The sequence below is a fragment of the Bidens hawaiensis genome, unplaced genomic scaffold (genome assembly GCF_021521415.1).
Source record: "Bidens hawaiensis isolate Kalapana, Puna unplaced genomic scaffold, B.hawaiensis_p1.1 tig00011894_1, whole genome shotgun sequence".
Taxonomy (NCBI): Eukaryota; Viridiplantae; Streptophyta; class Magnoliopsida; order Asterales; family Asteraceae; genus Bidens; species Bidens hawaiensis.
The window spans coordinates 641,867-713,955 of record NW_027491950.1 but is presented as its reverse complement, the minus strand read 5'-3'; the positions used below and the strand labels follow the sequence as shown (position 1 = coordinate 713,955).

At 35.4% G+C, this 72,089-nt stretch overlaps 3 protein-coding genes across 3 annotated transcripts; all 3 read right to left on the bottom strand.

Annotated features, from left to right (window-relative positions):
* Positions 1 to 23,800: 23,800 nt before the first annotated feature.
* Positions 23,801 to 25,398, bottom strand: LOC143539420 (phosphatidylglycerophosphate phosphatase PTPMT1-like). Its single transcript, XM_077032745.1, has 4 exons — positions 25,393 to 25,398; positions 25,269 to 25,362; positions 24,386 to 24,468; positions 23,801 to 24,313 (listed from the first exon to the last, which is right to left on the bottom strand). Exons 1-4 carry the CDS (start codon positions 25,396 to 25,398, stop codon positions 23,903 to 23,905), a joined length of 594 nt encoding a protein of 197 aa, XP_076888860.1. The 3' UTR covers positions 23,801 to 23,902.
* Positions 25,399 to 35,518: 10,120 nt separating this feature from the next.
* LOC143539419 (homeobox-leucine zipper protein HAT4-like) lies at positions 35,519 to 39,248 on the bottom strand. The gene is made up of 4 exons (XM_077032744.1): positions 39,086 to 39,248; positions 38,033 to 38,412; positions 37,340 to 37,419; positions 35,519 to 36,123 (listed from the first exon to the last, which is right to left on the bottom strand). The coding sequence occupies exons 1-4, from the start codon at positions 39,246 to 39,248 to the stop codon at positions 35,754 to 35,756; spliced, it is 993 nt and encodes a 330-aa protein (XP_076888859.1). The 3' UTR covers positions 35,519 to 35,753.
* A 21,287-nt stretch (positions 39,249 to 60,535) lies between these two features.
* On the bottom strand, positions 60,536 to 64,578 carry LOC143539421 (cationic amino acid transporter 9, chloroplastic-like). Its single transcript, XM_077032746.1, has 8 exons — positions 64,303 to 64,578; positions 62,533 to 62,942; positions 62,268 to 62,444; positions 61,940 to 62,164; positions 61,425 to 61,601; positions 61,094 to 61,339; positions 60,922 to 61,011; positions 60,536 to 60,843 (listed from the first exon to the last, which is right to left on the bottom strand). The coding sequence occupies exons 1-8, from the start codon at positions 64,523 to 64,525 to the stop codon at positions 60,697 to 60,699; spliced, it is 1,695 nt and encodes a 564-aa protein (XP_076888861.1). The 5' UTR covers positions 64,526 to 64,578; the 3' UTR covers positions 60,536 to 60,696.
* Positions 64,579 to 72,089: the final 7,511 nt, after the last annotated feature.

The following is a 72,089-nucleotide window of genomic DNA, read 5'->3' as shown; positions in this document are numbered from 1 at the left end:
TACTCCCCAGCGGGAGGAGACCCCGATTCTTGAGGAGGGGGATAACCCCATCTTAGATCCAGCTTTGCGCGCGGCTATCGCGGATGAGGTTTACCAAGTGCTCCATAGCGTCATTCCTGAGATCGTTGCTGAGGCCGTCAGGGCCATGGAGGAGTCGCTGGTTGGTAAGGGTTCGGATAGGGGAAGGAAGAGTAAGGAGGTGCAGGTCGAAGAGGAAGAGGAAGTGTATGTGCCGAGTGGGGATGAAGATGAGATGCGGACTGTTAGTGTATCGACCCGGGGTTGCTCGTATGGTGACTTTAAGAAGTGTGACCCCCCTTCCTTCGATGGTACTAAAGACTCTTTGGCAGCGCATCAGTGGGTGAGAGAGATGGAGACCGTTCTGAGGGTTAGTAAGTGCAAGGGGGATGACATGGTCACTTATGCTACCGCCTCGTTTCGTTCCAAGGCATTATGTTGGTGGGATAATCTGGTGCAGGCTATGGGTGATCGATCGATTAGGAGGATGACATGGGATGGATTGAAGAAGTTGGTTCTCGATCAGTTCTGTCCTCCACACGAATTGAATAAAATTGAACAGGAATTCTTGACCTTGGAAGCGGGCAGTATGACACATCGGGAATACACCACAAAGTTCAATAAGATGGCTCGCTTATGTCCCGATCTGGTTACCCCTGAGGCAAAAAGGATTAAGAAGTATGTGAAGGGCCTCCCGGTTGATGTTTGTAGGGGTGTGGTGACCACCGACATGAACTCCTTTCACTCGGTGGTTACCTTGGCAGGTACATTGTATGAGAAGAGGGAGAAGTTACGGCCGAACGAGGCTAGGAAGACTTGGAACACTAATTCGTATGGTAAGCGGCCTGGGGGAAACAATTTTAGTTCGTCTGGAAAGAGGGTGAAGACTGAAACTTCTGAGTTTAGGAGGGATGCGGCTTTCGGTAATTGCAAGAAGTGCGGCAAACTACACAAGGGGGAATGTAAGAGTGGGTCAGGCACCTGTTTTCGTTGCGATAAGGTTGGGCACCCCCATTACGAGTGTCCAACTCTGACTTGTTTCCGCTGTAGGGGTTCCGGTCACTTGTCATCAAACTGTCCTACCAGTAAGGTGGGGGGGTCCGGTCAGGGGACTTCCTCATGAGGAAAGATGGAAGAGAAGCCGAAGGCCAAGGCAAAGGCCTTCAACATCTCCAAGAAGGAAGCGAAAGAGGATGCGGATGTTGTTTCAGGTACTTTTTCCTTATTTAGCTTTCATTCCACCGTTATACTTCTTGTTCCTTTGAAATCGTATGTGTTGACCGTATAGCTAAGCAGTAGTATAATATCGTCCCAGGTACTTTTCTACTTGATGAGTAATAGGCGTCAGTTTTATTTGATTCAGGCGCCAGTAGGAGTTTTGTGTCTACCGCTTTCTGTTTCTCGTTGAATAAATCACCCGAGCGCGTAGTCGATGTGTTTGAGGTTGATGTTGCCATAGGAAAATCCATGTTCGTGTCTAGGGCTATTCAGGGTTGTTCCATCGAGTTGTCTGGTTATAAATTTCCGGTGCGATTGTATTTGATGCCGCTTGGTTGTTTCGATGTGGTGCTCGGGATGGATTGACTCGCGAATATTGATGCTCAGATCATTTGTGGTCAGAAACTCTTTCGTCTAAGGGCCCCGGATGGGACTCGAATTACGGTCTTCGGTGATCGGAATGTTGCGACGCCACATATTATATCCATGCTTAAGGCGGGAAAGTTGATGCAGCGGGGGTGCGGGGCGTATCTGGCATATGCTATGAATGTGAATACCATGGTGGCTACCATCGGTGATGTTCCTATTGTTCGGGATTTCCCGGATGTATTTCCAGATGATTTATCAGATGTGCCGACGGATCGCGAGGTCGAGTTCCAGATAGACCTTGTACCGGGCGCCAAACCCGTTGCCCGAGCTCCCTACCGCCTAGCGCCGAATGAAATGAAGGAACTTATGGCTTAGTTGGAAGACATGCTCGATAAGGGCTTTATTCGACCGAGCATCTCGCCTTGGGGTGCCCCGATCTTGTTCGTTAAGAAGAAGGACGGTAGCATGCGAATGTGCATTGACTACCGTGAGTTGAATAAGCTCACTATTAAAAATCGGTACCCGCTCCAGAGGATCGACGACTTATTTGATCAGCTCCAAGGGGCTAGTTAGTTCTCGAAGATCGACCTTAGGTCTGGGTATCATCAGCTGAAGATTCGGGAGGAAGATATTCCTAAGACTGCCTTCTGCACTCGTTATGGACATTATGAATTCCTAGTGATGTCTTTTGGTTTGACCAACGCACCGGCTGCGTTCATGGATCTTAAGAACCGGGTGTGTAGATCGATGCTTGATCGTTCGGTTACTGTGTTCATCAACGACATTCTTGTGTACTCTAAAAGTGAATCCGATCATGCCGGTCATCTCATGGAAGTGTTGGAGGCTCTGCGGAAGAACAAACTATATGCGAAATTTTCTAAGTGCTCCTTCTGGTTGCGTGAGGTACATTTCTTGGGTCATGTTATTAACCCGAGTGGTATTCTGGTTGACCCTGCAAAGGTGGAAGCCGTGAATGAATGGGAGTCTCCTAAGTCTCCATCTGAAATCCGTAGTTTTCTGGGTTTGGCGGGGTATTACCGCCGCTTTATTCCCGATTTTTCGAAAATTGCTTCTTCACTGACCAAGTTAACTAAGAAGATTGTTAAGTTCATTTGGGGTACGGAACAGGAGGAGGCTTTTCTAGAGTTGAAGAACAGATTGACGCATGCCCTGATTTTAGCTTTACCTGATGGCACCGATGATTTAGTGGTGTATTCTAATGCCTCTTATCAGGGGCTTGGGTGTGTTTTGATGCAGCGAGGTCGAGTCACCGCTTATGCCTCACGGCAGTTGAAGCCTCACGAGGCGAATTATCCTACTCACGATATGGAGCTTGCAGCCGTTGTGTTTGCGCTTAAGTTGTGGCGGCATTATTTGTACGGTGTTCCCTGCGTTATCTATACCGATAATAAGAGTTTAAAATACTTCTTTGAACAAAAGGAACTGAATATGAGCCAGCGTCGATGGTTGGAGTTGATTAAGGATTATGATTTGGATATTATGTACCACCCAGGTAATGCTAACGTGGTGGCTGACGCGTTGAGCCAGAAGGAGAGACCGAAGCCGATCCATGTAAAATCTTACCAGCTCATCCTTAAACCCGATATTTTGAAGCAAATAGCCAGCGTTCAAAATGAGGCTTTGCAGGTGGAATGGATTATGTCAGAACGTGTTTGGGGTCAGGAGAAATTGTTGGAAAACGTCGGTGACGGGGTGAAGTATAAGGATGGTCGTTATGGGTACCGAAGTATGGGGGATTCAGGGATAAAATTTGGATGAGGCACACAAGTCGCACTATTCTATTCACCCGGGCGCGACCAAGATGTACCAAAACTTGAAGAAAAATTATTGGTGGCCTGCGATGAAATTTGAGGTGGCTCAATACGTGAGTAAATTTTTGACGTGTCTGCAAGTTAAGGCCGTGCATCAGAAGCCGTTTGGGAAACTTCAGCCTTTGGAAATACCTGAGTGGAAATGGGAGCATCTTACTATGGATTTTGTGACTAAACTGTCTCGTACTCCTAGGGGTAATTACGACACCATTTAGGTAATCGTGGATAGACTGACAAAGAGCGCTCACTTCTTGCCGATTTGAGAGACTTTTAATTCTGAGCGGCTGGCCGATGTGTTTATTCGTGAGATCGTCTCTAGGCACGGGGTTCCGGTATCTATTGTTTCGGATAGGGATACGCGTTTCTCCTCCAGGTTTTGGAAAAGGTTTCACGAGGAGATGGGCACCAAACTCCTCATCAGTACTGCGTATCACCCGCAGACGGATGGTCAGTCCGAGAGGACCATTCAGACTCTTGAGGATATGTTGCGGGCTTGTGTTATCGATTTTGGTGGTGGTTGGGACCGTTACTTACCACTGGTAGAGTTCTAGTATTATAACACTTATCACGCCACGATTGGGATGCCACCGTTTGAGATGATGTATGGTAGGAGGTGTAGGACTCCAGTCTGTTGGGGTTCCATTGGTCAGAAGCAGTTGGGTAGTTTGGAAATGGTCGAGGCTACGACTGAGAAACTCGACAAGATTAAAGCATGTATGAAGGCCACGCAGGATCGTCAGAAGTCTTATGCAGATAAAAGACGAAGGCCTATTGTGTTTGAGGCTGGGGATCGGGTTATGTTAAAAGTTTCTCCCTGGAAGCGCATTATTCATTTTCGTAAGAGGGGGCAGCTCAGTCCGAGGTTTATTGGCCCGTTCCGTATATTGGCCCGAGTAGGTGAGGTAGCATATAGGCTGGAATTGCCCGAGGAGCTCGCGGGGATTCATCCTACTTTTCACGTGTCCCATCTGAAGAAATGCTTAACGGATGAAGAGGCTCATATGCCTCTCGATGATATTGAACTCGATAGTAAGCTGAACTACGTTGAACAACCGATTGCTATTCTTGACCGCCAGGAGAGGCGTTTGAGGAATAAGGTGGTTAGACAGGTGAAGGTGCATTGGAAACACCGTAGGGTTTCCGAGGCCACTTGGGAGACCGAAGACGAGATGATGAAGCCTTTACGTCATCCCAGTACGTCTAATCGCCTAACATTTCTTCCAAGTTGCATTATTATTAAATTCTGGGGGCTAGAATGAAAATGTTTTATAATATAACATTAAACATAAAAACCCTAAACCTATATGCAGCTGGTCCGATCGGCCAAAGGCAGCAGCCCCCTTCCTTCCTTGCTTCGACTTTTTGATCGATTCCAAGCTCCTAGAAGTAGTTCAAGGTATGTACTACAATCCCCAACACTCTTTTTGTTCACCTCTAATCGTTTTGATGCTTAATTTTGCCGATACTTCTCGTTGGACAGATTTTCGGCCAAGGTGTAATTGAACCACTTCCCGTGGATAAAAATTAGAGTTTCTAGTGTAGAAAGATCCCCAGGTATGGCATTTACTTCATATTAAAATTTCGTATCCATTGGAGGTGTTTAGGTCGGTCAATCGATTTTAGTTCGAAAACTAGGGTTTATCGGGTGTAAAATTGCAAATTGTTGAGTTTGATGCGTTAAACGGTTGAATGACCAACCGAATCAGTTGTACGGCCCTAGGGGAGTTTAAGTGCTGTGGGAAAAAAAAATTTTGATGCTCGGGGTTGTTTTGGTTGGTGCTTGGTCAATCGAGTCGGCGGTGCGCGAATTTTCGTTTAAATGTTAAATTGAGAGTTGTAAAAAGGAACCGTCAACCCTATCAACTCGGGTGACTTAATTATGATGAATGAAAGGATTAAAATGGGAATTTGGCCCATTTGGGGCTGATTCGTTTAACAATTTGTTTTATGGTTCATTACGCGCGTATTCGACTCGATTTGATTGCCGACGGGCGAGTGGTGCATCATGGTTACCCCTGACCTTAATTGTAGGGTGGATTTGGTTAATTGAAAATTGTTAGGCCTTGGGCCAAGTTGTTGGGCTTGAATGGCCCATTAGACAAGAGTGTTCTTACGGTCTAGCTTAGTAACACGTTGTGTATACTTTACAGGCCCTTGCTTGTGATTGTGCACTTAGGGATTTCCTAGCTCGTTGCAGGTGTTCGATTGATTTCAGGTGAGTTCTTGATGCCCCGTTTAACTCTTTTTAAGTTTTGGGCTAGCATGCACACCTAAGTGTTTTCTCACTTGATGAAATGTTTTAAATGGTTTTACATAGGCTTGCTAGTATTGGTAGGCCTTGTAATGTTATAGAATGTGTATGTATATATATATTTATATATATTTAGAATGGCCAATATTTGGCGAATGTTGTAGTCGTCTCGACTACTGAATGTTGCGTATGCCTACTTTGTGTTTGCATGCGCCGAATGTTACGTGTTTGGGTTGTACGTTTTCTCGGCCCTGAATGTTATTATTGAATGTTATATATATATATATATAGGAATGCACGTATAGAGATGCTCATACGTAAGAATGACTATTTATTGAATGTGGTGACCTAACCGATGTACTTCCGGTTACTGTTTTAAAATCGTTGGAATGATTATTAAGACTTTTGCTACTTATTTAAAACTTGAACTCACTCAGCTTAAGCTGAATTTGTGTGCATGTTAGTGTGAGTTTCATGTTAGGAAGAGGACGCCTTATCACTTGGACGTGCACGGAGCTACTTGGACGGTGAAGGGCATACTGGAATGAAGAATTGTTTATGAACATTTTATTTCAAAAGACTTATAAAAGTTATACTTAATTTTGGTTTTGGAGTTAAATTCCCGGGTTTTGGGAACTCATTCATTTATTTACGTTTTCCGCCGAATTATACTCTGTGATGTTATTTTAATGCAAAGAATTGTTTTTAAAGTTTAATTATTTTTACGAGTGTTTTGGAATGAATACCAACTGTGGGGTTCCCGGGTTTTGGGGCCTTACATGTAGGCCGTGGATTAAACTTAATCAAGGGTTATAAATTACTTCTCGCACTTCTCGCTATAAAATCACTTCTTGCATGATCCATCCCATATATATGTGTGTGTGTGTGTGTGTGTGTGTGTGTATTTGACAGATGTTGTTATGTTCACTAAAATGAATTATTAATTTTGTGATTATTAAAATGCATTTTATATGTGAGTTAATGACAAACATAATATTTATTTAGAATAATTTGATACAAGTACAAAATTTACAAATTGTTCAAATATATAAGCATATATATATATATATAATTGACACCTTCAGATAAAAAAATTATGTTTAAGTTTTAGAGAACACAGTTTCCTGTTGTAGTTTGGTTTTTCAATGATCATCAACAAAAGTCTAGGCCAGTCTCTAGCAAGAGTTGGCATACTTAAAAGACCCGTTTTACACACAGTCAACTTTATGTAGATTTATCAAGAGTGAAGAGTATAGACGATCAAAAAATAATACTTATTTTAGATAAGCAAGGGAAAGTTGCAGACAAAGCAAAAAATATTATTTTTAAGTAAAAATTTGTAGCTTTTGAAGTTTATGTTTCAAAGTTTAAAATTTTGTTTGTAAACATTCTATTATGTAATGTTATTTTTTGTAAGTCCATGTCTTTCAATATTATGTTTTCGTTTGAATATGACTTACAATTATAAATTATATTGCTGTCTCAAAATACATATTAAAAAAATGTTGTTGTTTGAAATTATATATACGTTTACTTGGACGGTTTTTTATATTTCTGCCCGTGTAATACACGAGTCAATAACCTAGTTAATTATATTTGTACAAATAATATGCTTATTTAGGTTCATGAGCCTAGTAAAAATAAACAGGCGTAAGTTTAGGCTTAAGCTTGATTTGATTTATGCTTTTAGCCGTCGATTCCTGATTAAAGTCATAAGTGACTTGACTCGTTTTCACGCGTAATTATGTTATATCATATCATATTATATCATCTTACATTATATAACATCGTATCTTTTTACATAACATTACATCATACAATCATATATATCTTATTATATTGTATTAAATCATACCTATGATATTAATTATATCACATGATTCTTCAGTGGTTTTAAATAAATAATCACATTTATTCCAGGTTTTATAAATTTGAATTTATTGCAACCATAAACTATTACAGTTTTATATTTGTACTATAGTTGTATTTTTCTTTTCTTTTTTATCTAGTATTTTGTTGTTAATCTTTTAATTCTAATTTTGTAGCTATGTTTATAATTATTAATTTTAAATAATATCTAAATTGGATTAAAACTGGTTCAAAGTCAAATTCGAACGACAACTAATGAAATGAGTTCTAAATACAATTAAAATCCAATGCGAGTAGCTCGATATGTTGAAAGAGAACGAATCAAAGTAAAAAAAACTAAATGCATTGCGCAACACTAAATTTGGATATAGACTAAAATATAACAAATTAACAAGTAATGCATGTGGTATGATACTACAATCACTAACATACACAATATGCTAGGATTGGATATGCTCTGAATGAATCAATACATATCTTTAAGAGTTTCATCAGTAGCACTTAGGCAATACATAATACGCAATTTTTTATTCATATGAATGTTGTTTTCAAATATGTTGTCTATTGACAATACTTTGTTGTCGAAAATCCTGTTATTTCTATCTTTCTACAATAGCTTTATCACTTTCAACAACTTCTTGTGTTTATATACACATTTCCCTAGGTTTAAATGTGGAACCTCCCCTCTAGGAGACATGTGTCTCTTTTAAGTGGACTAGCCGACAAAATTTCATACATGAGCATAATGTACACGCTATATTTTAATATTTTTTAATAACGCTACTAGATGATATATCTATATTCATTAAAGAAAATATATATACTATTAAACTTCACTTATTTACGATATTGCCACCGCATCATTTATTAATAACTATCAGTAGTTGATGTTTGTATCAAGAAAAACAAGCACGCATGTTGTTCTAACTTGTTCACAAATTCACGGTTATTCGCTTTGAACTCGCCCCTATATATATTAGATTTAATTGAAAATGTGGTCCCTGTGATGGAACCCCAAAGGCAGGTTTCAATCCCGTTGTGCCATTTTTACATATACGGGCCCTACAATCGATCCTGCCGTTAACTGAAAGTGAGCATTTTTACATACATTCTTTGTATGTATGTATGTATGTATGTATGTATCATTAGTATGTAGAATTAGATGCATTTGTTGACTGTATAGAACAATGACAAACTAATTAGATAAGGAATCAAGTGCTTACAATGTGTGTATGCTTATGTATGCAGGGGCATAACAGTCTTTTTATATATGTATGTATGCATCTATGTATATATGTATGTGTGGTTGCGTGTGTATGTATAACTATATGCATCTGTGTATGCAAATATATAGGAGGAATTGGCTTATCTTATGTATGTGTGGTTGTGTGTGTATGTATAACTATATGCGCCTGTGTATACAAATATATAGGAGGAATTTTTATCTGTGCATATATATGTGTGTGTGTATCTCGTGTATATTTATTCATGTATGTATCTATGTATTGTATGCATTTGAATGTGTAACAACTCGAGTTTTCCAACGAACGAATTTATATCTTTTAACCTGACCCGTTGTAAATTCGGGAAATTTATCATTAAAAAGGTATCATGTTTATCGAGGAATTTCTATATAAATTATATTTATTTATTATATTTATTTAATATATAAATAACTTTGAAAAATGTACATTTTTAGCCCAAAAGTAAACTTTAATCCTTCACTGTTTCCACCACTAATCTCCAAGGACTCAAATGCAATTTTAACATATTCTTTTGATAACCCGTTTGCTCAGATCCGTAACCCATACTCGTTTACCCAAACCGTACCCGTTTAGGTTACTTTAGCCTAAATTAATGATCTAAACTTAGAATTGAATTATGTTTATGATTATTATTCCCATAATCGGACTAACTGGTATCAACAATTAGGAAACAAGATCAAAACAAACGTGTAATTGATATAATTATGAACCGACTAACCTAAAAATTGATTATATAAGCTAGAAGTGATAATAACTTAATTAAACGCGTCTGCACCTTCTTTATGATCCGACGATCAAAAGCCCTAACCCTAATTGCGTTAATCTTGGCCGTAACCCCCTGTTTGGATCTCGTTCTCACCGCGGCGATGGAGTGATCATTCTCTGTGGTTTCCTCGTTGATTCAGGTAATTAAAACATCCATAAGGATCGCATATCAGCCATAAACATAAACCCCATATCAATTTAAACAAAGGATTAACGGATTAAGCGATTATATAATCTAGGGTTCATGAACAATTTGGGTTTTTATTGTTTTTGTATATAATAAACCATTTACAAACATATATCATCTGACACACCAGCACGCATGGCTGGTGTGTGTGTGTTCAAACTCTGTGTGCCGGCTTCCCACCTGAGTTCGAGTCCGGCCGGCTCATTGTTTTGGTATTTATTTTATTTGATTAAATTAATGTATTTTAATGATATAAAATATATTATAACTAATATTAATTATTAAATAAACAGTATTTTACTTAACCGATATCATAAATTAAACGATTCATGTCGACTAGTTTCGTTCTAAGTTTTCGTGTGTGTGTGTGTGTATAGGATCAAGATCATATAAGAACTTTTTGGGAATTGAGAACTATGAGAACCATTTTGGATCACAAAAAATTCCAAAAATAAAAAAAATCATAAAACAAAAAAAAACACAAAAATAAAAAAAGTAAAAAAACCAAAGTTCTTATTTATCATCCCGGTTTCTCAAAAAAAATGTAAAAAAAATTCTCGGTTTAGCTAAATTATACATATACATATATGTATAATATTTACATATATGTACACACATGTTTTTTTCCTATACACATATGTATAATTTAAGGTAAATGATAATGTACATATGTGTAGATTACATAACTAGAGATTAAATGAAAGTATACATATGTGTATAGGTATAATACGAATTAAAAAGAAAAAAAAATCGGTTTTTTTATTATACATATATGTATAATATGTACACACATGTTTTTTCCTATACAAATATGTATAATTTTAAGGTAAATGATAATGTACATATGTGTATATTACGTAACTAGAGATTAAATGAAGTGTATAGGTATAATACGAATTAAAAAGAAAAAAAAAATTTGGTTTTCTTTTTTTTAATGAAACCAGAATGAAATATAAGAATTTTGGTTTTTTTACTTTTTTAAAATTTTCAGTTTTGTTTGTTTTATAATTTTTTTAATATTTTTATAGAGGGTTTTTTTAGTGGTCAAAAATGGTTCTCAACGTTTTCAATTTGTCAATGGTTCTCTTAGGATCCTTACCCTATATATAAAAAAACCCTCTATAAAAATATTAAAAAAATTATAAAACAAACAAAACTGAAAATTTTTGTTTATATATATATATGTGTGTGTGTGTGTGTGTGTGTGTGTGTAAATGTATTATTTTTAAAACTAAACTGTGATAAATATATTAATGTATTTAAAAGTGCTATTTATATTTCTACTATCGAATTTTGTTAAAAGATTCTAAAATATAAATTTTATGTTAATTATATATTTAAACGTTTATCATTATAATTAATTGTAAATTCGATTTTACAATGATTTTTATCATTAAATAATAACAATAATCCGTAGAGATCAATCGTTCAATCCATAACGTACCAAACATAATTGTAACTCAAATCATATCAAATCCCAAATTCATTTTATGTATTATATCATCTATAATTCACTCATCATATCATTTAATTATGATTCTTGTCGGTAATTCTCGAAGATCGTGATTGTCGTTTCTTGTCGTAATCATTTTTGTTTGGCTTAATCGACCAGGTGAGTTTGATCATTCCCCTTTTTATACACTCTTTTCCAAATGTTTTGGGGACATATGCGTACTTACTCATATTTTCTATTCTAAATATATACTCAAAATCGCAAACATAATTATTGTGTGAATATCAGTTGAATAATATTTGCTAATTGCTACATGCTTAATTGTTTATTTAATAACGTTTCGGAGAGGTCCAACATATCCCCTTGTATAGGGTTCTCATTTGTATGATCATACGACCGTCTTAGTAACCGAAGCCGATTCGCTTGGCAAAGGTAAACCGACAATTTAGTCATTGTAATCAATGCCCGGTTCGCCTGGCAACGATTCATTGGCACACAAATATACTTGATTTTAATTTGTTAAGGTTTGATTAATTATTACCACATAGATTGGTTTGCGCATTTATCATTATTATTTATCAATTATCTATATATATATTATTAGTTGTTGATTCAAAATTGGTGATCATCTCACTCAACATGTGTTGTTGATCAAACTCTATTTTCTACGCATATACAAGACGATTGAAGATTGAAGTATCGACACTTAGAAAGACCTTAGGGTTATATTAAAGACAAACTTAAATTTAATTGATTGTATTTATTTATTTGAGTTGTATTGTTGTATTTGGATATTGTGTATTATTTGAATTAAATAATTAATTAGATATTGTCACATTTTATATATGATAGTATCTTTGAGCTGTGAGCAATCGGATCACGCCCCGGCATTTCCACCTTAGGTTGGGGTGTGACAAATTGGTATTAGAGCCGAAGGTTATAAGATAGGTCGTTAGAAATGGTCCTAGACATATGTTAGGAACCCTATACGTGCTTATCTAAGCTGCCTTATGTGCTAATTAATAAATTGTTTACAATTTGCTTAGATTAGTTATTTAAATTGTATTTATCTTGTTTATTTGTTACACACACACACGAATTCTGAGGTTGTGCCTCAACTTTCAAGATATTTTTAAATCCTCTTAATTTTAGTAGATTACCTTTTATTGTGGGAAATTTCTTAAGAATTCCCGTATTTGTTTTGTTTATTCTCCTTGAAGCGTGGGAGTATGACAAATCTCATACAACCACATAACTTCAAGTGGTACCCGTAATCGGCTAAACGGTTACGTGGTAAACATAACCGGCGAAACGGTTATACTTCCAAATTGTGTTTTCAATTATTTTAAATTCTTAGTTGGGTGAAAAAATCCATGGAATTCCATGGGCACTCCAAATATTCATTTCTTAAATCATTTTCGATTTGATTTTTTTTTTGGTTGGAACGTATCGGCCGGGGTGATTCCCGAGATACACCAACTACTTATATTTTATTCGTTGATTCGATATTTAGTTGAGTCGGTTAAATGCCATGTAACGCTCATGGTCCGAACAACTCCATTGATTCGATAATTCGTTAATTAGTTGGGTCAGTTAAATGTCATGTACACGCTCATGGGCTTACCAACACAATTGTTTATTACTCGATATTTGAATTGGGCCAACAAAATGCCATGGAATGCTCATGGGAGGCCAATTCACAAACTTTATGTTGTTTATTTAGTTGGGCCATTCAAATTGCCATGAAAAGCTCATGGGAGGTCAACTCGTTTGATATGCTTGGTTATCTTATTTTTGGAAAAAAATTTATAAAACATTATTTACTTAAATGTTTCCAACTCATATATATATTATTTTAATTCTTGACTCGTCCTCGAGTCTTCACTAGTACTAATGCATGTACATCCACATACGCATCCCTGCTATTTCATATCAACTTATTCTTACAACTCACCTGTCATCTTACACATTTTCATCATTGGTCCTTGTAGAATGTCTTCCTTAGGAAATCATAGTCGTAATCAACATCGTCCGTCGGCTGCCCGTGATCACCGTTTGACTGCTAGGATCACTAAAAAAATTGCTGCTGCCATGCTTGGGATTGCTACAAGTATGCCATGGGAGGAATTCAAGGAAGCTATTCCTCTTGCTGCCTCACGTCCCGATGATCCTGTTGAAGATGGAACCCTACCTCTGAAAACTCCAAAACCAAATTTCTCAACTGATGCTAAGGCTGAACCCAAACCCACCTTGCGCAATGACAACTCTTCTCATCACAAACGTAAGTTCAACTATGCTAACCAAGCCAAACCTTCACCCTCCCCCCAAAATGCTCCTAACAAGAAAACCTATACCGGGCTTTTCCCGTTATGCTCTACTTGTAACTATCATCATCCGACTCAATCCTTGTGTCGTCTATGCACCCAATGCAACCCGTTATGGCCACCTTGCAAATACTTGTCGTGCACCATCTACTCCTAAACCCCCTACTACACGTTCTTGCTATAATTGTGGAGATCTTAGTCATCTTCGCAATGCGTGCCCTCGACTTATCCATGCACATCAAGTCAAGTTATGCCTGCCCCTTGCTATATCCCTATTGCTTCGCAAGTCCCGACCCATCAACCATATCCATTGCGAACTCCTATCACCAATATGATGCACCCTTATCCAACTCCATACCCGCAAGTCCAAGTTTACCAAGCCTACACCACCTAAACCTCACTAGTGTCGTCTTTCCAAGTTCAACCTACTCTATATCCACATGCATCGACTGCTCAAGTTATTATGGATTCAAATACCTCAAGTGCTCCAAGTCAAGTGAATCACATCTACCGTAACTGAAGATGCTAGAAGACTCTAAAGATTTTTATTGTTTTCTATCTTAAGTTATCTTATCTTTTCATTATTGCATTGTATCGACTCCTTGGTTATTCGCGACATTTGATGATTTCAATTTGAACTATTTAAGTATTTCATTACATGAATAAAGTTTCATTTATCAAAATTAAACTATTAGGATCTTGTATCTCCATCTCATTACCTTATTCTCGATTATCTTAATAACACCTAAATCACCAAATCTATTTTCTTCAATTTACAAAATTATACTTTTAAACGCAAAAGAGGTTTCGAAATCATACGATTTTATTAATTTAACTAAATATTTATTAATTATGATTTGAAATTATATGTAGAATTATCAAAACAGTTGTTTTCTCTTAAAAATGTTATGTTTTACAAACCACATGACGGAACGAATTATGCGGATCATCCGGTGATAAGGGTAATTATGGTCGCGAACATAATTATCCGAGTCCTCGAATGGAAATCATAATACGTAAAATTATGTGACATGATCTAGAACCTAAGGTAGCTTGGGTAACGGTACAAATGATGAGATGATAAGGACATGGTGGATACGCCGCTGGTACATCCTATATATAAGTGCCCTTATCGTATTGTTATTTGAAACGTTGCTTTGGTTATTAGAAATTCTATGTTATGATATTTTTATTTAAAGTTAATTATTTTCAAAAACGATTATGCTATGGTTTTCCTTAATTTCGGAACTAAATTCCCTAAAGTAGGGGAGACTGTACAACTCGGGTTTTCCAACGAACGAATTTATATCTTTTAACCCGACCCGTTGTAAATTCGGGAAATTTATCATTAAAAAGGTATCACGTTTATCAAGAAATTTCTATATAAATTATATTTATTTATTATATTTATTTAATATATAAATAACTTTGAAAAATGTACGTTTTTAGCCCAAAAGTAAACTTTAATCCTTCACTGTTTCCACCACTAATCTCCAGGGACTCAAATGCAATTTTAACATATTCTTTTGATAACCCATTTGCTCATATCCGTAACCCATACCCGTTTACCCAAACCGTACCCGCTTAGGTTACTTGAGCCTAAATTAACGATCTAAACTTAGAATTGAATTATGTTTATGATTATTATTGCCATAATCAGCCTAACTGGTATCAACAATTAGGAAACAAGATCAAAACAAACGCGTAATTGATTTAATTATGAACCGACTAACCTAAAAATTGATTATATAAGCTAGAAGTGATAATAACTTAATTAAACGCGTCTGCACCTTCTTTATGATCCGGCGATCAAAAGCCCTACCCCTAATTGCGTTAATCTTGGTCGTAACCCCCTGTTTGGATCCCGTTCTCACCGCGGCGATGGAGTGATCGTTCTCTGTGGTTTCCTCGTTAATTCAGGTAATTAAAACATCCATAAGGATCGCATATCAGCCGTAAACATAAACCCCATATCAATTTAAACAAACGATTAACGGATTAAGCGATTGTATAATCTAGGGTTCATGAACAATTTGGGTTTTTATTGTTTCTGTATATAATAAACCATTTACAAACATATACCAACTGACACACCAGCACGCATGGCTGGTGTGTGTGTGTGTTCAAACTCTGTGTGCCGGCTTCCCACCTGAGTTCGAGTCTCGGCCGGCTCATTGTTTTGGTATTTATTTTATTTGATTATTTTAATGATATAAAATATATTATAATTAATATTAATTATTAAATAAACAATATTTTACTTAGCCGATATCATAAAGTAAACGATTCGTGTCGACTAGTTCGTTCTATGTTTCCATATATATATATATATATATATATATATATATATATATATATATATATATATATATATATATTATTGGTAATAAATTATTATTATTTTATTAAAAACCGACACTAATATTTGGGACTTATCGTTGTTTAAATGTTTTTATCAATTTTCTTATGTTTATTATGAACATATAAAAAAGTATATGTATATATATATGTATAAATTTATTATTTTTAAAACTAAACTGTGATAAATATATTAATGTATTTAAAAGTGCTATTTATATTTCTACTATCGAATTTTGTTAAAAGATTCTAAAATATAAATTTTATGTTAATTATATATTTAAACGTTTATCATTATAATTAGTTGTAAATTCGATTTTACAATGATTTATCATTAAATAATAACAATAACTCCGTAGAGATCAATCGTTCAATCCATAACGTACCAAACATAATTGTAACTCAAATCATATCAAATCCCAAATTCATTTTATGTATTATATCATCTATATTCACTCATCATATCATTTAATTAGGATTCTTGTCGGTAATTCTCGAAGATCGTGATTGTCGTTTCTTGTCGTACTCATTTTTGTTTGGCTTAATCGACCAGATGAGTATGATCATTCCCCTTTTTATACACTGTTTTCCAAATGTTTTGGGGACATATGCGTACTTACTCATATTTTCTATTCTAAATATATACTCAAAATCGCAAACATAATTATTGTGTGAATATCAGTTGAATACTATTTGCTAATTGCTACATGCTTAATTGTTTATTTGATAACGTTTCGGAGAGGTCCAACATATCCCCTTGTATAGGGTTCTCATTTGTATGATCATACGACCGTCTTGGTAACCGGAGCCCGATTCTCTTGGCAAAGGTAAACCGACAATTTAGTCATTGTAATCAATGCTCGATTCGCTTGGCAACGATTCATTGGCACACAAATATACTTGATTTTGATTTGTTAAGATTTGATTGATTATTACCACATAGATTGGTTTGCGCATTTATCATTATCATTTATCAATTATCTATCTATATATATATATATATATATATATATATATATATATTCTTATTTGTTGATTCAAAATTGGTGATCATCGCACTCAACATGTGTTGTTGATCAAACTTCATTTTCTACGCATATGCAGGACGATTGTAGATTGAAGTTTGGACACTTAGAAAGACCTTAGGGTTATATTGAATACAAATTTAAATTTAATTGATTGTATTTATTTATTTGAGTTGTATTGTTGTATTTGAATATTTTGTATTATTTGAATTAAATAATTAATTAGATATTATCACATTTTATATATGATAGTATCTTCGAACTGTGAGCAATCGGATCACGCCCCGGCATTTCCGCCTTAGGTTGGGGTGTGACAGAATGTATGTAAAGTCACAATTGACCTTGGAAAGTCAAACTGTGTGTTGTGTGTATTGTATGGATTTGAATGTATATACATGTGTTGTAATAACCTTGATTTTGGGCATAATTTTTTTTCTTTAAATGTTATCTATTTAGTATTTGATTTACAAATAACTATTAGATAGAAGCAAACTAGGAAAACAATTAATACAATTTAGAACCCGTTGCACTCAAAATCACATTGTTGGGCAAGCCCACACAATTACCAAACCCACTAAAAATATTTACCTTACAACATTTATATAATTCATGTATGTGCATGTAAAGCAAATACCAAACCAATCTACCTAATTTTAAAACTATGTAATCGTATCAAAATATATACGTAATTGCATAACACTTGTGCAAATAACTCATGTTACTGAGTGTGTTTATTTGGTATATATGTATACATATAGTATTATTTTCAAGACTAAATAAATCTTCAAACAACATATAAATGTTCATGCATACATATTATTTTATATAATTACTTAGTCTATATAAAGATATTTATTAACTACATGACTAATTTTATAAAAATCACAAGTGTAGGAGACCTACTTTATAAAAACTCCATAATATCTTGTTAAGATTATCTACTAATACAAAATGAGCCAACCCTATGGCAAGTGGCTTTCATTCTCTTGTCGACTCCCCCATTCCAAACCTGTACACACATTACAATTAATTAGATTGTTACTTTTTTTTCTCTAATTGATGGTTTAGCAGGAACTTAATAATATGAAATCACCAACTATATCTTCTCCTAAATTCGTTGATCTCTTCTCGACTACACACATGTTTTGATTAAATAAATTAACTTTGAAATTGAACTTCCTAAAACTTAATAAATCACCTGTGTACTTGACCAATTTTAATATTAGTTGTTTTAATAAATCATTTTGTATAGCATATTTTACTTTTTTCTAGAAGAAGGTTGACTTGAGCATAATATTATCAAGATTCATAAAATCTCATGATCCGGTTTACATATCTCCCCAAATCTCTTGTTTATAATGCCTACAACCCTAAGGTCAGCCTCTACTTCATCATAGAAAGAATTATATAAGACCAATGAAAAGTCTTAGCTCATTCATCCTTCTCAAAATCCCTGCATCAAACCTCCCCATATCTTCCTATATCTTCTAAATACCAAGAAATCTCCCTATATCTCAACCAAATCTTTCACTTAGATTCTGCCAGCATGCAAAAGTCAACTTTGGAGACCCATATCTTGCTCCAGACTCAACCAAATGACTCCATTATTCTTCTATAAAAACCTTCAATCTCCTCCTGAAAGATTCAAACTGGCCTCACTTTATTTTATCAAGATTTCGACCTCCAAATCGACTTAATGTCAATACTGCGCAAGAACCAAAACTGCAATGATACTTTTACTTTGTTATCCTGTTTAAGGTATCAAACGAACTCCAATTTCATTGAATCTTTTTCCAACTTCCAAGGATTTCAATAAAGTTTATGTTGGTTGAATCTCTGGGCGCATTTGATGCCCAGAGACGACCTGAAATCTGTCCAAACGAATCACAAGTTCTAGAGGCATCATAGGCGAGTTTGCACTCTTGTTCTTTTGTGAGTTCAAAAGCCTTTATGCTCACAAAACTTTTCTTAACTCTTGCAAGGTTCAAAGCCCTCCATTAACAAACAAAACATACCCTTGAACCCTTGCGATTGGCTGGAATCAATCAAGAGAAAAGCCTCATATTAATCTTCAATCACCTCACTTTTCGGTAGTGAAAACCATTGTCCAATCATGTAAGTTCTAGAATTCATTTCCTTTGATATTGCTTCTAATCTTTCCATCATCATCTTGACAGTGATAAGTCCTATTGTTGGACTCCATACATAGCCCTAAATCAAACTCGTGGTCAATACAATCAAGGTACGCCTAAACCGTTATCAAAATCTTCATCTTCTCTTTTTCAATGTTAGTTTTTCACATGGTTGCTGCAAACCCTTATCCATATCCTAACCATGTTTTTACAGAACCTTTGGACCTGTTTGAAGCCTCTTTTAAACCTCTTGAATTAGCTCAGAAAGTAGGTATAATTTTCTAACACGTCTACTCGTTTGTTTTGCTTAAAATCATAATTTTATATACACTATAGGCACTCGCGATATCATGCATATACAGTATTTTTATGAAAGTTACCTTCAATTCATAATACTTATATAACATGTTTAAAATGAGTTGTGCTTTAAAAACATGCACACAAGATTAAAATTACAAAAACTATTAAGTTACATGTTAATGATGTCACCTAACCGAAAACCACGTGATTTTTACTACCAATATTAAAACCAACGTATTTATAGTTAAAATATGTATATTTAAGATACTAGGAAGGGAAATCACCTTCATTTAACTTACGAGTTAATCACGCGGTTAAACTGAAAGTTCACATGATTTAACCCCAAACCGACCTAACCGTGTATTTTTCATACCCATATTTTAATATGACTTATTTTCATAATATATAACCAAATTGTAATTATACAAGCCATTCAATTTGTTATATATTATAATTTGTTTTAATGCATTAAATATCGAATATATGTATAACCGAAACCAAAATCAAAATGTAAAAATTTAAGAATCTATATTTTTGCTGATTATCTAGCATAAAAAAAGGATATTTGAAAGATAAATTGAGAAACATAATCTTTAACTTATTCTTAAAACGCCAAATTTTAGAGAACCCGACAGCATTGTTACTTGCTTCTAAGCACTTCATATTACTTATACCTAAAATATATACTTTTTATAGAATATGAGAATACATAGATATATATTAAGTTACTAAAAAGTCAAAAGTTTAATTTTAAAGACTATTAAGGTATATTACATATCAAATATCGAGGGATTAAAATTTGCCAAAATAACAAAATTGTATATTCGGGACTAACATAAACCTAATTATTTTTACTTAAATCATTCTATAGAAAACCTTATTTTACTATAAACCATATTTTCTTTTATTTGAATAATTTTGCAAGATAAATCCCACAACTTTATAAGTTAGGAGACTTTGTTACGATCCATGTCACAATATGCAACCATATCTCAAATAACATAAGAATATAAATAACCATAACCAACTTAAGTCACGGGCACATATAATATGACACGTATTACTTTTAATGACACATTACATGAATTTAGGAATGTCTGTGAGTTGGAGCTGTTTCCCGCGTAGCATACAAGATTCTTTAGCGTTTTTATCCTCACGCATACGCATAGACCAAGGTGAGTTCATGCACACCCTTTTTCTTAAACTTTTGGGTGAATACATGCTTCTATATGTTTTAAAATTATTGGTGTATTATTAATCAAGACCGATTTTTTCGCCATAAACAATCCCCGACTTTGTAGCACACTCATTAACTCCATTAGGAGCCACGGGATATATGGGTAGTACTATCTGGGGAAGACCCCCGCACACAATGGGCCTATATCATGGACGACCTCCCACTTAATGATATAATGGTTATCTTGTGACATATACCGGCGCTGTTTTATGTCTTATGTTGGCAGACATAAGTAAATTTGACCCATAACAATAAGGGGTATGGCAAAGGGGTTTATATATTTTAGATGTTCACAGGTCGTGGGTACAGGTGTGATTGTGAACTTGCTTAATGTGCACCATACTTTTAGATCATTTTTATATAAATGTTTTATAACATAAACTCATGAACACATCAACTTTTTAGCTGACCCAATTATTTAAGCATGTGTTCAGGTACCTCTTCTCAAGATGTGGAAATATAGAGATTTAGACATGAGTTTGTTTGGAGATAGAAGACCCTTTTTAGAAAACCTGCATCAAACCGTAGAGATTAACCCAAAGAAGCCATGATGGATAGTAGAACCTATCCCCAGCCATGATGGATAGTAGAACCTATCCCCTAATTAGATGGTAGTTGAACTTCTAGCTTGTAGTTGTATTTGACATTTAATTTTAGCATTGACCTAGTGTGTTAATATACATTTGTTACCTTATTTCCGCTGTGTTTAATTGGTATTCAATCGTCACGTCCAACTCCCTTGTCGGGGTGTGACATGTGTGCACCTTATGTTTCAATTGGTTAAGATTGTGTAAAGTCAAAGTTTGACTTAGGAAAGACAAACTATGTAAATTTTTGATTTCAAGTCAATTTGGTTAATTTTATAGAAATAATCAGTTTAGATAGTCAAGATTATGATTACTTATATTTAGTAGATTGTAATAAGCAACTTACATTTTTGGTCAACGGGTCAAAGTTAGTCAACCCTAAAAAGTTAACATTCTGTTGGTTAAATCTGTTGGAGGGAATATATGTTAATAGACAGGGGGTCCAAATTGAATTTATTTAAAACCATAGGGTTGCACATTGCAAGGGTAGAACGGTCTGTTCACAGAAAACCAAACTTTAGGTTTACAGCGTTCCAATTGAGAAAAATGATCACCACATACCCATATCCACAAAAAGAACAACACAAGGTTAAAACCTGCGTTTGAGATTCCACCAGGGAGACCATATTTGCAATTAACTCTATATATTATATGTACTCATACACAAGCCCATGCCTTACACCATCCTTCACATTTTATATATATATATATATAAGGCATTTGAAAGTTCACATGTAGATAAAATGTACAATTGTTAGACACGATGTACAACTATTTGATGCTACATGATCTCAACGGCCACCGACGAGACATCCAATAGGCACTTTCCATTTGCATCTTCCTCTTCATCACATCCTGAAATTCTTTCCACGGTTCCACCTGCAGGTTGCCATCGTTTTCACAAAGAAATTTAGAAAGAGAGAAATATGAGGACGAATGCGTATGATGATCAGCAATCTATGTCATATACTTCAGATCCTCAATCTCTGTCGTATACTTCGGTTCCACCTACAGGTGTGGATCCCATCGTTTAATGGCATGTGGTAAAATATAAACAACATCAATATCTAATAAGCCCATGATCATCGTATGTTTTCATCATATTTTCTATATAGGAGGATATCATGAACTGATGGGATAAAAGGTAAGCCCGTTCCGTGTTAAAACTAGCCGTCCCCATCCAAAATAGTTTTTGTACATAAGAAGATAAATATTGACTCAAAAACTAACGAATTTTAATGTAACCCAGGACCTGACCGAGATTAGACCATCATATATCTTCTGAACTGCATACATGCTATACCCAAATTCATTTTATACTTTGATTTCTTCTTACTTTTTTCATTCTCAGGTTTTTTTTATGGGAGTGAAAGAAAGCAAGGCAAAGAAGATGCTAAAAATGGTGCCTTTTAATAGGATATTATTGGAGACCGATGCACAGGATTCTGTTCCGAAACCGAACAGGTCAAAATCCATATTTTGGTGGAAGGAGATGAATATAATGGTTACTCGAAAGAGGTGATTAATCATCCGGATGAAAGTAAGTTCCATACTCTTGCTGAGTTAATGTTGAGTAGTTTTTCTGTGATATAGAAACAAGCTGAATAACAACATGTTGACTGTGAGCAGAAATGGGTGACCATGCGATCTGTTCGTTAGTGAATTAATTTTGTGTGTGCCAAAAATTGTTTTGTGTTTGCCAACAAATTGTTTAATATGATTTTTAAATGTTTAGTGGTTTAGGAAATTTAGTCTATTTATCTACGAAATGCAACCTGTCCACATACAGTAACTAGAGTTCAGCTGCCTGAGACCTCAGTAAACAATGACTAAGGGGTCATATAACAAATAGATCACATATTTTGTTTTTCTTTTGTTTTAGATTTAGAAGTCACAATCTTAATTTAATAAATAAAAATAATATTATGAACACACTAAATTTAGTTTATAGTGTTTGAAAATGCGGTAGTTTTCGTTTGAATTATTGTTGGCTATTGCAGTGGTGTTCTGTTTTTTGTAGGGATCTGAGACTTTTGAGTGAAGACTTAAATTAAGCCCTTCTTCTTGTTGCACTAGACGTAAAATTTTGATTTCCAAATGTTAAATACTGTCTTTAACTAGACTTGATATCAGAGCCATATTCTTTGTGAGCATTTGTAGTCACCAAATAATTTATCAGTCTGTATGTTATTTTCAGGTGGGCTATCACCTATGCAATATGCATTACAAGATAAACCCGATGAGGCAACGAAGATGTCATATATTGTAGGATATGACAAACACTACCTAAGAAGATTTCATCATAGAGGGTCCTCACCACCCTCAATAAGAACTCAAGCACAATCGTTTGGGTTTCTAGCAAATATATTAAACTTCTAACACGAACCCAAACACACTTGAGAAATTGATGATACATTTAGACCTGGCAAAAGGGTGAGTTGTACATCTTTTTCTATTTTTGTTTTGGATCAAGCTACTAATTTCTATGACTTTAAGAATCACATAAGTACTCTCAAATTGATCTTTGTTGGCAATGTTATTATGTATATTACTATTTCATGTGAAAAACATGTTCCGCCGCAACGCGCGGGGCACAAATTCTAGTTATTTCTTAATAACAAACATCAAAGACACTCATACTCTCCATATACACACTTCAGAATCCCTCACACTACACACACCAACTCTTCGGTTTGCAACGCGAAACCAGAGTCAATGAACACGAATGTTAATCCCAACATCCGCCATCTGTTCAGAGCTCACCAAATCCTCCGACCCCATTTTCCGACTCGCATCACTGCACCCAAGCCATAGGCTAGAAAGTCTTGCAACGGTCGTTTGACTAACAAACTGTGACCTGCAAATCAAGCTAAGTTCCGCCAAAATACTTCTGTTTCGAGTCAAGCCCAAGTCAAAACTCTCTTTGTAACCCTCATAATCTGACTCTGCCACCAACACAACGGCTGCATCATCAAACGGTTCAAAACTCGGTTGCTTTTTAACTCTGTTGTCATAGTAATAGTCTTGAACAGCTCGCCACTGGGATGAAGCTAAACGGACCCTTGGTCGAATTGACTTAACGTACTCGTAAGCAGCATCAGGTGTCATCTGCTTGTGTTTCACCTGTTATTAATAACCAGAATTAGAGGTACCAAGATGGTTGGTTAACGAGCCACAACTTGCAATGATACATACCAAATAACAGAGAACGATAGTTGTACTGCGGCCTCGGCCAGCCTTGCAATGAACATAAGTAGCTTTACCCGCGGATGCATTCTCTTCATAAATAAAGAAACAACAGAACAAACATCATAATAGGCTCAAAAAGAGGTGATAAATTCTATGAGTGTAAACGGACCAAGGAGTTTGTGAGCCACTCGAGATTGGCTCGCTAAAAACTCGCATTGAGTCGAGCCTAAAAATAAGTCTATTTAATAAACGAGCCTAAAAACAAGCTTGTTAGATAAACGAGCCTGAGCCCGAGTTTCACTTATTGAGCTCGAGTTGGATCATGAGCCTAAACGAGCCTAATAACGTCTTATTCTTTTTCAATATATTAAACAAATATATTTAAATAATGTTGATTATTATATATAAAACTATAATAAAAATAACTAAATAACTTATAATGCGCAATAATTTACAATTATACATATACATAAAAATAAGTATAAATACATTAATATTAATAAATAATAAACAAGTGCGGCTTAAGTTTGAAAAACTTCCTCACAAGCCGAGCTCGAGCTTTAGATTTAGAGCTCGAAACGACCGACCTCGACCTCGAGCCCTCATAAGTTAGATGAGCCAAGCTCGAACTTAGGCAAGCTCAGGCTCGGCTTGTTTACAGCCCAAGAAATTTCAACCCATTACATGAAACAGGTTCTCTTGGTTTATATCTTGTTAATGGACAAAATTAGAAAAACGTGGTTACGAGACCAAACAGTTGAGCGCGTTTAAAAAATGGTGTATGACAAAAATCAAGTGTTTTAATACGCTACTTAACCGGACCTGCCATTATGTGACCTATACGCTTAATGAGTCTAAATGGAGATTCGTTAAATATATATGTACTTACCATGGATGAACTCGACAGCTTTCTGAATATCATCATAAGATGGAGCAAACAAATAATCTCTTGTTGGAATCACCAAATGATCAATTCCATGAGCCTAATAATAAAACAATATCAAAAAGAAAACCAACATAAAAATATAGCCTATATAAAGTAAGAATTAAAGAAAATATTTAACTTGAAATGCTTACATGATACAACGATAATGGTATTTCCCTTACATAAAAGTTAAGGATTTTTAGAGAGAATTGAATACCTTAGGGCTTAGACTTAACTTATTTAGGTCACATACCATAATGGTATTTCCCTTACATATATTATTATTATTATTATAATTATTATTAGCTTTTATATAGCTGTTAAAATGTGATCTTATTATTAATATTATTATAATTAGTAGTAGTTTTTATATAACTGTTAAACTTTGATTTCCTTTATTTTGCTTCATACATGTACTTAGAGCCGAGGGTCTCTCTGGAAGCCACCTCTTTATTTCTTTGGATAGAGGTACGGTGTGCCTACATCCCACCCTCCCCAGACCCTACTTATAGCTTTGCTGTCGGTGGGATTTTACTGGGCATGATTGATTGATTGATTGATATACAACGATGTTGGAACCAACGTCTCGTACGATTCATTAAGTGTAACGACACCATAAACACCAAGTTCTTTCAAGCGGAAAACATCGGTTGGAAAAGGCACAGCACCTAATAATACAAACTGATAATAAACCCATGGTTAGAATGATAACTTATTAACTTATTACCATTTATTTAAAAAAAATGGATTTTTATAATCCAAATTCCAAACTAAGACATATTGGCCGTTAATAATTAATACTATCAGTTTAACTACTGACAGTTCTAACTTTCACTTCCATCAAGAGCAATCCCTATAGCATAACAGTCATCGATTTATATTTGATTTTGCCTCGATTTCGCTCACAGTGATGATTACGAACCAAATGAAAAACATAAAAGTAAAAATCAAGTGGAAGTAATATATAAATCGATTGTAAAATTTATGATTATTATGCTATTGAGATTGCCCTTCACAATGACAGGAAAGTTAGGACTTAGACCGCGTAGTGCAACGTTTTGGGACCAAAAACGCATCGCCCAAGGGAGGAAAGTTTAGGCAATCAAAGTTTTTTTTATTTATATTAAAGAACTAAAAAATAATAATTGTGTAATATTGCCCCAGAGTTTTGACTAAGCTACTTTTTTTGCATAACTCTCCAAAAAGTTGACTGGACGTCACGTGGCATAAAACGTCTAAGGGTAAAGAGTTTTGACTTTTGACTACGCATGGTCCGGTAAGGATTATTATCGGCCAATCCAAATTTCATTGATTTAATTATCTGGTTTTATTAGAACTAATCGTATCACATTAAGCAATTATTAATCCTCAAACAAACAAACCAATTAAATCCTTCTAAGTTAAATAATAATAATACCTGATCAATTGTATCCCACCAGTGAAACTCAGTCTGAATCTTATTCCTGGCAAGATAATAAAACAGAGTCGGGTAAAACAGAGCACGAGCACTTGCTCCGACTAAAACCCGTTTCGTATTCAAACCCACATCCAATTCACCATCATATTCCTCAATATGCATCTTTCTTGACACCCAATTGATCAAATTTGAAGGCGTTAGAAACAAGGAAGAAGCTTTGATTTTGATTGGTTTCTTGCAAACGAATGTTTCTCTCTCTAGGATTTGGGTTTGGTTTTGTCTGATTTTCGGGTGTAATATTATTGTAATTGGTTTGGGTTTTACGTTAATAATAATAATCTATATCTATACCATATATTATCCAAAAAAAATATCTTAAAATTTAATTTGATTGCTTACTGTAATAACAACTAGGATTAATTTCATATATATTGCTCTAAAAAATTCAAAATATCATATATATTCTTCTGTTATAAACGTTTAACAAGGATAAAATTACCTTTTTTAATATTGACTTTAAAATGATTAAAAAACACATCTAAAATAAAAAAAAGTAAGAAAAATAATAAAAATTATTAAATTTATTGATTGTTTATTGGATTACATCGAAACAGAAGGCAAGCGGACAATAAGCTGCGCCGCTACCCCTTTTTGAATCGCAAAATTATTGTAAGAGGTACATTCAAAAAACGACTTAAAAAAGCGAAGAACCGAGTACACCTCGATCACCCACATTAAATCATTTCTGTAAGGAAAAAAAAAACCTTTATAAAAAAATCAAAAAATACAAAAATTATAAAACAAAAAAAACTAAAAAGTAAAAAAACAAAAATGTTTATCTAGCATCCCTTGTTCTAAAAAAATAAATATAAATAAATATCTCGGTTTAGCCTTCATAGTTTTTTTTGTTTTAGTTTAGCTTTTAGGGTTAGATTTTGTGGGGCTTAGGTTTTTTAGCCGTGGGTGAGTGGAAGGGGGGGTTAGGGTTTAGGGTTTAGCTTTACGGTTTAGGTTTTTGAGGGGTTTTTTGATTTTATAGTTTCGCTTTTATGGTTAGGTTTTGAAAGATAAAATTGCAATGTTATGAATTGTTTCTAATGAAAATATATTAGAAACATATATGATATTTTAACTATTATAGAAGGATATATTTGATATTTCAATATTTAGAGAGGGACATATATGATATTTTAAAATTTATAAGGATATATATGATATTTCTTAATTTTGCATGAATATATATGAAATTCCTCATAACTAATAACCTTGATTCCTTGAAGCATTTAAGAAAATTAAGAGGGTATTTTGGTATTTTAGCCAAGATTTAATTGTTTAGTTATAGTTAAAACTTTTATCCTTCAACTATACTAAACTTTTGAAAATTTATATAATAATTACCCTTCCACCCCTTTAAATTTACCCATATATTTCTCTATTTATTTTCTATTTGTTTTTGTTATATATCATTGAATGAATTAAGTTTTAAAAAATTTTGAGCATAGCATCACGACGTGCTTATTTTTATCAATATTTCAATGTAAAATTTATTGAATATCGATATACGGTTTATAATGTACAAGTTATAGATGCATCAAAACACAAGCCTCTTATAAAACATTAATAATGTAGCCTTTCTTTTAAAAAAACAGTTTCAAGCGGTCATTTCACTGCTCCATCCCATATTAATTTCATCTCTTCAAATCCCTTTTCCTTCTATTCTTGCTCAGGTCATCTCCTATCATACCATTGTTGATATAGATGTTCGCATTTGCGTGTGCAATGTAATTTTTTTTATTATGATTTAGTATAAAATGCAATTAAATTTTTTAAGTCTTCTAATGATTTCCCACTACTGTTAATTGCCAATTTCTGAAGTATCCTGTGCGTGTGCAACATCTAATTTTGATGGAATCTGCTGGATTTACTTCATAAATAGATCATAAACCAAAATTGCTTAACAAATTCAAGTCAACATGGAAACCAGCCCTTGTGAACCATTTACGAGAATCTAATTTTACTTTAGTTTATTACTAAAAAAATTTTATTTTGTTAGAAAAAAAATTGGGTTTCATATAATATGTATAAACTAACAGAGTATACCCCTAGATAGATTGATAAACTAATAGAAACGAGTAGCACATTGCAAATTGTCACCGCTGCAACATCGTGATGTGCTAAAAGTAGTCTTAATAATTATTAACTAAAATTACGCTAATCTAGACACTAAGTAATAAATTCTACTCTTAAACTTAACTAAACTACTAACCGGGAAGTGAACCGATCGACTCTAGTACAGCTAAGTAAGTCCGGATATCAAACCCACGAGACTCTTTTAATTACGTATACTAGCTAAATTAGACTCAACTACATACACGACTATTTATTTATTATTTGTGTAAAGGGTGTTTTACTAATAAACTAATTTTAAACTAATTAAGAAAACTAAAGACGACCAAACTTAGAACTTGGACTTAATTTAGATGATGATAAGATAACTACCTAGGCTAGAATCCCCTAAATTTCAGTTGTTAATTAATCGGGAAAATATTTAGTTTTGGACTGGGATCGTAAAATAGACACCTAAGAGAAAACCCGAACAGGACCCCTAACCCTTCTCAAGAGACACATATGGGTTTCTAATTATTTTCAACGCACACCAGTATTAAAAATCAAGTTTCCTTACGGTAACCTAATTATTTATGATTTAGTTCCTTTAAACGAAATCCTACCTTACAGCGCGGAAATCAAAGACAGTTTAATATATTTAATTGATTCAATAGGCAATAATTAAATAATCAAACCTAAGCGGACTCCTTACGAAGAACTAAATCTAGCAAGATCAAATAATAAAGATCTATCAATAACCTAGCACTTTACAGCTATTTAGGTTAGCAGTACACTTAGGTTTAATTAATTAATAATTATTATTCCTATGATCTTAATGCATATCAATAATAAAATAGTCAAAAACACAAAGTAGATGACCTAATAGCAACCTATCATAATGACAAACAATAATCAAGGCAACTATGGAATAATAATAATCAATTAAACAAACCTAAGTATCCATATGCATCAATTTAATATGATTAAACCTTTTACTAAATTATAAAACCATAACGATAAATAATCCCAAATCAAAACACAACATCAGAGTAGGTTCATCATATGCCTAGGCAGTCTATAATGTTTATCCTAGCATCATAAAATAAAACAAAACAATAATAAAGGAATTCTTGGTGAAAAATAAAAGAAACGAAAGATTAAAGGCGATAAAACCCGTGGTCTTCGTGCTTGATCAATATGCTCACCACCGTATAATTCCAAGCCTTCAAAACCTCCAAAAAATCTCCTCCTGAGCTCTCAAAATCGTATGGCTCTTCAGGTTCTTTTTAAGGTTGAGTTTAGGGGTGTTTATATAGGAAAATACAAGCCCAAACCCTAAAAAACATGGAAGATTCTGGAAGTGAAGCCCATATCATATTTCAACTCTTAACTGTGCCTAATTATATAGACATAAATAGTATAAGTAATATATCTTCATTGGTTTTATGATTAAATCACTGGAGGAAAAATTAGAAATATGACAATATTATTTGTTTCCTTATTTAATTAATTTCCTTTTTTAATCACAAAAACTCACGAGATCTTACCAAAAATACAACTTGAGTTATTATTATTCAAATTATTTATTGTGATATGACAAAATTTATATTTTACCTTATTTACCCTTAAGCTTTCTATATTTCAAATATGAATTCATTAAAAGTAATTATTAACCCAAAAACTATTCAACATGTAGGAAATATTTATATAATTTTATGTTTATTTTAGGCCTCGTCATTGTGTCATAAGCTATTTTAAATAATAAGACTCGATTGATTGAAAACTAGATTTTTAAATTTTGAAGTCATAAGATTACTATGTATGACTTGTTGGATCGTTGCAGTCTATATATGGGAGTGAGACACTCATACCTTTTTACAAATGAGCTCAAGAGGAAAGGTAAGGATGAAGAAGCGAGAAATAATAAGTTGTTTGGATTGGATGCTCTAAGGATCAAACCGTTACTTTTTACTATTTATAATTGAAATTGATTATAATGCATTTTGGTTTTAGTATTTTTAAAGTTTGTTTATAAATATTGTAGTAATAATCTTTTGTTTATATGTATATTTATAAGCATATGTGCAAATTTTTATACCTTTTAAAGAACATTTTGAAGAGATGTGGTAAAATCAAAGAATGACCGGAGATAGAGAAATAAACTATTTGTTTTGGTTGGAGAGCTATGTGTACGCCTTCATTCAATGCGTAAAATTGTATAAGTATTTCAGTATTTCGTACTGTGATTTCTTTTTGACTGGTTATTTATCAAACACAAATATATAACATAAATGATGATGTATATAGTAATTTCATTTGTATACAACTAATTCATATCGTTAAATTTGCATACTAATCTACAAAAGAAAGAGGAGATGGCCTTTCTTTTAAACATATGGATAGATATGAAAATTTAAGAGTTTTATATAATTTTTAGAAAAAGAAATTAATAGTTTTCTAAACTTCTTTCAGTTGACTTGAATGCATTTGAAACGGTGTACTTGTCATAATCAAAAGGCCAAGCATTAAGTTAAGACGTCTTCTCAGTTGAATGTTATGTGGTAAAATCTCGAAGAGCTCTGAACAATTCAACATGGTGTTTGACTTTTAATTGTTTAATGTTTATACACTTGTAGACTTGTAGTTTGGACTTGGGATTGCTTTACTTGGGCTGGCCCAAAACTTAAACAGATTGGGCCAATCAGTTTATTAAGCAGGATCCAACGCTTTACACTTCATGGTTTTGTTAACTAAATACAAAATAGTAACTCATGCATTTACCTGAAGTAAACTTAAGAGTTAAGAGTTAAATTGTGTTACCATTTTTATGATAACTTAATCATGTTAATGATGAGTTAAAACTACTAGGTGAGGGTACTCTGGAGTAATCAGCGTGATTTTAACATCCATGCCATCGGTAGTAATTGTGAGATATCGTGCAACAACAATTCATGATGTTAACTGATAAAATGTAAACACAACATTCGCTGATGCGAAGTCTAAAGTACATCATCAAAACGTCACTGTCCATATACACATGCATTCATGAGGGTGTGGGGTAAAGCAAACACTCCCCCCCCCCCCCCCCCAAAAAAAAATCCGATTTAGGATAAGCTGCCTCTGTTTTTGACAATATTTTTCAGTCAAGCATTATTATTATTCATCTTTAGAGTTTGTGAAGAACTATATGGTAGATTTGTGAGAACCACTAAATTCCCCAACGTAATCAACTGGGATAACTTCTTTATACGATTTTTATCATTAAAAGAATCTAGGAAGTTAAGAATTGCTGAATTCCTCAGTCGGGCATGTTAATTAAATTCCAACTGCCTAAGGGTACTAGGGCACCCTTCGGGTTCCTAATCAGTTTCAAGTCCAAATGCACCCCTATTATTTAGCAAACGAAATTGATTTCACCAACCCTAAACAGTTTACTAAATAAGAATGATTGTGTGATTGGTTGAAATGCATTCAGACGGTTTGGTATAGATGAAAGACCACCCCTACTAATCCGACAAACTTTGGCTACTTTGGTGGAAATAAAAAAATGAAATGTCCTCGTTTTGATATAGATTCAGGTTCTTTGGGTTATCCATCTGCCCCTAGTATACATTTGATTTTGCATTAAAATAAATTGGTATAAAGTCTAGGAATGATGAGTTGCTTTCTAAGTCATTAGTCATTATTGTTGGTGTGCTTAGGCTGTTCGTTATGGGCGCTTTGGAGAGGGGGAAAAGGGCGTCGAAGGAGGAGGAACACCGCCGGGGGGCGCTGTGGAGGAGGGCGCGGAGAGAGAGGGCATCAGACGACCGGCGCCTTCTCTCTCTCTCATCCACACGCATACATACATATATATATATATATATATATATATATATATATATATAATGGGGCGCCTAAGGAAGCTTTAACCATAGCAGGGCGTTATGGAGAAGGGATTCGAAGCCCCCGGTGCCCATGTGGCGCTGACGTGGCACTGTAGAGGGACTTCGATGCCCCTTACCATAACATAAGCCTTAGGTTGGTCGCTATGGGCACGGTACGGGGAGGAACGGGGCGCGTAAGAGGGGGGGAACACCGCCGGGGGGCGCCTTCAAGGCAGGCGCGAAAGGGAGGCGGTGAAGGGGAAGGCCGGCGTGGAAGGGAGGTGATTGGGGGGCCCATCCCAACGGTTAAAAATAGAGCCGTTTAAAAAAATTATAATTTACATTTCTATATAAATTCAAACATTTTTCTCAATTTTACTCAAACAACCTTCATCTTTACACCAAATTTAACCATCTTCACATCAAATTTAACCATCTTCACAACTTTCATCTTCACACCAAATCATGAATCCTAACTCGAACCCAAACCTGAACACGAGCTCAAGCTCAACACCGAACCAAAACGGCCAAACCCGAACCCGAACCAAAACCCGTGGGATCCGAGTTGTATGTGGTGGGCTAGTTTACTCGCAAATAACGACGACCTTAGCAACCCGTTCTATGCAAACTAACAACGACCGATGATTCCTCCACCCATGCCACCGTTTACCCCCGATATGTTCTTTCGGGCGCCAATGCCGTATACGTCCTCGCAAGTACCGCAAACCCAAATACCCGAAATGCAACTACCCGAAACGCAAGTCGCGCGTCCAAAAAGAAGTCATAAAAAAAGAACCCGGGTGACGTTCGAACAACCGAATAGGTTAAACGACAAATGTGGGAAGCGGACGAGGAAATGGTGTTAGCGTTAGCATGGATCGACTCTTCCGAAGACTCGATTCAAGGTATATTATAAAAATATTTATATGTTTCCATATTATATTTTTTTGTTTACTAATACTAAGCTTTTATATGTATCGAAGGTGACGGCAAACATTCGCCGGAGTTTTGGTTACAAATACGCACCAAGTTCTTTGCTTTAATGGGTCGAGGAGAGTATTGCGGGAATGATTCCGTCTACAACAAATGGAAGTCATTACGCACAAAAATAACCGACTTCACAGCCGTTCACACCCGCGTTGCGAACAACAGAAAAAGCGGCATGAGCAATGCCGATGTGTTGGAGGCCTGCTTAAAACAACACAAAGCCCTTTATAAAACAGATTTTGGCATGTTGGATATTTGGAGACAATGCATAAGCTCGCCAAAGTGGCATACGGTCCCGACATCATCACCACCGCGACCGTCCAAACGGTCACAGACAACGTCTACTTCAGCCAATCAATCGCTGTCTCAGCCCATGTCCGATGGTCGTTGTCAACTTGATCTAAATGAGTTGGATCCGGAATTAATTTTTGACGAACCGGATGAGTTGCCATGGCTGGTAGAAAGAGATAAAGCTAAGGCGGCGGTTAGAGGTGGAGGATCTTCGTCCAGAACCACATCATCTAAGAGTTCCGACATGAGCTAGCATCTTGAAAACTTAGAGCTGAGGCTAGCCGAGATTGCCAACATTAAAAAACAAAAACAGAAGAGCCTCATGAAAATGCACGAAGAAAGAAAGGCGATGCTTGCGGATTACAAAGCGATGCACCAAGAGCGAAAGCAACAAAAGGAATTCGAGCTCGTCACAAAAGATCTATCGCATCAAGATCCTGTGTCGCGGGCGGTGATGGAAAAAAGAAAAGCAAATATATTGGCCAAATATGCAAACGAGGACGAGGACGACGAATAGTAGTTATATTATCATTTTTTTTATTTGTATGTTTTTTATTTTTATTTGTATGGTTTTTATTTTTATTTTGTATTTTATTTATTATTGTATTTTTTTTGTTATTGTATTATATATTATTGTATTGGTTTTATTGTTTTATGAAAAAAAGAAAAAAGGTTGAAGCCCCCTCACCATAGAGGGGCATTATGCCCTGGGGCTTCGATGCCCCCAGTGCCCACGTGACGCTGACGTAACATTGTAGAGGGGCTTCAAAGCCCTCCACCATAACATACGGTCTTTGAGAGGGCTTCGAAGCCCCCAGTGCCCACGTGACGCTGACGTAACATTGTAGAGGGGCTTCAAAGCCCTCCACCATAACATACGGTCTTTGAGAGGAAGTGATGCATGCACCCCATGTGACACGACATGACTGTAACTTGGCCACATAAATTCCATCAAGTGTTTGGAATGAAATGGGAATAAGTACCTAATTTTTTTTTTCTTATACTTTTTCTTTAATAGAAAAGCAATGAAATATATTAGAGAATAACTAGCAAGAAAAGCAAGAAGCTTGCAATCCTAGCATAAAGGTACAAGTGAAGAAGAAGAAAACAAGAGAACATTAAAAAGTAAAACCATTTCATGTCAAGTATCACTTTTTGTAGTAATAAAACATGTTAATATTAGTCTTATTATGTCTAAATCTGTAGTTAACTAATAATTACAAGCTGATTCACCTTTTACAAGACCGCATTTCACGTAACCATAACAATCGTCCTTAATTTATTTTTTACCACCGCTGTATCACCCATCACTAGGCCATGTCGATTGCAAAGAACCATGATTACAAATAAAGATCAACCCCAACACATATCGTGCCCATTGATAATTAGATAGTGTTGAATTAACCAAGAATGATTTAGGTGATAACTTGAAGTAATGATGAGATGCATAAAAACACAACTTATTTAATTCCTAGCAAATATGTACACATCCAACCATGTTATCCTCAATTTGTGTGGTCCCACCTCCAAACAATGGGTGAAGACACAATCTAAGCATCATGACTCATGACTAAGGAGCTTTAGATTCTAAAAGCAACCCATCAAAATCCACATAATTTAATACTAAAACAACTAACACCAAGACAAATAGAAAACAATTCCCACATTGTCCCCCTCTCATTCCTACATCAAATCTCGCTTTAACCCAACAAAATCATCTCCCATCTTCCTATTTTGCCCTTGCTCCTCAAGGGCAAAATGGTAATCCCACCACCTCCCCTTCTACCAGCAAGAGTGGTGGGTATCATGTGGGCGATGGGGAATGATGGATGCTCTGGGTAAGAACGGGTTGTTTTGCTTTTGGTGATTCGTAGATATCGAGCCAAGGAGTCCTTTGGGAATGCTGGGACCAAGGATGGATGATGTGGCGGTTGCAGAGGATGATGAGGAAGATGATGATACGGCTACACGCTCACATTGAGGGCACATTGCTAAGGTTGTTGGAGGGTTCATATTCATGTAAAACTGTGGAGAAAGTTTAAGTGCTCTAAGCTCGTTTACCTCCTTTTGCAACCGTCTGTTTTCTTCCGTTAAGGTGTCGCAACAACGCTTTAGATACTCACAGTCGACCTCTGTTTGCTTCAACTTCGTCCTACAAGATTCCAACCATTTTGCAACCAATTTCAACTATAATAACTAAAAAAATTAACATGGCAACATTCTCTTTTTAAAGAGCTAACTCACACACCATTTAAATCTAACAAATATCCATTATTTTATTAAGCTTTAAAAAGAATTAAAAGAAAGTAGAAAGACCATTTTAACCCTACTATCAAAGTACCATATTAAAAGGTCTTGCTTGCCATTATATGACATTTGTCAAAAACTTCACATGTATTTTCTTAGCTATTGGCATAAATGAGTTGACTTTGCTTAGTTTGATCTATGGCTAATAAAGGGATATGATATTCGTACACCATTTGGTTATCCACACGTCCTACGTACGATCGTATAGGGGCTATACGATCGTATGGAACCCCATGTTAAAGGGTGTGTGAATAGGTTAAGGGTGTGTGAATAACCAATGTCCTAATAAATACATCAAAGCCAATGACATTCCCACACCCCTAATTGGCTTCAAATCAGAAAAAGCAAAAACACAACAAAAATATTCGACCACATGTACAACTAGATGCATGCTTATGCTACAATAACCTCATGTTGTGAAAGTACCAATGTACCTCATGCATTCATAACAGTACTCCAAATAGGAGTTCAAAGATGATGGCACCGCCTTACTAATGTCAGGCCCGGCTCTGAGAAAGCAAAAAAAATTTTGGGCCGAAGGCGAAAATTTTTTTGGGCCTTAAATAATAGGAGTATTTTGTTGGTTTAAAACAACTTAACTTTGATATGGGTTTAATTGGTTATAAATTAGGTTGTGTAAAAAAACCTCTGTATAAAAATAAGATTAAATATTCCTCAAATGAGACTAGAACCCATAACCTTTTGGTTGGGAGTAATATCTCATTACAACTAGACCAAGCTAATGTTTATGCGAATGAGTTTAAACACTAAAAATATATATTCTTTTAATAAAAATACATATAAATTTTAAAAAAAAAATTCGGGCCTAGCGGGGTGTCGGGCCTGTGGCCGTCGACCACCCCGCCTCCCCTATGGGCCGGCCCTGACTAATGTACAACCATTGATGCATGAATGCTATAGTATTAGAAAAGTTGATTAGTAGTACTATGTGAATTAATGATAGTACCACATGCCATGTAAAGACAACCAATGCAATGTGTGTTTGTACAGTGAAATATAAATTTCCGAAATTATCCTCAAGGAAAGAGTTTATTTCCTACCTTGCCCTTCTGTTTTGAAACCAGACTTCTACCTGCCTAGGCCTCAGATCCAGCTGCTTTGCTAGTGCCAGTTTTTGCTTCTAATATATTAAGAAATTATTAATAATAATGAAAACAAAATGTACATTAAGAAATTATAATATATTAAGAAATTATAGGGAAGTTACCAAAAAGTCCATTATTTTATCTATAATGTCAACCATCAATCTCGTTAACCGTGTAATTTTTACGAGATATTCAACCAACAAGATTATGATATGTGTCATAAAACTGTCAGGTTGATTTTTTTAAATCGTCGGAGCTAATGGATACTGAGGCGCTCGATGGGAATTTTTTTTAGCTTATGTCGAGATTTTTTGGACATTTTGGTAGGGGTGATAAGCATGTGGTACTGAACGGTGATAAGCATGTGGTACTGAACCGCAACCATACTGTATTTAGATAGATTCAGTATGGTATCCAGTACCTAGTATTTTCAGTACCATGTAGAGATCTTGTAATGAGTACCGATATCATACCGTCCGATAAATTCGGTACCCACTTGAAATACTGTATTGTAATGAAACTTTTTGTTTACTTAAACCATTCAAAAGGACATTTTGGTTATTTTTTCATAAAAACGGCGACCTTAATTACGAATTTTGGTCATTTTCTCATAAAAACGGCGACCTTAATTACGAGCGTGCCACTCACCGGGTTCAGAGTATTATGCTCCTTAAACGTCTCTTCGAGCACCGCGGCTTGATCCTTCGATAACCGGAGCTTCTTCCTCGATGCCGAGGCCTCTCCGGTTTCATCATCCTCATCTCCGCTAACCCCGTGCGAGCTCGATTCTGGCTCCGCCTCGTTCTCCTCTCGCTCGACTCTCTTCCCGCTCACACTCGACACCGTGCTGTTTGGCGACGAAACCAATGCTTCATCGTCACGTTCCACCGTCAACAGCGGCCGGTTTCCGTCTGTTCCTCGAGCGCAATGTCTCTTTTCTGAATTCAGATCTGCATTTACAATCAAACAGCTCAAAACTATTGAAATATGTGAATTTAGATATAAATGTGCAAATAAACAGCTAAAAACTATTGAAATTTATAAATTCAGATACACATTTGGGAAATTTGTGAATTGTGATCTACATTTACATACAAACAGCTAAAAACGTGTGAAATTTCGTGTTTGCTAGCGCGTGTATACACACATCGTATAATGTCTAATCTCACACCGTTTCAAACGGCTTTTTATTGATTTGACCAAAATTTTTTAAAAATTAATATTTTTAGTAAGAACCGCTGTTCGGATATTAGTCAAATTGCTGTTATGATCAATAATATTCGAAGTTTAACCTCATATGATATCGATAATTTTCAAAGTTTGTCCATTTTGTCAAAATAACCGCCCAAGGCTATCTTTGAAGGAAGGCCCCGCCTGATCAACCGGCAGGCCTGATTTTTTTTATTTTTTATAAAAATATATTAAAAAATATGTATTGTTAATGTTTCAACCCAATTACCAACTTATTTAAGCTCATTTCTATATATAAAAATATTGTTTCCGCAACCCTAAATCATAACAAATAAGCACATTTAAACATATAATTGTTTAGGCCCAATAAATTTTTTTTACCCACGGGTCAAATTTTTTCTCGCTTTCGGCTCAAAATCTTTTAACAATTGGAATTACTCGCGAGATTATTTGTTAAGTACTCGGACGCCTGGACTGACTTTTACAATACACATTGAAACTTGTACATACCATGAGAAACTACAGCATGATTATGATTATTCGAAACTTGAAGACGTTGAGCAAACGATAACGGTTGAGACGGCAACAGATTCAACGGAAACCGTTGTGGTGGATAGTTTCCAGAGCATTTTAAGCTCAAACTCAAGCCTAAACCATCATCACTCTCAGCCATTACCGGCTAAAAAAATGGTGATGAGATGAGATATTGCAGAGGGACAAAAGAGAGTGATTCTAATTGGTTTTTGGTTGTTTTCACTGCCTTTTTATTGTTTCAGGCATTAATTCACTGTGCTGCAGTTTACGGACAAAACACCAACACCTATATATATGTGTTGATATATGTATGTATGTATGTATGCAACTTGAGAACTTTGTACGTGGAACTCTATTAAATTGTAATTATTTTTTATTTATGTATTGTTTGTAAATTATTTTTAAGAAAAGAGACTACATAATCATTATTATATTTATTGAATGTTAGATCACGTGTAACGGTAAGCAAGCATGTAGGGGGTTGCATAACACGTGATGTCCTAATCAGTAACGACTAGTTTTGTAAAAAGTCGCATAGTGGTAAAATGCTGCATAGCACCCTGACAATTATTATACGATTATTACTTTTTAACATACATAAAAATATAAATATGATGGAAAAAACTCGATTGGCCAAGTCACCTGCACCACACTGTTGTATATCCAATGAGATCCAAAACGCGCCGGGGGGCGGTGTGCCCGGCGTTTTGGGGTCGTTTTCAACTTCAAACCTTCACCACTACTTGTGGTCTTATATTAAGAAGGCCTATTTTTCAGACCTACATGATGAGGCATATATGTACTTAGGTGTTAAAACATACCCTATTAACCATGCATATACGATGGGAATCGCCCAATACGAAGCGTATAGGCCCGTTTTCTCGGATATAGCCAGCCTATACAAGTTGATGAGTCGTATGTATGGCTTGTTTGAATCTCTATATGACTTATATAGGTGCATTTTGTATGGGTGTCTTTATATCTTGTATAGAATTATATGACTCTTATAAGCAGTGACGGACCCATAAAATGCTTCATGAGTGGTGATAGAATGGGTTAACACTAGTTTTAATAGAAAGCTGAGATTTTTACATACAAATTTCATTAAAAATAAGAAGGTAGGCGGCTACCCTCTTTTGCTAAAGGGTAGGTCTACTCCAGCCTATAAGAGACGTATATTTTATGGGAAAATTCCTAAAATAAGTATTTATGAAAACAAATTTCAAGCTTTTGGTATCATTTGTAAAAATTTTCAGAAATACGTATTATAAACTAGTCGTGACGAATAGTTTGTAGAACCAATTAAAACTTGTCGCATTTCCTTAAACTAACCGTAATGAGCACGTTCACTAATCATTTTCTCGTCACGACAAAATAAGTTTCATGCTTCGTAATCGACGCTCACGAGTAATTAATAAGTCTTTTAGTCCCGACGACTAGTTTACCCAGTTTACATTTCCTACATGAATAGTTTATTAGTAGTTAACTCATCGCGACTAGTTTAACCTTATAATCTACTCGTCGCAATTAAAGGACTTATGAATAACTCGTGGGCGTTGATTACGAGGCATGACACTTATTTAGTCGTGACGAGTAAATGATTAGTTAACGTGCTCGTTACGGTTAGTTTAAGGACATGCGGCAAGTTCTAATTGGATTCTACAAACTACTCGTCACGACTAGTTTATAATACATATTTCTGGAAATTTTTGTAAATAATACCTAAAACTAGAAATTTGTTTTCGTAAATGCTTATTTTAAAAAATTTCCCATATTTTATTTGTCAGGGTCTTAACACACCATGTCATCTATACGACCATAAAACTAGTATATGGTGTCTGACTATTACGTGTCTAAATTTATTTATTTATTTATTATTTTTTTATTCATAGAAAAATAAGTCTAGATATAAATGCATGCAAACATATACATCCACATGAGGAGAGAGAAATAAGGTGGTGATATGTGCAATCATGAAGTGTGTCAGGGTTGCTCTATTGTCATAATGATGATGATGGGATTGAACTTTGGCTTTTGCTTCAGCTTTTGCATGGATGACAGAGAGAAATTTGAGAGAGAATGTACACACACATTACATGGGTATGAAATGGTAAAACTTGAAAGTGGTGAATGGCTTATACATGACAGTAATTGTTGGGTCTAGAAGAAATATGCTTTATGGAGATGGACTTTGTGCATTGGTGGTTGTATGATGTTTGGGAATTGTAAATATTTGATCTGGAAGATGAGTGATATTTTAACGGTGGTTGAGTTAAGTTAACTAGATCATGGGTTAAGACCTTCCATTTGGCTTGAGTGTAGTCACTGTCCCCTTTCTCCCCAAATAGAAACAATAGAAAAAATAAAGAGTGGAGTTAATTTGACAATGATTCATATACAATGTATTCCCAAATATTAACTTTTTTACATGAGGTTAGAAACTTTTTGAGATTCACCTTTCACTCAAAAGGTAGTAGGTTTGGTTCACATAGTTAAGAGTATAGTGTTGAAATCGTCTTAGAAGTTTGGTTATATTTACGAATTTCGTTTAAGGATATTTTTCTTTTTTACAATTAGACACTCGATGTTTCCCAATCATTGCCAATTTCGTCCAAATTGTTAACTCGGTCTAAATTCAACGTTAACTCAGGGGTCTTACTGTCCTTTTATATGTTTGTTTACATTATTATTATTATTAGGCAAATTGGAAATAAATAATCTCAACTTTTATGTATTGGCCGATAATAATCCCAACTTTAAAAATCAGTACCAACGGTCCCAACTTTCAACTATTTTTGTCTCAATGGTCCTCTGTTAAAAAACACTTAATGCCGTTACGTTTTTTCCTGAGTTTCAAACCGATGTTTTAGGGCTTTTGATCAAAAGAACGATATGATTCGACTGATGTAAAACTTATCTCGAAACGATAATTCAGATGACTTGATTTTTGTTAATTGGAAATTCAAACACCCGAATTGAAACATTGTTTCGTCGCTTGGATCACCGTTTCAAGATAAGTTTTACATCGATCGACTCGTATCGTTCTTTGGACGAAATTCACAAATGTGACCAAATGTCACACCCCGACCAATGAAGGCCGAAACATCGAGGCACGACATGATTGCTCATTGCACAATGACACTATAAAGTTACAATATTTAAACAACTCATTTAAATCCATATCATCATAAATAACACAACAATTGTTCATACAAAATGCCAAATAGATAGATAAACAAATAACTTGTTCTTTTATTTTCTAATATCCTAAAGCCAAGATAATAAGTTTCTTCAAGTAATCCAATCAAGCTAACATCAAACTTGTAACATTGCATAAAATAGATTTTGTCAACACGAAGGTTGGTGAGCAATTTTCATAGTTTTGGACAATAAGTATATAGTGTGAAATCCACAACTAGTATATGAAAACAATAAATAATAGCAACAATTTAGATAATAAAACCGTCAATAAGAATACATTGACGAACCGTCAATAAGAATACATTAACGACAATAATGAAATCGTCAATAAGAATACATTGACGACACCTTTGTATATGGGGATACCATATATACTCGGAATTAACGTATGATCATACTTTGATGAGGCTACCCGCCTTAGTATTCAAGAGGCTACCCGCCTTATCATTCAAGAATTTGCACATAATCATGTAAAGCATATAACACCAAATCGAGCATTTATTTAAGTAAACATATACAATACGTGTTGTGGTTTAAGACTCTAGTATAAATCATTTGAATTTGAATAAGTATGCAATATCACCCCCAAAATGAAAGATGGAAAACGGAGGATGAAAAAGTACTCACATTAACAAGTAACTTGAAAGATAGTGTCGTGAATAATCGGAGAGATTGGTTTAACGAGCAAGACCTATATTAAACGGGTCTTGTGTTAGTAGGTAGTCTTGGAAGGGTTTAAAATAAAACACATGACAAATAAAGTAAATAAATAAAGTTTAGGATTTAAAATGTAAATATTTGAGAAATTAAAGAAACGAGTTTTGTAAAATAAGTTTACTCGAAACCGGGTCTCGGTATTCTATTCATTAGTTATTTTCTTTTTTTTTACTCAATCTATGTTAAGTAATAATGTGGGTTAAAATGCGATATTGCAAAACCCTTGGTTATAAGAATACCAAAACGAGGTTTAAACGAGTGTTCGGGTTTGTCGGTTCGAGACTTGATAATTGACCAAGCTCACAGTTAACTTACCAAAATAATAAATGTTATGAGATAACTCAATAAAATCAAAATAGACTTAACCAAGTATGTAGTTCTATTGTGAAGAACCTTAACGTTCGTTAAGCGAGTATACGACCTTATCGGTTCGAACTTGTTATAAGATCAAGTTGGTTACCGACATGCCAAGTATGAGTTTTGGTGGCTAAAAACACACTTGTGTGTCTTAAGCGAGTGAACTTGGTTTAGTTCGGTTTTTAGTTCGGTCCTTGACTCGGAATAAGACCGAGGATGGTTACCACATACCCAATTACCATGGAACTTGTAAAATAACTTATAAATAATAATACTCAAGTTTTACATTCAAAAAGTTAACAATAAAGCTTTTAAACAAAAGTTCGGTTTTTGATTTGGTCCTTGACTCGGAATAAGACCGAGGATGGTTACCACATACCCAATTACCATAGAACTTGTAAAATAACTTATAAATAATAATACTCAAGTTTTACATTCAAAAAGTTAACAATAATGCTTTTAAACAAAAGTTCGGTTTTTGGTTCGGTTCTCAACTCGGGATGAAACCGAGGCAAGTCACCACATACCCAATACCATGGAACTTAACCCTAAATTAAACGGGTCTTGTGTTAGTATGTAGTCTTGGAAGGGTTTAAAATAAAACACATGACAAATAAAGTAAATAAATAAAGTTTAAGATTTAAAATGTAAATATTTGAGAAATTAAAGAAACGAGTTTTGTAAAATAAGTTTACTCGAAACCGGGTCTCGGTATTCTATTCATTAGTTATTTTCTTTTTTTTTACTCAACCTATGTTAAGTAATAATGTGGGTTAAAATGCGATATTGCAAAACCCTTGGTTATAAGAATACCAAAATGAGGTTTAAACGAGTGTTCGGGTTTGTCGGTTCGAGACTTGATAATTGACCAAGCTCACAGTTAACTTTCCAAAATAATAAATGTTATGAGATAACTCAATAAAATCAAAATAGACTTAACCATGTATGTAGTTCTATTGTGAAGAACCTTAACGTTCGTTAAGCGAGTATACGACCTTATCGGTTCGAACTTGTTATAAGATCAAGTTGGTTACCGACATGCCAAGTATGTTTAGAAATTAACTAAAATTGATTTAAAATATAATCTTGAAGAAAAATATGAGTTTTGGTGGCTAAAAACACACTTGTGTCTCTTAAGCGAGTGAACTCGGTTTAGTTCGGTTTTTGGTTCGGTCCTTGACTCGGAATAAGATCGAGGATGGTTACCACATACCCAATTATCATGGAACTTGTAAAATAACTTATAAATAATAATACTCAAGTTTTACATTCAAAAAGTTAACAATAAAGTTTTTAAACAAAAGTTCGGTTTTTGGTTCGGTCCTTGACTCAGAATAAGACCGAGGATGGTTACCACATACCCAATTACCATGGAACTTGTAAAATAACTTATAAATAATAATACTCAAGTTTTACATTCAAAAAGTTAACAATAATGCTTTTAAACAAAAGTTCGGTTTTTGGTACGGTTCTCCACTCTGGATGAAACCGAGGCTAGTCACCATATACCCAATACCATGGAACTTGACAAATATGAACAATAAACTAAAATATGTAGAAGTTAAGCAAGTATAACAAGTTATATGGTTAGATTTGTTAAATATATAAACAAGGACTACAAAGTCCTCCATGTAACCTTGCCTTACTAGCCCGACATTTCAATCGACCGAGACCGGAGAAATGAAAGACCGAAGGTAAACAAGGAGTGTATATTATATATGTGTTGTAACATCAAGCTTTAAGTATTGAGAAGTTAGTTAAAATGAAAGATTAGCTTATGAAGAACAACCTTAGAATTCAAGAATTTGAGAGAGAAATGAAGAAATGAGCAAGCACAAATGAAGAAGATGGGTGTGTATATATAGGGTATGTTGAATGGGTCTTTCATAAAGGGTGTTTCATGAAAATGGGTTGGTTATAGACCCAAGAAAGCACAACCTACAAATGGGTCATTCAAGTCTCCATTTTGGTAGTTTTAGTCCCTAAAGTTCGTTTTGAGCGTTTTCGGGGAATTTTAAGAACCGAAAAGGGTTTTTTTTTTATCCAACAACTATAAAACAAATATTTAACATACAATTCATCATTTTGATAATATCGAAAGGTTCCGGATACAAAACGGGTCGGGTTTACATTAAGAATACAAGTATAAAATAACCCGAAATTGACAAATGTCACAGTATCCCCTACTTTAGGAAATTTCGTCCCGAAATTAAGATGATGTAAATAAATATGGATATTTATCCTTCATCGAGTCTTCTCGTTCCCATGTAAACTCCGCGCCACACCGTGATTCCCATCGAACTTTAACTAACTTAATGCGACTTCGCTTGGTTTTCTTTTCATTGCGGTCCATGATTTCAACGGGTCGTTCAACTATAATCATTGATTCATTGACTTGTACTTCGTCAAGAGGTATATGGACACTACCTTCAGCTAAGCACTTCTTGAGATTTGAAACATGAAAGGTCGGTTGAACACCGGTAAGTTCTTCCGGTAGTTCGAGTCGGTAGGCTACTTTTCCGACTCGCTCAAGAATCTTGAATGGGCCTACGAAACGGGGAGCTAGTTTTCCTTTCTTTCCAAAACGAACAACTCCTTTCCAAGGGGATACCTTGAGAAGGACGAGATCGTCGACATTGAATTCGATCGGTTTTCGCCGTTTGTTGGCGTAGCTCTTTTGTCGACTTCTAGCGGCAAGTAGGTTCTTTCGAATTTGGTCGATACATTTGGTGGCTTCTTGGACCATTTTGGGTCCGGTAATTTGAGCTTCACCTATTTCGTTCCAACTAATCGGGGAACGACATTTGCGACCGTAGAGAGCTTCTAAAGGAGGCATACCGATACTAGAATGGAAACTGTTATTGTAAGAGAATTCAATGTAAGGAATGTGAGAATCCCAATTCCCCCCGAAATCGAGTACACACGCTCGAAGCATGTCCTCAAGTGTTTGAATCGTACGTTCGGATTGTCCATCCGTTTGAGGATGATAAGCGGTGCTAAGATCAAGACGAGTTCCCAAGGTTTCTTGAAGTGATCACCAAAAATAAGACGTGAATCGAGCATTGCGATCGGAGATGATAGTCAAAGGTAAACCGTGGCGACACACGATTTCGCGAACGTAGATTTGGGCAAGTTGCTCAACGGAGTATTTTTCTCGAATTAGAATAAAGTGAGCGGACTTGGTTAATCGGTCAATAATCACCCAAATGCTATCGTTGCCTTTTTGTGTAGTGGGTAGTTTCATTATAAAGTCCATAGCAATGTCTTCCCATTTCCATATGGGGATTGGTGGTTGCTCGAGTAACCCAAAGGGTTTTTGATGTTCGGCTTTGACTTTAGAGCAAGTAAGACATTTCGAAACGTACGTTGCTACGTCTTTCTTCATACCCGACCACCAAAAGGTAGAACGAAGATCGAAATACATTTTATCCGCACTGGGATGAACAGAATATCGTGACTTGTGAGCTTTATCGAGTATGCAAGTACGAAGGTCATCGCGATCGGGAACCCATAAACGATTGAGATAATACAATAAGCCATCGGGTTTTGTTTCGAGTTGAAGCTCGGCTCCACATGACATTTCGTCGTACATGTTGCCTTCGTCAACGGAGGTACGTTGGGCTTGATAGATTTTGGCTTGGAGATCGGTTTGAATGGTGACGCTAAGAAGCAAGACGGATTTGACATTAACCTTTCGACTAAGGGCATCGGCCACGACATTCGCTTTACCGGGATGGTAGCGAATTTCACAATCGTAGTCACTAAGTAACTCAGCCCATCTTCGTTGTCTCATGTTGAGATCTTTTTGGTCAAAAATGTGTTGAAGGCTTTTGTGATCGGTAAAAACCACACATTTCATTTCGTAAAGGTAATGTCTCCAAATTTTGAGTGCGAAAACGACGACACCAAGTTCAAGATCGTGAGTCGTGTAGTTCTTCTCGTTGACCTTGAGTTGCCTTGAAACATACGCGATAACTTGACCTCGTTGCATGAGAACGCAACCGAGACCTTGATGAGAAGCATCGCAAAATACTACAAAGTCGTCGTTTCCATCGGGAAGGGTTAGAACGGGAGCATTGCAAAGCATGTGTTTAAGAGTATTAAATGCTTCTTCTTATTTGGATCCCCATTCATAAGGCTGTCCTTTGTGAGTTAGGGAAGTGAGGGTAAAGAGATCTTGGAAAAATTTTGGATGAAACGCCGCTCCGGCCAAACCGAGGAAAGATCGAATTTCCGTGGGTGTAGTCGGAGTCTTCCAATCTTTGACGGCTTTGATTTTTGCGGGATCAACATGAATACCCTTGTCGTTGATGATGTGTCCCAAAAATTGAACTTCCTCTAGCCAAAATTCACATTTTGAGAATTTGGCGTAAAGTCGTTCTTTTCTTAAGACTTCGAGAATGGAACGCAAGTGATGCTCATGCTCGGCTTTGGATTTAGAGAAGATGAGAATGTCATCAATAAAGACAATAACGAATTTATCTAGAAACGGTTTGCAAACGCGGTTCATGAGATCCATAAATACCGTGGGTGCATTGGTTAACCCGAAGGGCATGACCAAAAATTCAAAATGTCCATATCGAGTACGGAATGCGGTTTTTGGAATGTCTTCTTCGCGAACACGCAACTGATGATATCCCGATCGAAGATCGATTTTGGAGAAACACGTTGCGCCTTGGAGTTGATCGAAGAGGTCGTCGATTCGTGGCAAAGGATAACGATTTTTGATAGTAAGTTTATTGAGTTCACGATAATCGATGCACATTCGAAATGAGCCATCTTTCTTTTTCACGAAGAGGACGGGTGCGCCCCAAGGAGAGAAGCTTGGACGAATAAATCCTTTGTCGGAAAGTTCTTCGAGTTGGTTTGATAACTCTTGCATTTCCGATGGGGCTAAACGGTAAGGAGCCTTGGCCACGGGCACAAGATCGATTCGAAATTCAACCGGACGAATGGGTGGAAGACCGGTAACATCATCTGGAAAGACGTCGAGGAAATCACAAACAATGGAGATATCTTGGATTTTTCTTTCCTTGTGGTCTTTTACCACCGCTTGGGCTAGGAACGGAACATACTTTTGGTGTAAGTATTTTTGCGATTGAGAACACGACATGATATTGAGCCCTTTAGGAAACATTTTGCCGTAGACCTTGAGAGTTTTACCGATGACAAGAGGAATCCGAATGAATTTTTCATAACAAACGACTTCGGCACGGTGCAATGATAACCAATCCATGCCAACTATGACATCGAAACTTCCCATTTGCATCGGAATGAGATCGATGGAGAATTTACGCTTACAAAGAGTGAGAGAACAATTACGAAGGACCGAGTTTATGGTGATAGAATTTCCATTGGCGACTTCGACAGAAAAGGGTCGAGAAATTTTAGTGCGAGGTACGGCAAGAGTAGATTCAAACTTTAATGAAATAAAACTTCTATCGGCACCCGTATCAAATAATATAGAAGCCAAATGTTCGTTCACTAAAAACATACCGTTCACAACATCGTTTGCCACTTGAGCTTGATTAGCATTCATCATAAAAGCTCGTCCTTGGTTATCGGGATTTCCTTGAGGTGCATGAGGTGGTGGAGGAGGAGGTGCTTGGATGGCTTGCATGGGTTGGATGAGTGGTGCATTGAGTTGGGGAATTTAAGTTGGTAGGTTTGGACTTGGTAGGCTTGGGTTTGATAGTAGGGTATGGTTACGGTTTGGGCTTGGTTTGCAAAAGTGAGTCGTGGGCAATTGTTGCCGAAATGATTTGGGTCACCACAGTTAAAGCAAGCTCGGGGTTGTTGAGGAGGGTTTTGCGCGTAAGGTGCAAAGCGGTTTTGGGTGTTTTGTGGAGTGGTTCTTGGTTTGTTGGGTTGAGTACGTTGTGTGGAACAACATGTGTTATTTAGATGGCCAAAACGGTTACAAATGGTGCAATGGCGACAAGGTAAGTGAGATGGGTGATGAAGTTGACAATTGTTGCATAGTGGAAAAGTACCGGTATAGGGTTTTCGATTGTGTGGGGGAGCTTGGGGTTGTTGTTGCGGTTGCGGTTGGGTAACGGCATAGTTTCGGTGGTTTTGTTTGGGTTTCTTTTTGTTGTTGTGGCGGGAAGAGTTTGAGTAGTTGATAGCTTGAGGTGGTGGGTCAACTTTGGCTTGAGGTGCGGGTTCGGTTTTGCTTTTATCACTTTTCTTCTTGATGGTTAGGGTACCCGCCTTAACATGGTTCTCCGATAGCGCACCGGCTAGAGTAATTGCATCCTCAAGGTTCTCGGGTTTGCTACTCATGACTGAGTCCCTAATTAGCATGGGTAAACCCCCGATGTATTTGTCGATTTTACGTTCGAGCGGGGTAACCAAATGAGGTACAATGGTGCTCAATTCATGAAAACGGAGCGAGTAAGTGGCATTATCACCACTTTCTTGTTTCAATTCCCAAAATTCGGCTTCAAGCTTTTGGAGCTCATGTTTGGGACAAAACTTCTTCATCATGAGTTCCTTAAGTTCGGTCCATGGAAGCGCCTTGGCAATTTCCGCCCCTTGGAGATGCATAACACTACCCCACCACGTAAGAGCAGTTTCTTCAAACATGCTCGAAGCGAAATTAGTTTTCTTCGCTTCGGGGCACTCGATTTGTCGGAACACACTTTCCATCTTTTCAAACCATTGCAACAAGGTAGTCGCACAGTTCGTACCAAGGAATTTGGTTGGGTTAGCACCGGTAATTTGTTTATACAAGTAGGGAGCGGGTGTGGGTTCAACGGGTGCTACAACGGGTGGAGGTTGGTTTGCTTGCAAGTGAGTTAGGAGTTTGGGAATCATAGCGGCGACTTGTTCGGCTATTAAAGCGGCTATCTTGCGTCTGGAGTCCTTGCAGTAGTGGCGTCGTAGCGGAGGCATTCTAAAAATTATAAAGAGTTGTAGTGAGTTTGAGGGCATTGAGTTTAAAATAGAAGATGTATGTAACCATTTTTTTTACGTGAATCATAGTGTCATAAGGATGAGAATGTTAGTAGAAATAAAGTTTATACATAAACCAAATGATAAAAATGTATATATAAGTATATGTTTCAAAGTTTCGAGAATTTAAAATTTGGACGTTTTGAAGTGTTGAAATTTGTATATAGTCGGAAAAATCGTACATGAACCACCATGATTTGATATTTCGAAAAAAAAAACAACAAAATTTCTTGTAAACATATATATAGTTGAGAAAATCGTACATGAACCACCATGATTTGATATCCCCGCAATAAACACTTATGTAAAAGTAATATATATGGAGTCGAACATGTGCACGTATCACCGTGTCTTTCATGTTGTTGACTCAAATCATGATAATAACATACAATAAAACGGAGATACAACGAGATGTTAAAAACACTTGTCCACGTATCACCGTGGCTTTTATGTTTTCAACACCAAAAATAAGGAGGCGACCGGAACGCTCGCATACGACAACTTAAAGTGTCGGCTCATATAACTCGAGTTGCTTGACCTAGAAACCAACACTAAACCCAATCATTCCATGTAAGTAAATCACCTTCGATTCTTGGAATCTTTTTGTCAAATGATCGAATCAAGTGTTTCGTTCCCTACGGTCGTCACAAAAAAAATTATAGAACCTAGCTTGAAGGAGATTGTAAACAACGAGATCCAAGTTAAGCTTGTGATCCATAAAACACAATATAAAAACTAATGTTTTGTTTTAAGGTAAAAATACCTTAGAATACTATTGAAAGTGTGTGTATGTGTACATTTATGATGAGATAGAATTTTAAACAAGTTTATAAATAATTAATAAATGCAATAAACAATCAAGTATGAGGACACGTATAGGGACCCTAGAGCATAAACTATACTAGGCTGTTACGTCTAACCACCTATCCTATAGTCGATGGCTCTGATACCAATCTGTCACACCCCGACCAATGAAGGCGGAAACGTCGAGGCACGACATGATTGCTCATTGCACAATGACACTATAAAGTTACAATATTTAAACAACTCATTTAAATCCATATCATCATAAATAACACAACAATTGTTCATACAAAATGCCAAATAGATAGATAAACAAATAACTTGTTCTTTTATTTTCTAATATCCTAAAGCCAAGATAATAAGTTTCTTCAAGTAATCCAATCAAGCTAACATCAAACTTGTAACATTGCATAAAATAGATTTTGTCAACACGAAGGTTGGTGAGCAATTTTCATAGTTTTGGACAATAAGTATATAGTATGAAATCCACAACTAGTATATGAAAACAATAAATAATAGCAACAATTTAGATAATAAAACCGTCAATAAGAATACATTGACGAACCGTCAATAAGAATACATTAACGACAATAATGAAATCGTCAATAAGAATACATTGACGACACCTTTGTATATGGGGATACCATATATACTCGGAATTAACGTATGATCATACTTTGATGAGGCTACCCGCCTTAGTATTCAAGAGGCTACCCGCCTTAGCATTCAAGAATTTGCACATAATCATGTAAAGCATATAACACCAAATCGAGCATTTATTTAAGTAAACATATACAATACGTGTTGTGGTTTAAGACTCAAGTATAAATCATTTGAATTTGAATAAGTATGCAATGCCACTCCCAAAACGAAAGATGGAAAACGGGGGATGAAAAAGTACTCACATTAACAAGTAACTTAAAAGATAGTGTCGTGAATAATCAGAGAGATTGGTTTAACGAGCAAGACCTAAATTAAACGGGTCTTGTGTTAGTATGTAGTCTTGGAAGGGTTTAAAATAAAACACATGACAAATAAAGTAAATAAATAAAGTTTAAGATTTAAAATGTAAATATTTGAGAAATTAAAGAAACGAGTTTTGTAAAATAAGTTTACTCGAAACCGGGTCTCGGTATTCTATTCATTAGTTATTTTCTTTTTTTTTACTCAACCTATGTTAAGTAATAATGTGGGTTAAAATGCGATATTGCAAAGCCCTTGGTTATAAGAATACCAAAACGAGGTTTAAACGAGTGTTCGGGTTTGTCGGTTCGAGACTTGATAATTGACCAAGCTCACAGTTAACTTTCCAAAATAATAAATGTTATGAGATAACTCAATAAAATCAAAATAGACTTAACCATGTATGTAGTTCTATTGTGAAGAACCTTAACGTTCGTTAAGCGAGTATACGACCTTATCGGTTCGAACTTGTTATAAGATCAAGTTGGTTACCGACATGCCAAGTATGTTTAGAAATTAACTAAAATTGATTTAAAATATAATCTTGAAGAAAAATATGAGTTTTGGTGGCTAAAAACACACTTGTGTCTCTTAAGCGAGTGAACTCGGTTTAGTTCGGTTTTTGGTTCGGTCCTTGACTCGGAATAAGACCGAGGATGGTTACCACATACCCAATTATCATGGAACTTGTAAAATAACTTATAAATAATAATACTCAAGTTTTACATTCAAAAAGTTAACAATAAAGTTTTTAAACAAAAGTTCGGTTTTTGGTTCGGTCCTTGACTCAGAATAAGACCGAGGATGGTTACCACATACCCAATTACCATGGAACTTGTAAAATAACTTATAAATAATAATACTCAAGTTTTACATTCAAAAAGTTAACAATAATGTTTTTAAACAAAAGTTCGGTTTTTGGTTCGGTTCTCCACTCTGGATGAAACCGAGGCTAGTCACCATATACCCAATACCATGGAACTTGACAAATATGAACAATAAACTAAAATATTTAGAAGTTAAGCAAGTATAACAAGTTATATGGTTAGATTTGTTAAATATATAAACAAGGACTACAAAGTCCTCCATGTAACCTTGCCTTACTAGCCCGACATTTCAACCGGCCGAGACCGGAGAAATGAAAGACCGAAGGTAAACAAGGAGTGAGTATTATATATATGTTGTAACATCAAGCTTTAAGTATTGAGAAGTTAGTTAAAATGAAAGATTAACTTATGAAGAACAACCTTAGAATTCAAGAATTTGAGAGAGAAATGAAGAAATGAGCAAGCACAAATGAAGAAGATGGGTGTGTGTATATAGGGTAAGTTGAATGGGTCTTTCATAAAAGGTGTTTCATGAAAATGGGTTGGTTATAGACCCAAGAAAGCACACACTACAAATGGGTCTTTCAAGTCTCCATTTTGGTAGTTTAGTCCCTGGAGTTCGTTTTGAGCGTTTTCGGGGAATTTTAAGAATCGAAAAGGGTTTTTTTTATCCAACAACTATAAAACAAATATTTAACATACAATTCATCATTTTGATAATATCGAAAGGTTCCGGATACAAAACGGGTCAGGTTTACATTAAGAATACAAGTATAAAATAACCCGAAATTGACAAATGTCACACCAAACCTCGTCGACGATTTTTGCACTTTACTAATATAATAAAGAAAGAGTAAAAAGACATGTCTACTTTTGACTTAATGATTAAATTTAACGGGGTTAGTGATTTGGATGTAATTGGCAAGAATTGCAAAACGTGGATGGTTCATATGCCAAAAAATAAACTTTTTGGACTACATTCACATTATTTGACAAACCACAAGGACGAGAATGACACTTTATTCTATAGTTAATATTCATTAATATTGGAGCGTTAGAGACCGATATAGAGGGTTAAAGACCGGGGTCTCTATACAAGTGTCTAATGGTCAAGTCATTATCTTTATATCTTAACATATATCTTAGTGCTTATATTATTTTGATTTGGATAAAATTAAAAGCGAATGATCCTTAGCTCAAGTAGTTGAGGTGAGACACCTAAAGATTACGATTTAAAAGAGGAGGTCTCTGAATCTTTACACGATAAGAAGCCTTTGAGATTAGTAAAATTGAAAATTTTAGGATATAAAGTGTGTAAATCAAATCAATGATTAAAAAAATGGTTGTGGCGTAGCTTGTTGTACGCTTACCTACCATTTATTATAAATCGTTTGAATGTTTTGTTTTTTTTTTAATTAAAATCAATGATATACAAATCCAATAAATAATTAAGTAATGATAGCATACAAAATTGGGGCGTGACTTTTTCATGACACTAACAAAATTATCTACTTTAGTTTATAAATCATAAGTGTAAAGATGGTGTTACGTAACTATGAGTAAACCAAGCATCATACTTTTTCACACTGAGAAGTACGGTTATTCTTTCTTTTTTTTTTTGAACGATAAATTTTATAAAAAGAGTTAGCTGGGAAATAAACAAGCAAAAAACCCTAATATATAACCAACGAAACAACAAGACAGACTAAAACTAAAATTAACCCCTAAGAACTAATAAAGAAGAGGTTTTTAGTGTCAATCGGTTTTTTTATTTAAGTGTTAAAAGTCATTTTTATTTGGATTGCTCATTGTGTGTTCTTTGTACATGGTTTGCTAGTCCATGGCTTGCTATGGTAATAATATACATCCACTCCCTCCGTTAAAATAGACGTTACCGTGTGTATTAGGTGTTACCCATTGCCACCTCACTTACAACCGACGCTAAACACACTTACATGAGGATGGGGATGGGCGCTAAAGGGGGAAGGTGACATTGCATTGACGGCGTTGGTTGTTTTTTTTTTTTTGTGTTGGGGAGGGGGGTATAATCGGTGGGGACGTAACTTTTTTCAACCAACCACACTTACCCATACATAATTTTTTGATTAAAAATGGATTTAAATAACTTGATTAAATCATTATACACGTTTGATGGTTTAGCTAGTAAACTTCCCATGCCTACATGGAAGTGACGTGACAAGACTTTATTTAGCTAGCCCTCTCTACGAGAGGTAAGCAAACAAACCGATTAAACGAACCGAAACTGAACCGGTTTGAAATTGATTATATAGAAACCGGTTTGGAACCGATTGAAACCGTAGATTCGGAACCGGTTTGTAATTTTCTCCACCAAAACCAGTTCCAAACCGGTCAAAAACCGATCAAAACCCGAAACCGAAACCGATCGTAACATTGTAAGAAACCGGTTTCAACCCGAACCGAAACCGATCATAAACCGGTTTTGACTTTTGTTGACCAAACCGAACCGGTTTTAACCCAAACCGGTTTTAAGTTTTAAACTGATTTGTGCACCTCTACTCTCTACTATACACGGTCTTATGGAATATAACATGGATAATACTATACCAAATAGAAAATGATGATCATGATTGAAATTTTGACATAGTTTGGTTAAAATTTAGATCCATTGGCAACGCCCAAAACACTGCACCACAGGAATCAAATGGGTCGTTATTGGTGGGACGTTACACTTGTTTCCCATTATCGTTATTATGTTAATGTCCATTATCAAGAAATCAAGTAGAGTCCACCTCCATTGCACCAATCAAACTTTTTCTTTCTTTCAAAGTTAATGATAGTTAAGAAAAGGTGAGATAGTTAAGGTATCTATCGCCTATGTGGTAGGGATGAGCAATATAACTGTAATTCGTTAAAACCGTTAATCAAACCATAGCGAACTTATTTTAATCGATTAACGTAATCGGTGGGCCGTTTTATTGAATTTTCTAAAATAGCCAATTGCAGGTCAGTTTGGTTAAAGATAATTCCAACTCGCAATAACCGAACTAACCCATTCATCTAACCGACAATATATTTGGGATTAACCTCCACCAAACATATAGTCAGATGATATTATTTTGATAGTTTTGGTTCAACCTTTGTCATCAAATTAACTTGAATTTTCTTGTTGGATTATCTAATTACGTTTTGTTTCAATATTTGGTATTAATATTATAGATTTTGTAGTTTGTTGGATTATGCCATTCCTTTTTTATTACTTGGTATCAAACTTTTAGACCCAAATACATAGTTTCGGTTACAATCAACCGATTCGCTATACCCTTCAAAATCGATTAACCAAAACTGTCATAACGGATCGGTCATAACTATAGTTATCCATTAACCGGCATATTAGTTATAATTAAGGGTTTCAAACAAAACCGTTTCAAACCAACCCATTCATGACTCTACTGCATGATAGACTAGTAGTGATGTGACACTTTAACCAAAACACTATCACTTAGCTTTTTTTGAACAACAAACTTTATTCAAACAACCAGGACGCTAGGAAATTATCATCATCATCGTACTCAGTATATCGCACCAATAGCAAAGCTATGGTAGGGTCTGATGAGGGTAAGATGTAGGCAGCCTTACCTCTACCCCATAGGGATAGAGAGGCTGCTTCCGGTGAGACCCCCGGCTCGATAGTAGTTTTGCATCAAGCTTTGGACATAAGGCACATAGCACTCAATCATCGGGACACCGGCTGATCGGTGCATGTACCCTTATCTTTCAGCTATCAACGCCACTACATGATGCCTGATTAACCTTCCGTCACTGTTAACGTTATTTTCATGAGATTAGTAAAATAACGTCAAAATTAGTGCAATTTCACTTTTACCCACCCGAGGGTTCACACATATATACATCATATGTGCGCACCGCAGGCAGGGCTACGCTAGGAAATTATGAACTTACAAAAACGCATTACTTAGGATAATATATGGCACGTAGGAAGGTGGGCCATGTGTCACGTGCAAAAGAGGTGGCAACGTGGGATGCACGTGGACCTGGTTAACGCTCGTGCGCGTCACAATGCATCCATATTTAAGACACACCTTCATGTACAATCATTGGATGCTCTCTTTTTTTCAAATGTTCATGCCCTTTCATCCCACGCGCCTTCTCTCTCACTCTTTATTCATTCGACTTTTGTTAGAATTAAAATATATGAAATGAAATTAATACTATTATAAGAGTATTTTCATCCAGTTGTTTCTCCATATCTCTATAATTATATTAAAAACACTACATTTTTCTCTTATGTTTAATTAAATAATATATTTTTTTGGGTACTTTTTTGTTCTTTAATCATTACAGTTTTCTCTCTTCACCCTATAATTTACAAAAAATCATTAACATTTTTCCAAATTTACAAAAAATCACTACCTTTTCTCCCTCCACCTTATAATTTACACTCACAAACACTTAAAACCCCACCCTATAATCTACAAACTCCCCTCACAAAAATTTAGGGAACCGGATGAAAATGCTCTAACTCATAACAGTTAGGAAACTCTAATAAAACTTTAGTTACTTTATATTTTATATTTATACTATAGGGTATGTTTGGTTGAGAGCTTTTAAAAGCTTCTAACTTTTTAATAAAAAATTCATACTTAATTAAAAACTTTTTTTGGTTGAATAAGCTTGTAGCTTTTAGGGTAGTAGATTATTGATCCATATGTTAATTCATAATTAAAAAAAAATCCAACCAACTGTTCAAGGCCGCCAAGCCGCTCGCGCCCCTTCTCACCCGGTTTCATGCATGTGTGTGGTGGTTTCACGGTCACCATTTTGCCAGAGTGGCCATTTGACGCCCCTCCCATGGTGCCATAATGCGTACTCTATATGTCTATTCGTTGTGGGCTGGAACACTCCCCCTAGCCCTCTCGAATGAACGGTTGCGATTGGTTGTAACACACGACATCCCTCCTCTCCCTTGTTAACCCACTCACAATCACACCCCTTGGCGGCCCCTCCTTGAAGCCCACAACTTTGGTATTTGGCCCCCAAAAGATGCTGATGTGGTGGCGGGTGTTAACTCACCATATGTATAAGCTAATATAGATTTTCTTGTTATGCTGTTCCTTTTGTATTTTCGGGCTTATTGCGACTTGTAAGGTGCCAATGATCTATAACTCAAGTGGTTGAAATGAGACTCTCAAAGACTTTGATTTGTAAAAGAGAGTTCTTGGATTCAAGTTCCACCTGTATTAAATAGAGGTTTCAAGTTAGATCAGAATATCACGTATGATGAATTTTCTTCTAAGGATAAAAAAGAAATGATAAAGTAAATCAATAACCCCTCAATAATACAAAAGGCCGTTAAAAAAAGTTGGTTGAGGGTGGTATTTCAAATAGCAAATCTTCAAAAAATCTCTGGTGTTATTAGTGGAATCACGTGAGGTTTGAGTTGATGCACGGAAATCATGAGAATGCTCACGTGCAACGAGGTTTCATCCGTGCTAATCACGTGTATGAAGAGATCATAATAATTCGCATGGAACACATCAATGCTGGCCCGGAACTCAGGGGTGGCAGGGTGGTCGACGCAGTGGCGAAACTTGGACTAAGAAACCGGAGGGGCCGGACTCAAAATATATACAAAATTTCACAAACGAAAGGGGCTGTGCTCAAATTTTCGGCCGTAAACGGCTAAATTTACACTACGAATAAAAAATTTCGGTCGAAAACAGCTAAATTTACACTACGAATAAAAATTTTCGGCCAAAAATGGCTAAATTTTACACCACGTATAAAAAAATTTGGCCGAAAAAGAATAAGTTTTACACTACGTATAAAAAATTTCGGCCGAAAACAGCTAAATTTACATTACGTATAAAAAATTTTGGACGAAATCGGGTAAATTTACACTACTACGTAAAAAAACAGGGGGGCCAGGGGAGGACTATCCTCCGCCATTGGGTCGACGGCCACAGGCCCGGCATCCCGCTAGGCCCGAATTTTTTTTTAAATTATACGTATTTTTATTAAAACAATATGTATATTTAGTGTTTAAACACAATTACATAACTACTAGCTTGGTCTAGTGGCAAATGACTATTACTCACAACCAAGAGGCTGTGGATTCTAGCCTCACTTGAGACATGTTTAATTCTTTTTTATACAAAAGCTTTTTACACAACTCTAATTATAACCAAGTAAGCCCATATAAAAATTAAACTGTTTAAACCCAACAAAATACTTCTTTTACTTAAACTTCAAAAAAATTTCGTATTCGGCTCAAAAGTTCTTTTTCTTGAAGCCGGCCCTGCATCAATATCCTCATATTCAATCTTCTCTAATCATTGGTTTCAAGTTTTCAACATCGGTTGCTTCTCCATCATCATAATATTATTTCTTTATTGTGAAATTACATTCCTACCCATCCACACTCATTTCAACCAACGTTGCAAAAGTCGATAGCCGTACCCTAAGTGGCTGACTGAGGAATTAGGTATACTCGGAGTACTCAGAAATAGTAAACATAAAGGAAATTAATTTTTGGATATTATATATGTCAAATATCACACGTATACTAATGTTTATAATAAAATAAGTGAATATCAATATAAATAAGAGAAATACATTTTTAAATATTAAGTTATTCTAAAATTTGCCAATCATTAACTTAAAAAACATGATCTTCTTTTTTTTTAATATTATAGAAATATGAATTATACTTTATTTTTAAATCAAAATCGACCCCAAGTTGACCGATTACATGCGATTCTGACTGAGGTTTACCACCTTTGATCGATTCTTATTAACTAGGTGGAGTTAAAGAAACTCTTCTCGACGCATACATTGTAGCGAGTACTCAGCCTTGTAGACTTGCTTTTCACAATATTGATTTCAACCCACGTCTTCCCATTCTTCTTTTTCTCTCTCTTTTTTTTTCTAACTTCAATATTAATTCAAACATACAAACTTGTATTTGTATAAAGTGACCAGGCGCCTAAGAGCACCTCCAATGGGCTCTCCATCCCAAGGTCCGGACCTATGTGAAATCAAATGGATAAACCCAACAATCCTTATCATTGTGGAGTTGAAGTTTGCTGACGAGCTTTGTGAGGGAGAGCGAGAAGGTAGGAAATAGGAGAGAAAAGAGGGTGGTGATCTGGCGGTCCGGTTACGTTTGGCGAAGGAGATGCTGTAACACGAAACCGGGAATTATTACTTTTTGGTTCAAGTCTAATTTACTTGTTAAACCTGTTTAACTCTTGATATCATTTTGTTTAATTTGGTTTATTCTTATGTTTTGTGTAAACACAAGCAGTATTTTGGGCTTAGGAAGGATGCAGCTATTTGGGCTTGTTTAGTTTGGGTTTTAGTGAAGTTGTGGGCTAAACCCGAAGCGTGTTGAGAGTTGATCATGATCTCTTTATATCTTTCACACACAAAGCGTCTATTCGTTCGGTTTGTCTTGGGCACTTACCATATGAACTTATCCTTTGCCTTAGCCCTTAGGCATGTTAACGGATAACGTACACTAACCCTTCACGAGTGTGAACGACTTGGACTCGTTTGACCAACTAACTCGTTCATTTTGTTATCTTTTAATAATCTTAACCGTGTGAAACTAACAAATTAACACAAATCTTGCAAACTTATACAATTTAGCAACCCATCCTATTAACCTACAGCTATGTCATAGAGAGATTTACATAATGTGGATACTGATGACTTACCAACGGTTCAATTGGCATGATTAAGTATAGGCTATGAAGAAGATCACAGAGCTTCCTCTTCCGGGGCTTTATGGAAAGTAACGACTTCACGTTCTACTGTAGGATTCGCATGATACTGCCCATAGAATGCATATACACCAATCGCAGCAATGCTCAAAACAATAAATCTCACCCATGCTTCGTAGTGAAGCTGCAGATGCATATTAATATTAGTTCAATGGTGCACAGAAATTAGTTTATCTTAGTTGTAAGGCATCTGAAAGCAAACCTGAGCGAATAAAAATATGTTAACGAATATGCAAAGAGCGGGCACCATTGGAACCCATGGACAAGAGAAACCAGATGGAACCATTTGTTCCTACAAGAACATAATAAAAATTGTGCCCGTTTATTGTTTTTAGTTTCAGCATAAATTCATGCAAAGAATAGTTTTATTTTACCTGCCGAAGCCGAAGAGCTGTGGTAGCAAGGATTGCAATAACAATTGGTATGATTAAGAATATATATGCAAAAGGTGAAACAATGATACGGAAAAGGATTCCAGCACCAAAACCACAACAAGCAATCACTGTAATGCATATAATGCCTTCCCCCCTACGTGGCATAGAAGTGGATGAGATTTGACTTCCGATACTGTCCTTCCAACGAAGAGTTATTACACACGCTGCCACTACAGAATACCCTGCCTGCACCAACCAAAATGTTAAAACCTTTTTTTTTTTGCATATATAAAAGAAAATGAAACTTCTTTAAGTAAGTTTTGCGGTTTACCAGTGAACCAACTGAGAGAACATGTGAGAGCAAGTGCACATTTAACAGCCCCGCCAAAACACATGCAATAAATCCAACCCATAACTGTGACTGAATTGGAGTGTGACGTATTGGATGAACCCGGGCAAATATTGTGGGTAGCAAGCCGTCCCTTCCAAGCCCGAGATATAATCGAGACTGCTCATCAGAAACTCAGTTATGGAAATGACCTTTTCATCTTTAACAGGTCAAACAGGTAAAGAAAAAGGAAACACATCAAATGGGTCGAAAGTTCTCCAAAGTGTTATTTTTTTTACATAAAACCTCATCACTCATTTTATTCCAAAATTAGATTATTACTAAAACAATATAATTTCTTGATCATATTTTGAAAATAGCATCTCTTAAGTCATAATCATATTTGACATTCGAATTTCAAAAGGTGGATTTTTAGATAGACAGTGTTCCGGTTCAAGTGGTCAACCCAAACGCGTCTGACCGGCCAATTTTGCCACCTCAACATTTGGTGTGCTTACCTGAACGTAAAGACCAACCAACAGGGTAGTAGTTAGCCCAGCAACTGCCCCAACACTTATTAAAACCGATACAAAACGTAAGCCCCTGGATTTGAAAGCATCAGCCAAGGGAGCATCTTCTCCAAGGAATTTGAAAGGTACCATCCCAGTAATAACTAAGCAAACGCCAATGTATAGTGCTATACAAATAAGCAGACTTCCAATGATGCCTATTGGTAAATCCCGCTAACATATTCCATGTACAAACAAAAAGTAACAATAAGTGTATAATACAATGAATTCAGGTATAAAGATAGAAGCACAAAGCAAGAAAGTATCTATAAACAACCTGTGGCCGCTTAGATTCTTCAGCTGAATTAGCAACTGCATCAAATCCAACATAAGCAAAAAAAGCTACAGTTGCCCCTGTTAACATGGATTTAATACCATTTGGAGCAAATGGCGACCAGTTTGAATCATCAACCTCAAAAGCACCAACAATAATCACCACAAGAACAATAACTATCTGTCATTAGCCACAAAAGAGCATGAGATGTTAAAACTTAAAACTGAACGAAAGTGAAACCGTGAAATAAAATTCTCATAAAAATCACCTTGGTTGTGGTCATAATAGTATTCACTACTGAAGATTCTCCAACACCACGACACAGGATTAAAGTCAGGAGTACAAGAAGAACCAGAGCCAATAGATTAATAGATATAAACCCTAACATCTCTTTTCTGCCATGTCCAACCCAATCCGGAATACTGTCCTTGAGGAAAGGAATGAGTTCTAGTATATTGATTATATAGCTCGCTAAGCTTCGTGCGATGCTAGCTGCACCAATATGATAATCAAGCATCATTTGTGTAAACACAAGAAAAGCGGTGAGCTCATTGAAAGCAGTGTATGCATACAAGTATGCTCCTCCAACAACTGCAGGAAAACGAGAAGCTAGCTCTGCATAACAAAGAGCATTCAGGACACATGATGCTCCTGCAAGCGCGAAGCTTATTGTAACTCCTGTAGTAATAACAGTAACAATATATGTGTTAGTGATACTTCCTGAGCAAGCCTGTAAACAAACCGAACTTAGGCATGTTCATTTTCATGTTCGTTCATTTAACTTTAACTGAGCACGAACACAAACATATAATCAAACAATTTTTTTGTTCACGTCCGTTCATTAGGAAAATGGGCATATTCGTGTTCATTCATGTTTGTTCATTTTAAATCCTAAAGAATAGTTCACGAACACAAATGAACATAAACAAACTTAAATGAAATAATTGAACATTTATAAACGTACATAAATGAACATAATTGACCAAAATAAACGAACACAAGCAAGCATAAGTTACCAAGTTAGCATTAATGAACACAAACGAACAAGTCTCATACATCCCAAAACACATCCCTTTTATGTTTATTTGTGTAAATGTATCCACCTATGTATTTATTAAAATTTAAACAAACGTAAATTAAACGAACATAAACAAACGAACATAAATGATCACAAACGAACGAACATACACGAACGTTCGCGAACATAAATGAATGAGCAAAACGTGTGTTAATGTTCGTCCGTTTAATTAAACGAACAGAAGATTCCTTTCATGTTCGTTGTTTCTTAAATAAACGAACACAAACGAATTTCTAGTCGAATAGTTCATGAACAGTTTGCTTAACGTTCAGTTCGTTTACAGGCCCTAGCTATAATCTATATCTATAATCAAACAAATCTTTTTGTCCATGCTCGTTCATTAAGAAACTAGACGTGTTCCTGTTCATCCATTTAAAACCTAAACAAACACAAAACAAACAAACTCAAATAAAATAATTGGACAAACATAAACAAACAAAAATGAACATAATTGACCAAAATAAACGAACATAAGTTAGCGTTAATGAACACAAACAACACGGCTAAGCATCAGAATTCATCCAAGAACACATCCCTTTTATGCATGTATCCACTTATGTATTTGCAAAACTTAAATGAACAAACGAACGAACAAAAACAAACAATCACAAACGAACAAACATAAACGAGCGTAAAGAAATGAACATAAACAATCATAAATGAATGAACATAAATAATCATAAACGGACGTTCACGAACATACATATATGAATGAACAAAACATGCGTTCGTGTTCGTTACTTAGATTATCAAATTACTGGACATAAACGAACAGTTCAAAAACAGTTAATGAACATTCGGAAGACTCTAGATCTAAATGAAACCGTTTAACCTAATTCACTACTCAGTAGTAGTAACTAATAAACAAACTAACACTCAAAAAGCATTATTCTATCAAAATTAAACATATATACAATAACACATTCGGTTTAAATTGTGAATAATAATAATAATACTCACCAGGACCAGCATCACGAGCAACGGTGCCAGTAACGACGAAGATACCAGCTCCAATTGACGCGTCAACGCCGAGTAGAATCAGTTCAAACGGTCCGAGACGGCGGACTAGACTCTCGCCGGAGTTTACACGAACGACGTCGGACGAACAGCTCAGTGGTTTAGCTCTCAGAGCTGAAGTCCAAAACTGAGTCAAAATTGACGGACGAGAAGAAGAGTCTCTCATCGTTAAATATTTGTTCACCGGAAACTCGTCGGAATTGTCGCCGGAAAGAGGTTCGCCGGTAACTAATTACTGTGGGTGAATCGGAAGCGAAGAAATGGACCTTTGAGTTTTTAGTTTGGTGAAGTTTAGTCCCTGCTGTATGATTAGTTTTTTCGGTTTTACCGTGTAAGCTTAAAAATTTTGGTTCAACCTAATGAATTCGGGTCTAAATTATTTTGTTAAATGATTATTATAACTCTGAACTAAAATATTCGAGTAATCGAGTAACATATTTATTAAATTCTTATAAATTACTTAAAATTAAAGATAAATATATATAAATTCGGTTCGGTTTGTTTTTAAGTTTTTATTACATACAAAATTAAAAACCGAACCGTAAGTATGCTTTTTTTTAATACAAAAAATAAAACCAAACCGTCGATTTTTGTTTCATTTTGAGAACAATTTTTTCAATTTCTTACACATCCTTAGTTTAACGGATTTAAAGAAAAAACAGCTAGACAAACCAAATTGTTACAGGTTTGGCTTTACAATTTGAAACTAAGAAGATGATAAATCTAAAATGCTAAAGTATTAGAAATGTTGTAAATCAAAAACAAAACAAAGTTTATCAATTTGATAAGTTAGATCATGAATCTATGGATTTGCTTGATTCAATCCTTATTGTCTCTTCAATGTACAAACAAGTTTGATACCTTTTTTGCTTGAAACTTCTGAAGTTTTTAAAGTAGAAATACTTATATTGTTATCACGCTCGCAACTTTATGTTCCATCGAATTATTACCTATCTGGTTTGAACATGTATAAATTGGTCGACTAGAATGTTTAAACAACCACCTTGTGTGCGCGTATATATATTAACACCACCCCCACCCCAAATGCCCGGAACACTGCCCCCTTTCCTTGGGGAGTTTTGGGCTTCAAAAAGTCCTCGACGTTTTGTACACAATGTCTGAAGGAGAAGAGGGTGGGGCCAAGCTTGTTTCTAGCTAATGGAGAAGGAGGGAGCGTTTCTTCCCTCCACCAATACATGGTCTAGTAGTTAGAAGTATCAGGTGCTTGATTACAAGTAACTAAAAAGTTAGGTAGCGTTTGGTATGCAGGAATGACAGTAGGAATGAGGGAGAATAAAAAAATGGTGTTTGGTTGCTCAATGGAATGGAATCATCCATTACACATGGAATCCCATTCCATCAAAACCATTCCTTCTCAGTTCCCACCCCCCCTTTTTTTTATTCCATTCCTTCTTCACCCTACTTTCTCAACACCACCACCACCTAACAGCCACCACCACCACTACCATCGGCACCACCACCAACTCCGCTGAAACCACCACCGCTGCCACCACCATCGTCACCGCCACCACCATTTTCGTCACCGTCTCCATTGTAGGGTTTTTTTTTTTTTGTTTAAAAGTATTTTGAGATAGAAGTGTTTTTATTATTTCCATTTCATTTCGACAACTTTTTTGAATACCAAACAATAAAAATTAATAAATGATTTCATTCTTATAAATTAACCAAACAAGGAAAATGAATGATAATAATCCATTTTATTCCCTTATACATTTTATTCCTTCACCCATTCCATTCCCCCTTCATTCCATGACCTTCAACCAAATATACCCAGTTTATTTAGTAATTCAACCTAAAAGGTTAGGTGAAGTGCCACTTTTATGTCTTGAATGTGACATGTTTATTCATTTGGGTATCTGTTACGTGGATATATACGAACAAGACAAACATCTCTCTTTCTCTCTCTCTCTATATATATACACACACACACTAAAGTACCAAGATGCATATGATATGTAACTAGTAAAAGTGCCCGCGCGTTACAGCGGGAAGACAACTGGAATTCGGTTGATAGCATCTCCGTTCGTTATGGTACCGCCATTGCGTATGCAGCTTTTAAAATCTTTGGTTTCAAAAGAAAATGTTATAAAATCTTTGGTTGCGAGTAAAACTATATAAAAAATATGGGTTTAGATTGTGGTAAGTTCGTCTGCAGCTTTTTGAACTAAACTTATGGAAGTGGAATTTAGTTGGTAGCATTTATGTTCGTTTTGGTGCCAACGCTGGGTATAACTTTTTAAGATCTTTTGTTTCAAAAGCAAAAGTTTTTAAAATTTTTGTTTGTGGATAAAACTATATTGAAGATATAACCTGCACCAAAATTTACAACGTCGATTTGTTACCAAACCCGCTGTTTTTCCACATATAATTTCATGCGTGTAACTATATGTGACATATATACCACTAAGGAACGCCCCTATAAATGCACGTCCAACACCTGTGCTATCAATGAGTTTTGATTCTAGAATCTTCTCGGTTGTTCTAAGGAACGGCCTACCACACACACTCCCTGCGCCTTTGGCTTGCAATTCCCTGGAAAAAAAAAATAATTGAATATCATTAAGGGTTAATATTTAATGTTTTTTTAGTAAAAATATGAAGTTTTGTTATTGATATAAAGCTAATCATAAAGGCTTACTGATGAAACGCACGAAGGATCACTTTGAGCACGATCAATTTTCTTCTTCAATAGCTCAAGAAGACTGCCTACCTCCATTTCTTCAGTTGTAGCATCATCTACTTGGCTTGCAATCTTGTAATTCCCTGAAAAAAAAAAATAATTGAATCATTATGGGTTGAACCTATACGGGTAAAGCAAACAAACAGTTAAAAACAATTTATCGTCTTCATCATTTTAACTTCTGTCAAAAGCCAAATACAGATTTTCCGTTTGACTTATGTACACGTGGGTGACAACCCCATGTTGACATTAAGATTCATTCTTCGTAAGAGATCCAATTTTTCCATTAATTATATGCTATCATCATTACATCCGGTTGACACGACCCGAGCCCGACACGAAAAAAAAGCATGCTTTGGGTCGACTAAAACGACTTGTTTAGAAAACGAGCCATGTTTGGGCCAACCCGTATATAAACGGGTTGGCCCGTTAATCCGTTTAAGCATTTTAAAAGCTTTTGAAATTATATTTTTATTTTAGTTTTTCATGTTTTCCATTTTTCTAAAGATACACTTGCAATATCCAATTCATATTTAAGATTCAAAAATTTTTCAACAAAAAAAAAATGAAAAATTCAAATTACTCATTTACTTGAAACAAATCTAAATTATATACATACATATTTTTATAAAAAAATTCTTTTAATTTTTTTTGATAAATGGGTTGAATGGCCCGTGTTCGGGTCATCCCAGGTTTATGTGTGTGTGAGTTCGGGCTAAACTCATTGAGTAAGATAACACATAATATGGGTCGTGTTTTGGTTGCACATTTCAACCTGCTAACCCGACACAAATGACACCCGTAGATTAAAAAATAGTGTTGTTCATCTTCTTACCGTGTCCAACAAGTTTTTGCTGGTGTTCTTCCTTTAATCAAGGGTATAACGGTCATTTCACTACACTTTCCGAGTTCCGACAACTCCATAACTTCTGCAGTAGGCATTTCAGTATGCAAATATAATGCGCTTCTGCAGTAGGCATTTCAATAACAAGATTACATAATCAATCTTTCTTTATTTAATTTAGTGGGTGATAAATCCATTCATTTAACCAGCTCTATATTCATGGATGGCACTGTATTTTTAATACACAAGGGCCAAAAACATCAAACTGGTTAGAAGTTGTCTTCTTTTTTAAGCATATGACCTTTTAAAGACCTAAAACAATTATTGTAATTACATAACTTTTGTAATCATGTTTAGCACACTAATTATTTCTCAAGTTAGCGGAAAAAAGTGTTAAATGGGTCACCCACCTATAATGACATGCATCAAAATTTACAAGATTGATTCGTTACCAAACCCGCAAGTTCGCAGTAAAATGTGTTACATTGGTCAATCCAACCCACCCATTATAACCTGCACCAAAATTTTCAAGATAAATTTGTTACGAAACCCGCCTGGTTTTCCACATATACTTTCATGTGTGTAACTATATGTTCAACATACATACCACTAAGGAAAGGCCCAAGCTTCGGTCTATGCTTGCAAAATATACTCAATTCTTATAAATACATGAATTTAAAAAAAAACTTCTTTTACCAAACTTATACTACGTATTTTTTCTAATCAAAAGCGGTTCACAATTTGCAAAAAACTATAAACAATCGTTTTTTATGGGTTACCAAAATGAAACTCCGAGATGCTTAATGTTGAACGAAATTAAATAGGAATAATTAAAATTAAATTGTGTGTTAGAATCGGTTTGGAAAAATTGCAAATGTGCATTCCAAAGAGTAGAAATCAAAGTCAAACTGCAAGTTTGGTATCCTATTGACCTAAACTGGTTATCACATGACGTATATGAAAGTAAAAGAGTTCTGGTTTGACAGCAATCAAGTACATGAAAGCTACACCTTTAGACAATAGTAAAATACATCAAAAACTGCATAAAATTGTGCATGGTGCCCTCTTTTGCCAGCATCAAAACGTGACTAATAGTCAACAACAACTTTTAAATTTCACATAGGAATTTAACACCAAATTTTTTCTCAAAAAGATATTCATATCACAAGTTACCCTTGTTCAAGTACTCATAAATCCTAAAAAGGAAACTCATGAAAACCTCAAGCTTAGATCAGAAGGGTAATCAAACACTTTAAATTGGTCTACATGGCATATTGGTTAACAGTTTATTTGTTATCAAATATAAGTGTGCAGCTGAAATTAGACATATAGCCATTTTTTTTTATTGTGGAGTTTGGGTATCCTAAAAGTGCATCGGTAATTAGACATTGCGGCATCAATTTTTTACTGTGGAGTTTGGGTTTCATAAAGTGTTAGGGGCACACATGATGTAAATAAAAGTAACAAATAAAAGAACACTAACCTCTGAACTCGATCACTAATGTCGATGCGATTGCGAAAACGTCTATGGGAGATGGGTACCGTTTCGTCTACAGTCAGGCAGGTTTATTTTTCCGGCAATAGCCACCCCAACTTTAACATTCATGGTATTGCAGGTTATTTTCAACTATAAAAATGAAATTAGGTTAATTCAACAAGATTAAGATTCAATTCTTCCTACAATAGTCTTGTATGATGACAAATTAGCAAAGAACGATCCAAAAGCACTTCAGTTTCTGACCTCCTTCCAATCTTTATTGTTCAACGTTAAAATATACTAATAAGTTTAGCAGATTTTGATATCATACCTTGCGAACCCTAGCAGGGGGAGAGTGTTTCAATTCTCTTGAAATTGAGGAAGCCAGTTCACCAGAATCATAGCATAGCATCCTCCTATGACAAACAACATTATCATCATGTACATATGAAGGAGATAAACCAAATTTCTACAAAGATGTAGAATTAAAAAAAAATGGTTCAGACTTGGAATCAATTACCTTAATTTCAAAACAATGATTCGGTTTCATTCATCAGGATAACGAACCCGCCTCTAATCATATCATATGGGTGATGATGAAGTTGAAGCAATTGGGACTCGGTGTTCGTGTATTTATAATCATATGGGTGTTCGTGTGTTTAATCAAGACAGAAACTGAGTAGGTTTGATTGCAACTGAAACTGACATGAATTAAAAGAAATTGATTGGAATTGAAGGTGAACGGTTGCCGGAGATAACATGTAACGTCGCTTGAGGATGGAACCGACGGTGAGTAATTTAATTATAGCGTCTCCCTAGTTAATGTTATCAGCGCCTTAAAATGCTAAAATTACTAAGTTGTCCTTATAATTACTATGTGGTGTTTGTGTTTTTACAAAAGATGGTCTCTTTTGTCAGCAGCGCGTAGACCACGCGCAGACATTGCTCTATGCAAACTGTTTATTTTTTCGAAGACGTTTCATTAAAAAACGTCTGCGCGCCCTCTTCTTGGTGCAGACTTGGACCATAGTCTTTCAACCTCTTCTAAACTCATTATTTCAAGTTTGTAGAAAGTTAAAGATTATAAAAAGTCTATAGAAAGTTTTTGTTAAAAAAGGTTTGTAGAAAATTTAGGTTTATGTCATCGGCTTGTGAGTTGTTTTAAGCTCGAGTTTTGGCTCATTTCATTCGTTTGTATGAACTATCTACTTTCGAAAACAATTGAAGAAACTTTTGAAGGAAAAAACATTCATGTGGAAAATTGTTTATGTAAGTTTTATAATTTGCTAGTTCAGAGGTATAAAATTTGGATTTATATTTTTAATTGTTGCCGAATAATTTTTGTTTTTGGTATAGAAGCTTATATTGAAAGTTTTAGTAGTCTGCAGACGTTAAAAAACAAACAGTTTTCTTCTTGCAGAGTGTAGAGGTTTGGTCCACCTCTTATGCTACAGATGTCTGCAGATGTGGTCCACAGACTGCAAACATTTTACCTCTGAAAAAACAAACAGCACCTAAGTTGTCCATCTTAAATCTTTTATATGAAATATAAATATAGATACAGAAAATGATAATTTTTTCTTAATATATAGTTTGTACGAATATTGAGGGTTGTCACGAGCACACCCTTCACAGGAAAGAAGTATGGTCTATTATTATTATTATTATTGGAATTACGATCACTTTTGTATAAATATTTTATAACCATATAAACACTCATTAGAAGCAACAACTTTATAAAAGGCAGAAAATTTTGACAAACACACTAAGAAAATACTTGAAAATAATTTTCTAAAACAAGCCGGTTTAAACAGTTATATGTTGATCGGCAATATATAATGTTTAAAACAGTTGCATGTGAAACATAATTGATCAACTTAGGTGATTTCATCAATTTAAAATAAAACATAATTATATAAGACTTGTAACTGTAACTATGCATAATATCTCAATAATAGCTGATGAGTAAATTTTAATATTGTTTCGAATTTCCTCTTGAAGAATACCACTTCCGGTAGTGAGTTTATACATTTAAGGAATTACTTGATGTTAAAGCATGGATAACAACAAATGAAAACATTAAGATCTTGGTTGCATAAATTAGAAATCTTAAGTTCTTAGTTACAACTTACAAGTTACTAGAAATTTAGAATTTATTTGGTAATTCAACCTAAAAGATTAGGTGAAGTGCCATTTAAGTATGGAACTAGCATAAGTACCTGTGTTGCGATGGGGTACATTAAATCCCAACACAGGTTGATTTCGCATTGCATATTCGGATGCTCCAACCAAATCTGTAAATTTGCTTTAAGTATTTATGCAATACTGGTTAGAGTAGGAACTATATTTGTTTCTTCCAAAACTTAGTCCATCCACCTGCAAGTAAACAGGTCCAAATAAAAATTCACAACCAAAAAATTACACTTTTGGTGTAGGTGGGGAGTTATGGAATGTGATAAACACAGCACCTAGCATGTAGATTTAGAGTGGACATGAATGATATGCTTTTATATGCACCAAAATTAAGAATAAAGTATTTTATTATAAATGAAGAAACGTGGATCTACTCACTGGTAGCAGATCTACTTTCCTCGGGTATGATTAAACTGTTTCACCGATGGTTCCTTTGAATCCGTGTTCTTCCACCTACAAAATGAACAGCGCCGTTACTTACCCCTCAGAAAGGGACAGAGGGGTCCTCTTTGGGG

What these genes read in the sequence shown, in the direction of transcription:
- LOC143539419 (XM_077032744.1), bottom strand. Translation starts at nt 39,248, where the DNA reads ATGGCTGAGAGTGATGATGGTTTAGGCTTGAGTTTGAGCTTAAAATGC. An exon ending in TCATGCTGTAGTTTCTCATG is followed by an intron (nt 38,413 to 39,085) that starts GTATGTACAAGT and finishes AAATTTCAATAG; the next exon opens with TTTTTAGCTGTTTATTTGCA. An exon ending in AGCATAATACTCTGAACCCG is followed by an intron (nt 37,420 to 38,032) that starts GTGAGTGGCACG and finishes TTAATATATTAG; the next exon opens with AAGCAAAAACTGGCACTAGC.
- LOC143539420 (XM_077032745.1), bottom strand. An exon ending in AGCTGTCGAGTTCATCCATG is followed by an intron (nt 24,469 to 25,268) that starts GTAAGTACATAT and finishes TTATTTATGAAG; the next exon opens with AGAATGCATCCGCGGGTAAA. An exon ending in CTATCGTTCTCTGTTATTTG is followed by an intron (nt 24,314 to 24,385) that starts GTATGTATCATT and finishes TATTAATAACAG; the next exon opens with GTGAAACACAAGCAGATGAC.
- LOC143539421 (XM_077032746.1), bottom strand. Translation starts at nt 64,525, where the DNA reads ATGAGAGACTCTTCTTCTCGTCCGTCAATTTTGACTCAGTTTTGGACT. An exon ending in TGCTCGTGATGCTGGTCCTG is followed by an intron (nt 62,943 to 64,302) that starts GTGAGTATTATT and finishes TTATTACTACAG; the next exon opens with GAGTTACAATAAGCTTCGCG. An exon ending in TTCTCTCAGTTGGTTCACTG is followed by an intron (nt 61,340 to 61,424) that starts GTAAACCGCAAA and finishes TGGTTGGTGCAG; the next exon opens with GCAGGGTATTCTGTAGTGGC.